The sequence below is a fragment of the Rhinolophus hipposideros genome, assembly GCF_964194185.1.
Source record: "Rhinolophus hipposideros genome assembly, chromosome: 2".
Lineage (NCBI taxonomy): Eukaryota > Metazoa > Chordata > Mammalia > Chiroptera > Rhinolophidae > Rhinolophus > Rhinolophus hipposideros.
In genome coordinates this window covers 40,363,243-40,418,024 of record NC_138048.1, presented here as the reverse complement: position 1 = coordinate 40,418,024, position 54,782 = coordinate 40,363,243, and the positions used below count along the sequence as shown (strand labels likewise).

The window sequence follows — 54,782 nt, the reverse complement described above, 5'->3', positions numbered from 1 at the left end:
AGGCAGAGGCAGGAACATGCCTAAATTTGGCAAGACCGAATCAGAAATAGCTGAAAGCCTTGATATGTGCCAAGAACTATCTGGACATTTTATTTCTTAATCCAAGATACTAACTTGCAGGTTAGACACAAGTTATATGATGATTCAAACATTTACTGTATTTACACTTTATGTATTTTGCTAGAAACCAGGAATAAAAACTGAAAAAGATGTTTCCCTATACAGACTAGTAAAGAACAGTCATTAACACAGTTAATTATAAGATAATTCACATAAATCATTAATGAGTATTTATTGGGGGTGGGAGTGGGAGGAAGGGACCAGGGAGAAATGAATGGTGATAGTTCTTCAATCTTTTGGAGGCTAGAATTTTTACATTGCTCTTCCCGTCAAGCTCCATGTGACTTGAGCAAGTGCCCCTTATTGACTCCATAGTCACCATGGTTTATGGCTTTTGGATATTCACAGTGCAGGCGCTACTTCTCCTGGGAACTTCTTACCTCTCCCAGATTTAAGAAGATGTCTGGGTGTCCATGGGAAGATGGTGGCAGTAGCATTTATTCATTCATAAACACCCCCCCTCCCTGAAATATACCAAAATGAATAATAAGTAATGAATTTATAGGAGAAAATTTTATCAAGATTGAAACAAGGGCATATCCTTAATTTTACAGTATAAGCTTTGAGTGACGTGGGCCTATTCACCACCCCAACTTGGGAAAACTGATCATTAGGAAACTTGTAATCTATTGCCCATTTAAGCATCAGCTGTGGTTGGGAGGCCAAAGAGAGATGACATGGTTATTCCCTGTCTTTTTATCCCCCATTTTAACCCACCTAGCTTCCTAACTGAAGGAAGGAGGTTAGGAGATAAGGGTATATATAAAGAAGGGACAGAGTTATTTTACAACTAGACTGAAAAGCTCTGTCTTTATCTCTGGGGATATGAGGATGTCTAGTTTTAGACTCTTGGCCAAGATAAAGGCAATGGGATTTATGATGAGCCACTTAAAAGTCTGACACTATTCTGGGGATCCCCAGGGTCAGTTTTTTTTGCTTGTTTGTTTATTTGTTTTAATGATGGTTCCCAATTGGCCTAATAGATTAGGTAAGTCTGGTTGATTACATGACCATAGGGGCATAACTATCCTGAGAAATTCTTCTTTGAACTTTCCCAAACTCAAGATTCTTCATAAAGAACTTGGCAGTTCAAGCTGTAGTGAGTGTAGACAGCATAGTCTTTGTGTACAAATAAGGACTCTGGGAAGCTCAGGCATGGAATCTGTCTTGGGCCCCCCAGTGTCTGCACTCTCCTTTTCTTGCTGCACGCTATCCTTCACCTTTAAATAAAAGTCTTATGTGAGTGTGCTCTATGGAATCTGGTGAATCTTTTCAAATATATGAACTTGGGAAATCTTTGCAGGGTGGTGTGTGAAAATGTTATATACAAAAATTTACAAAATATTAAACTATTTTACATATTAAGAATACATAAAATGCAAGTATAACATATATAATAGCATACAATATAAACATTCCAGTAGCCAATTTCACAGCTGTAGAAAAAGCTTGTGGGCTACTCTCAAGACACTTCACTGAACCAGACTTCTTACCAAAGCAGGGTACTCAATGTAAAACAGACGAACTAAAACTCAAATGATACTCCCTCCTCACAAACAGGAGATAGTATTATTCTATCTTTATGGAACTGGCCCTCAAAGCAGGAATTCCAACCAATATAGAGGAAAAGTACACTAGAAAATTCCCTCATTTCAATTTCCTATAGTCCCTGCTTCCCTTCTACCTCTTTGAAGCAGCTTCCAGCCCTTAGCAGAACTTCAAAAGTGGCATTTAGGGTCCAAGTAAAAAGCCACTAGGTAAGGGATAGTCTACCTACAGCACTTTGTGGCAAATATTGGGCCCAAATGGGACATTAAACTTTGTTTAAATATGAGTACATAGAAATCTTAAAAGAATCTATGCAAAAAGCATTTATGCACCTAAGCTTAAAAAAACAGCTTACCTACAAGGTGGGAAAAGTCTGTATCTGTACATAAATATAGATAAACACAGATATACATACATACACAGATACATACATACATATATAATATAGCAGGGAAATGTTTAACTGCTTGGCAACACTAAATGATAAAAAAGAGATTTCTGATGGGAAAAACGGATGACTTGAGAATCAGTTTCCAGACATGGTGTCATTTATATTAAATGGCTATAGAACGTAATAAAAAATGTAGAACCTCTTTGAGCAATATGACTAGAAAAAACCGACAGTTAGTAGTTATTAGATGCTAAAAAAAGATACAAAACCTCGAAAGTGTATCAGCCAAAAACCCCTTCAGAAGAGAAAAATCTATTTTAAGACAAATGCCAGCTGAGAGATGAATTAGCATTAAAAAGTTACGAATGAGGAAGTTATGTCACAAGTTAATCTTAATTAGCTGTGATAATTGGGATGACAAATCAAAAGGCAAACTATTAATTCTTGAAAGAAAAGGTGCATTATAAACAAGTCTTTAAAAATGAGCTCCTAAATTTCCCCATTTTGTTTCACTACGAAAGCACACTGTCAATTAAACATATCACTTTTTTTTATCAATTAGAATTTGTAGTTGTTTAAAGAGGTATTAAAGACTTTTTGTTTATCAGGGAGCATTTGCTGATTACATAAAAAGAGAAATTATAAGTTAAATAAATTAATTAAGCTATTTCTAAAACATCCCCCCATTTCGAGCCAGAATCTTTGGAATCACTTTTTGACGTAGTGCAATGTCTGAGGTTTCCCACACAGGACAGTTCTCTGTGCCATTGTGAGAACTGATGATGGTGCAGCATTTCTTAAGAGAGTTTCTCTGCTGTTGCCATGGTTTTCTTCCAAGCTACTGACACTTGTTCTGTAAAATTTGATGCTGCCAGTTTCTTGATCTTACCAGAAGGTATCAACGAAAGATTTCCAGGCAGCAACCAGGACGCTTATCCTCTTCTCAAATGGTCCTGAAGTGGTTTGTTGACTGAAATGTCAGTTATCCAGCTGTAGTTATCCAGTCAAACCAAATGCCTGCATGTGCAAGCCAAGACAGCTTTATTATTACGGCCATTAGGCACGCAGCTATTATAACATGTCATTGCTTAAAACATCCCAGTCTCAGAGACGGTTAACATGACAACATGTGAGTCTTAGAAGAGATGAAATACAGTATAGCAGAAGAGGATAAAATTCTCAGGGCTTATTAAGAACTGTGAGTTGGTAGGAAACACGACATCCTTAGTTCCTCATCTTTGAGTGAAAGAGTCAACGTCTGTATTTTAATTTTTAAGGTTGATACATTTGTAAATAAAGTCCTAGGTTTGCTCTTAAAAATGTAAAAGTAACTACCAGTAATAAACTGGAAACTTAAGTGGAATAAATCTCAAATATTACAAGAAATGTTCAGATTGGTTCAAAATACCAAAGCAACATAAAATTTCTCAAAAAAGTTATTACATAAAGGATGAGCCAAATTATACCTAAGAATAAAAACATGTAAATAACAATAGCAGCACAGATTTCATTTTCTAACCATGCGTATGAAAACTATAAATGAAGAAAAGTATGAATAAAAACCTTGATCACACTACCCTTGACTCAGAACAGAATAGATTGATAATGATAATGCTATATCTTAATGTTGTTTGGGATTAGCTTAAGGGGTACTTACTCCAAGGAATTTTTCTACTAATTATAAACATATTCATTAAAAGACAAGAAATAAATGCATTTGAAGTAGTTAAGATTGAAAAATGAACAAAACATACTTTACATCATTAGAATTTACTCATTAACCTATTGTTAAAAAATAGAGAAACCATTCATACACAAAATTTAAAATGAGAAAGAAAATATAGAACTATATTAAAAGATTAAAAGGATTATGAAAATGATTCATTAATTCCTGTGCAAATAAATTTGAAAATCTGGATGGCTAATTTTTTAGCAAAATGACCCAGAGTGAACCGAGAGGATGAAGAGGAAATAGAGAATGTTGTAGGGGGGAAATAACAAGTACTCCTTAAAAAAGTGCCAAGCCTAGGCAATTTTATTGGTGAGTTCTTTCAAAACTTTAGGGAATAAAGCTGACATCTTCAAAATCTTTCAGAGCACTGAGGCCAGTGGGAGTGGGCAGCTTGAACCACACCACACCTGCATGAGATTGTTAGGGACACGGGTAGATAAACCCCAGCAGGGTTCTGAAGTGCATTACAAGCAATGTCAGCAGGTTTGTTATCTTGGCAAACACAGAATGGGGCTTGACACAAGTGAGGACAGAAGTTCTGCAGGTCTTTTCTGGGATTTATTGTGAGTCTGAGCAAAATATCACCTTCTCACTAAATTCACATTTGAATGGAAAATTTATTGGTTTTATGGCTTTACTTGTATTTTATTTGTAAATTTGTGGTTTTCAGTTAAAAAAGATGAAGTTGATACTTCATATTATGTTTGTATGTATTTAAATAATTGTAAAGTAGAAAAAAGGTCAACATTGATCTGTGAGAATTTTTTCTTTTCCTTTTCAACGAGGGCTATTACTCAATTTCAGAAAGTCTGCTCTAGGCTTTAGAAAAGGAAAACAGCTCTTTAATCCTTTGAGTTTGACTTTCTGTGCCTCTTCTTCCCCACACTAGAATGGTGTTGGTGGGGAAAATCAGGTCCTAAGTAAAAGGGAAAGATGACAAGGAGGACCTAGGCTGTGAGTCGCTGAGCCTATTGGGCTTGCACAGGAGTAAAAAGGGGCCCTGAAGCCCGCAGGCAACAGGGCCTAGGCAAGGGGTGTCAGAGGCGGAAAGCCTTAGTCATAAACAGAGTACGAAATTCTGCCCCGCGTATCTCCTCTGCACGTGGGTCTTGAAAACCAATAGCAGCAGGATACAGCTGACCAAGGAATTGGGATCTTGGGCCTGAGCCATCTCTCCCTGTCTAACCAACAGCCACACCCTGCTTTCCCTCAGGCTTAGGCACATTGCTGGATAGAAGTTTGGTTCTGGGACCAGTGACAGAACTGGAACCATGTCACTATAAGCCATACTTGTGGTCCAACCAAAGGTTATTCACGAACTATGGAGGGAACAGATTTAGTACATTAGTTGTAGGTCATAACTACTTAGAAGAGAATCTAAAAATGGAAAGGGACTTTAGAAATAACTTAGTCCAACTTCTATACCAAGGAAGAACTATCTCTTCTAAAACATTGTGATGCTATCATCTCTGCCTCAAAAATTCAGTGATAGAGAACTTACTATTATATTACTCTCTACTACTCTTCAGGAAGGACTTTTCTGCTGTTGAAAAGTATCATTTGTTAGGAAGAGTTTTTCTTATAAGAAAAGAACAACCAGTACCCTATAACTTTCACTGTAGTTTGGTTCTTTAGAATAGGAAAGATGTACTGCTTTTTCCACATGACAGTCATTCTCTCCAGGTTATACGCTCACCTGCAAGAGCGTCTCAGATGATAGGATACAGTTCCTAGACCTCTCCGCCTTCTAGTTACTCCCCTTTCAAAACAGTTATGCCCACAAAGTACTCCAGTGCACACATATCATAACTTACCATTTTAGCTCCAGCACATGCTCGCGCCCTCTCTCTCTCTCTCGTATTAATTGATAAGTGAACACAAGCGAGCCTTACTTTGGGCAACAAATGCTTTCCAAAAAGGAGGATGAAAAAACGTAATTGTAAATAGGAAAATCAAGCTCCATGAATTAGTGGAATCTGTTATTTAATGTATTCTGTAGGCAATAACTTTGCAAATAATATCATTTTATCTGTTCCATAAGATAAATATGTTTTGTATGCTTCGTTTCCTAAAAGTGAGGTCTTCCCATACCTGATTTTCCTTACCTTTAAAATCACCATGATAATGTAACCTTCCTGTTTCACAACTCTGAGTGCCTGTGATAAGGTTAACAGTTTTGCTATTCTCCCAAGTCAAGATCTACTGAAAGAGAAAGTTTTAGAAGTTGCTTGGGTTCTGCCTCCTGCATTTTTTGAAATTAAAAGTACTCTGCATCCCACCTCACAGGACAGAGCGGCGACACAAGACACAGGTTTAATCATTATTTTATTTATCAATTTCCACCAACTCTTGCCAGTCATATTATTCTGCACATCACAGATGGATTATATAACAGTTATTATCTTATGTTCCTCTATAGAAAATTAGAGGAAAGAGAAGAAACGACTCGACTACCCAAGAATCACATATTAAGGCTAACATTTAGTATACAACTCTGTAAACATATGGACCTATTAGCTAACACCAACACTTGCATGTCATGGCACCATCGAGCGATGTGACTTTGGGCAAGTCACTTCTGTTTTCTCATTTTTAAATTATCTATCATTTGACTTCTCTACCTCAGAGACAATTGGCTGCATACAAAACACTATGCACTTAAAAGTGTGAAATATTATCACTACAAAGTGCTTTATTTACTATTGTTCTTCCTCTTTTTAAAGTGCTATTATTCGTATTTCAGGAAAAGTCATTTGTTTGCAAAGTGACCCTTTTAAAAGGAACTCTCAGGTATTAGTCTTACTGACAACCTGGTAAGATTCTAAAGCCAGTGTCTCAACTTTTAGGAACAGGATTTAAGATATGTAATTATCGTACGTTCTGTTTAATAGCTAATAAAATGAAATGGCTTCCTCTTAGTTTTCCAAAATATAACAGTCCAAGAGCAATGAGGTCAATCTGAGGAAAGAAAAAACCCACCATGGCTTAAGTGATTTTTAAATACAAGTGATAACTGTGGTGACTGGGAACCACCTTTCACCTAAACTGAAGCTTATTTGTGTAGAAAAACATTGAAAGATAATAACTAAAAATCAAATGCCCTCATGAATTTCTAAAAATTAAAATTCTGAGATTTTGTTTCTGAAAAATTGCTTGTTTGGCAAAACATTTAGCATAGATTACATTAACTTCAAATCAATGTTGTAGCCAGATAGGACAGTCCTTCAACCAAATTTTTTAGAAAAGAGTCACGTTGCTTTTTAATTGCAAAATATGTATCTTCAGGGCCTCAAAATTCAAGGGACAACCTAGGTGATATTTATAATGATAAAAAAGGGAAGACTTTGGCATGCAGAGTAGAACTACATAATTATGAATATCTGCCAAACTGATCTGTCTTTGTATATTTATGGAGTACAGCTAACATGATTACTACAAAGTTTTTGGAACCTTGGACGACAAGGAAAATAATCTGTAAATTTATCTTGTTGACTTATCCATTACCAGGCCATTAATGCAGTCTCCATGCTATTACTTCTATGTGAGTTCCTTAGACCTTTTTAGCCTTTGGGTATACTAAACCTTCGCTAGAACTGTTTAGGGACTAGTTAGATATATGCAAAGAGTATTATGCTTTGGAAATGTTCTTGGTTTATCAGAGTGAAAAGAGAAATGTTACACATGCTGAAAATGTGAAAATAAAGTTGTAAAGCCTTCCAACTATTTGGATACCAATTAGAAAGTATCTTCATCTGACTCAATGGCATTCTTGGGTTTGGTAAGTCTTTCTAGTTCTTCTCCATCCTAAAAGAAAACATGAAATTACTATTAATTAAAATAAAACTAGAAATGTATGCATGGCATTTTTAATGATTACCAAGGAGAAACCTTACTAACAAACCATGGATTTTATTTCATTAAACTATAGATAAAATCCTGTCAAATAAAATTAAATAAATACTTATATCCCTGGAAAGTTAATTTTAGACATTTAATGACGTGAAAAACTGAAATGCCCCTCAGCACTTAAAAATTTCAAAGTTAACAACATGAGTAAAGTAAGGAACACCCTCTGCTGGTCTTGAAGGGAAATGACTAAAGATTGGAGAAATATGAACTAGAAGGCCCTGTTACCTAAATTGATATTCTTTTACCTAAAAAGTAAGGCAACGGGTGTTATCACCACTGGAAAAGAATACAGGACTTTTGAATCGGTACTCTGGCTGAGATCAGGGCACTTGGGACCCAAGCTTCTAATTTTTTCATCTTAAGAATCTGTTGCATCACCACTTCAGAAGCATTACTGCGGGAAGCTCCACCATGAACTCTAATAAGAAACAGGTTAATTTTCCCAAAGAATGAAATGTCCATTGCATAAAATATTTCATATTTTGTGTCCATGAAAATTATAAATTTAAAACTAGGTGGAGAAGTCTATTGCATCTTTTATTTATAACAAATATCTAACTCCTTACATGAATCTCCAAAAGATCATTATTAATTTGCTAATAACATGACTGACAGACCCTCCTGAAACAATAAACTGGCAGAATAATACTCATGCAGAATAACTGCATAAGCATTGTTTCCATAAAATATTTTTGTGAGACCCTTTTGAAAACCATCACCTTAGTGAGATAAACAATGCCTGCCCATCTGGCACACTGTGGTTTATGAATAACTATAGGGAAAATTTAAGAAGCCAGGCTTTATACTTATATTTAATAAGGCTTACTAACGTTGAAGATCAACTTTTCTCATGAGAATCTCCCCAACTATGATGGAGTAGAAAGAGTAATGAACTAGGAGCCAGGCCTCAGGGGTTTAGTACCAGTTCTTTCCCTTACTATCTGGAGACCATCTAACCTGTTTCTTCACTTGTAAAACTAGGCAGCCTGGACAAGAGCACCTGTGAGGCATCTTCCAGTTCCGTGACTCTGTAATATTCCAATACAACAAGCACGACACATCGTTGAAACTGTGATTTATACTTTTTCGGGAGCCCCGACAGCATTATCACGAACGCTTGCACACATAAGGAGTCCACTGAATGTTTGTTGAGTAATTTTTAAAAGTCACCGAGATCTGATACATCCTTTGAAAAATTAGCAGTAATCTATTTCTTTTCTTGTATAACCATTCTTTGAATTGGGGAAGAACAAGCAAAAATCAGTATCCCTGCACACTTACCCCACTGGAGCGCTCCCAGAGACGGCCACTTAGATCTCGGATCCTTTCTTGCTTGGGTGTATACTCCAGACCTTGCGGCTTGCTGGCATTATAAATAAATATGGAGAGAAGAACTGATGGGGCTTCTAAGAAGAACTCCAGGGAGGGCCTGAAGTCAAACACCAGGACAGACACCGCCGTGATGATGACCGTGGTGACCTGTGCCATCAAGACGTGGAACATGTTATCCAAGAACTTCAGAATAAAAGCCACCGAGAGGCCTTGCAATGCAGTTACAAAGATAAGGGCTACTGAAAACGCATTGTGGCCATAAAAAAATCCACAGTTCTTAATCTGATCACGGTTACTGCCCTGAAGGCCCAGAGTCAGCCCATTAAAAAGAACACCAAAGAAATAGAGTTTGCTGTTCTGTATGAAGATGCTTTCAGTGAGCTGGTTCCCTTCCTTCAATATCTTTTCATTATAGATATTGGCCATTGAAGAAGTAAAACACTGGATTATAATAAGTACATGGCCCAAGCCAAGACGGATGTGACTGAAAACCCTGGCTGTAGTGTTCCATTTAGCATCAGAAAAAATCCACTCCTTTGCTGTGCAATTGTCTTTTCTGGGGCACTGACTTCTGAAAAGAAGGCAGGAATTAGATGGGCTGAATAAGGCGTCGTGATGAAATCCATGTCCTGCCAGATTATTCTGTGAAGGTTCGGTCCCAGCAGTGAGGGCCACAATAGACAAAAATAGAATCAGGAGGGAAGCCCACTGTATCCAGTTCAGATGCCTCCTGTTCAAAGATGAAAAACAAGATTTTACTACTGGGGTTTTTCCCCCTCCCCTATCAACTATTTCTACTGAAAACTCAAACACTTGAGTACTTGATTGAATAAACTGTGCCGTTTTTGCTAGGATTCCCCACAATTCAGGTTCAAAGGAAACCTGTTGGTGTCTCTACTTCTTAAACTTGATACTTTTTTCACTTTTATAACTGCCCCTTAAGGCCATCCGGTCATTTCTCCTCACTGTAAGTTTCCTTTTCGTCTATAGGTTTAACTAAGCCTCCTTTCCACCTCCATAGCTGACCTTTAACCTGTGGAACAATAACTTTTTATCTCACTATAAAGTTACAGCAGAGTTTCTCAACCTGGCTTCCATGAGCCAGAATGTAATAAACCTCAGGTATTTGTGAATCCTTGCAGTGTATGCCAAATATTTATATAGGTGAATTCTCAGACGTCCCTCCATCCCCAGGAAGACTCCTCAAAGCTCTGTCAAATTTCAAACATGATCCAAAAAAGATTTAGAGAGGAAACTAGCTCCCAGATCCATGACCTACTCATAAAGCATTTTATATCAAACTACTGTTTGATAAGGCAAGGGAAAAATATTTTAATGTTTCATTTTACACAGTCCTAACAATGCCCCATTTAATTATTTTGCCTAACAACAAACTTGTGAGATAAAGAAGACATGCATTATTATCATTCCAATTTGTGGAATCATTCATTTCAACGGACATTTAATAAGCAGCTACCATGTGCCAAGCGCCCTAGGAAGATAAAGACTTGATCTTCATCCTCATGGTATTTACACATTAATAGAGAGCCATGAAACTAAACGATGACAATATAATGTGTGACAAGTGATACATGGAACAACTGGGATACCCTGATACCCCTTGAACCTATAAAGAGTCAGATACTGCTTCAGAGAAGAATTGACACAAGCTGAAAGATGAAAAATGAACTGAAGTTTGCCATGCGAAAAGTGAGTTGGTGCTACGTCCTGGCAGAGACAAGAGTGTATGCGAAGGCAGGAAGGATGTACAGTGTTGACGAAGGAAAGAGGAGTAGCGGACTCAGGCTGGGGGAGACAGGAAGGCCTCTGGGGTGGAAACACCTTCAAGTTTGAAGATTAGTCAGATGGATAGAGGGACATCAGAGGGGGAGGACAGATTAACATAAGCGAAGGCAGAATTGTAAAGAAACAGGTAAGAACTCGAAGTTACAAGAATTTTGGAACATTTATTGAGCACCTACTATGGGTCAAGTAATTCCTGTTCTAGGGGAGGAAATAGTGTTTTGAGAGGCTAACTGACTTCCCTAAGGTCACGTATTTATGAAAGAGCAAGAAAGGCATCTGAGCCATGGTTTGGTATGTCTTCCTTCAGGACAATGCACCTCTTAAATAAAATAACTTGGAGTTCCCAAGATGCGTGTGTGTGTGTGTGTGTGTGTGTGTGTGTGTGTGTGTGTGATGTATCTGATTTTACCAATGCTTCCACAGAGCTTCTTGCTATAAAACTGCTAAATACACAGACCAGCCTACATAGCAGGACATCTGTGTACACTATCATGTCTTCTCATGTATATACTCTCAAATAACCAGATCTAGCACTTAGTGACAGGGCTAGCATAGCATAGCCCTATGCCATGAGTCCAGAAACTGTGAATTAGTCACACACATTTCTGAAGGCGCAGCTGGTATAGGTGGAAAGCATATTGAACGGAAACAGAAAACAGATGACAAACGGGTGTCCAATTTATAAAAATCGTTATATAACCAGTTATTGAGGCAATGATCTATAGTTCCTTTAGAAGTTTTGAATTCTGACAGCCACAGATTTTCCACTAATACTGACATGGAAAAGAATCTAAGGAAACAAAGCCTTAAACTAGCTACTGCAAATATTAAACAGTAACTACTGCAAATATTACTCATTCAAGGTAAGGTTCTTGGGAAGGTAAATATGATTAAGGATTAGGCTGGAAACAGATTTTCAGCAAAGAAAATAAAGCTTAATAAATTACCCTGTAAAGTCAGCTGAGGATCTGTGCTTTTACAAATGATGACTGATTTTGCGTGGAAGGGTTTGTCCTCAGTTTAATGGATGCCATGATAGGAAGTCACTTAACTGGTATCATTAAATCATTCAGATTGATGCTCAGAATTGAACACTTGCAGCTAGAAGGCTACTGTACCCGAGGACCTCTGCTCCCAAGTGAACTGTTTGCTCAGTCTCTGTTCCTAAATGTGTTTTTGACAGGTGACCTCATTATTATAATATATTTTAACTATTATGTAAATGATAAATTAGGAGTGAAAGAAAAGGATTGCTGTCTTTATGAAAATTGACTGCTTTCAGAAAATTAGTTAAAGGCAAATCACTCACAAGATAAAAAACTGCCTTCTAATTAGGTATATAGGTGGACTTTACAATTAGGGAATGAATAATAAAAATCTAGAAGAATCTACTTTAAAAGTGTTTTTAAGGACTTGCTCTATTTTAAAGAAACTGAAAACCATAAATCACAAATGAAGTATAATGGATGTAGGTTTTCAAACAAGCAAGAAGCCAAAGAACTCCAATCGGCAAACCCTACACATACTCAAAGGAAAGGCCTTAGCTTTTTATCAAAAGAATGGACATTTACATATCTTAAGTTAAACGTATCTTAAAATTTTTTTTCATGATTTCCCACTTTGAGTTTTCCCAGTAACTCAACAATTGTGCCAGATAAGAGCATCTCTACCATATTTGGAGGTAGTAAACCAAGGCAAAGCATGAAAATAATTAAGTGGAAAGACTTACATAACTTTTCAAGAAATGGTACATAAAACATTTCTTAGTAGCACATAGAGCATGATTGGAGCAGATTAATAATGAGAAATTATAAAAAGATTCATCAAATGAATGAATGATTTTGGAGAAATGCTTGTACTACTCAGTGGCACTTCTCATTTTTCTGCTGATTTAGAAAGTTTACCTTAATTTCCAAGACCCCCATCATGTTTCAAATGTGTTTTTTAATTTTTGCCCCACAGCTTCGCTTTGAAGAAATCAGAGAAACATATACATTCTTTAGAGGAAAATAAGTGCTGGTCTTACTTTTACCCCCAAATCTCAATGTTCAGGTTGATATTTTTTCCTAAAACCGAAGCAAATAAGGTCACACAACTTTGCAAAGCTTTAAGAGCAAACCAACAGACTTTGAGGCATGACAGCTGCCACCAGTTTTCACTTGGAACCAGTGTCAAACACGTCAAAGAACAAATCTATATATTCACATGGGATTTGTCTGGAAAAGACAAGTAAGACATTTGGATGGTGATATTTTTCCTTTTCCCACTTTCAAATTCTTCCTAGTAATTCTTGCATTAGTCTCTGCACTTATTTTTTCCTACCTGTGTACCTTTACATTCTTTACCTATATGGGAAGGATATTTGATGGCTCTGCTAGAGTCAAGTATAAGACAAGAACTATAATATTGTAAATGAAAAATGAGTTGTATATGGCAAATAAATTAAGAATATGTGATAAAACTCAAGCTGCTACTACTCTTAGGTCAAAATTTTATTGCCGAGTGCGAAAGATTCACAAAAAGTGGATTAAATAGGGAAAAAGAGACAACATACACCACCAACAACAAAAAGATAAACAGAACATAGTTGATTTGAAAATGTATTAATAGATAATACTTAAAAGGCATTCTTATAAAAGACAGCATTAGATTTATTATATTTTAGCTCTACTATTTAGACTAGCTTCAGTGATGATTTGTGAATCAGTGGAATTAAGCTCCACTCTGGGAGATACGTCAGTGCTTGTGGAAATAATAAAAATGGAGTAGTTTTACTGTTCCTTTAATATAAATAACTTCCATGGAGTCAAAAAGGAGATATTAACCACAAAACAAACATATGTCTAAGAATCAACATTACTGCTCTGAGTATTAAGAGGTAAACGTAAAAATTATTTTGAACTTTAGTTCATAACAATGTTAATTATTAAAACTAGTAATAATACAATATTATAGTTAATAGTATTAAAAGCAAATGTTTACTGTATAGAGTTAGATTTGGTTACACAAAGAATTAACTTTCTTAATACAAATTGTTAAATGCTTAAAAATTTAACAGGGTCGCCTTTGCCCCAGGTGGTGGGGCGCTCTGCTGGAAAAGGGGCAGATCATGTCAAGTCAGTCCCTCTGCTCCCACCTTTGTTCACTGCAGACACTTGTCCTATATAGTCAAAAGGAGCCACCCAACTGCTGCAAAATGCTCAGTGCTACTGGGCTCCAAGCAGAAGACTCAGCACGGGGCAATAACTGCATCTGCCTCATGGGTCAATGTGGGATTAAGTCAAAACAAGGCAGAAAGGCCCTCAGTGCAACTCTTGGCCCTTAGTGTTTTCTTGTCACTGCCTGGCCAAGAATCTCTCCTACAGAACAGCTGAATGAGATCCGGGTAGGTAGGACACTTCCAAATGCCCCTCCATCTCGGCCTGCGAGCCACGGCTCATGCTCTCGAGTCAAATTACTGGCCAATTTCAAGTCAGGCAATACATACTTTATATCTTCACTCGGGTAAATTCAGTTGTAAATTGATGTAATTTTGACATAATACATAATGACATAATATATAATAGATAATGCATTATGTAATAACAATTATAATACCATGCGTACTCACACATTGCCATTTCTCAGGAAAAAAATTCTCACTTACAAAAAACATGTTTTTGAGACCTTTGCTCCCCTATCAAAATGGTGAACCTTTTATTATGTGTCAGTGCCAACCATTTTCCTTTATGGCAGTGCACCTCCAACTTTACCATAGGAATCAATATAAAAATATTATTGCTTATATATATTTTCTCAGAAACTAACTTTTTATACTGCCAAGTAAGTGACTTTCATGTTGATTTTAGACTTCAAGATGTTTTTGGAATAGCATTCTTTAACTTGCTAGCTGAATTATTTTCACAATTCATAAGTAAAATGAAAAACATGATTCAAAAGCAAATTTCAGTGTACTATAATATTTAAACTGATATGACATTTTTTCCCATGTCTTACATCAGCCATTAAATTGAATGTTTCCTCAGGGTAAAAGAAAATCTTTCCAGAACTCCATTTAATTTATGCCCTGAAGACATCATGGATTGAACAAATAGTTACTGAGTACCAAGTCATTCATTGTCCTGTACACACAAATTATTAAAGAACACGGTATGACACAGCACATCGAGAAACAAGAAATTAAAAAGAGAACATGAATGTAAAATTTAAAAATAACAAGAAATATAACAGGAAGTTCATTTTATTTGAATCACCACCATCATCATCAATCATTAAGTAACAAACTGTACTGGAGTTAGAGCCCAGATCATGTATCGCCTTAGGATATTCTGGCCTTTGCAGGGCAGCACAGCCTATTTACTTAGAGATGTTTATTTTATTTACAGGCCTTCCTGGAGATAAGAACGACTGGTGATAGCATTTTAAAAAGTTTAAAAATCTATCACTTTTTTATCAATTGTAATTTTGATCTGTTCCTCACGCAAATCCTCTGCCAGTTAGAGCTTAAATCGTACTTATCCCAAGTAGTTTAATAAAGAATTTGCCACTCTTTATCATCTCCAAACTCCAAATAACAAATGTGTATTCATCTTAGGAACTTCTTGGTTCCCTCTTAGTGTATAGAAATTCTGCGAGAAAAAAACCAGCTCATGAATTCTTTGTTGAAAATCTGGCCCTAAAAATTAAAATACTTATAATCCAGTCAATTTTTTTTTCAGGTGCTAAGAAAAAACATTTGAAGCATGGAATCACAGAGGATTTAGATAGACTAGCAGTGGAACTGCTTTCCAGATGGAGTAAGCAACTCGCAATACACAAAGCCAATTAGGAATAAAATCCCGGCCTTGGGATTTGGAGGGTTCAGGGCTCTGGGTATATCATCTGAAACAAGGCTATGCCGTTTTAAAGTACGATATATGCTTTCACAACAAGTTACTTACTTCAGCACTATCCTGAATAGAAGAGCTGTTGTTATAATGCTAAAATTTGAGAAGATAACAGCCATGGCCTAGAAAGAAAGAGAAGATACAGTTACAATCCAAATAAAGTACTGACCTCAGAAATCTCTCAGCTTGGTGGTTCACCTGACAGAAAAAGCTTTTTGGTCAAACACCAGAGGGGTTATTAGGGCAGCTATTTCACTAGAGTATTAAATTCCATTTTTATTGCTTGTTAAATTTATGCAGATATGATCAAATTATTGTACAGCTTTCAAAATCTGTTGAAATTCAGCAAATGCCTGTGTAAATAATCTGTATGTGCAGATTTGGAAAATACTCTTATAAACTCTAAAAGTTTAGGTCTGAAATAACAGTTATCATGCTTATAAAGCATACTTTTTTAAGCTCTCAAAGTACTTCACAGGCTTCTAATACTGTTTCCATGAGAAGAGAGAAGGCAGGTTCTGTTAGGCCCATTTATACATTAAGAGAATTGAGATACAGGTTTTTAAGCATCCTTGATGTTGTAGGAATTGAAACAATTTTCCTGGTTGAACTGTAGTGACTCAACACCAGTAATCCACTACCAAGGTCATAATTGACAGTCCTTTAGATTTATTATTCACATTGTTCTAAACACTTAGAAATGTTAGCCAGATTTTATAGACATTTGTTTTTGTGAATTCAGTCATATTTCACATATCAAAAGTATTAATCTGAACAATTATACATTGTTCTAAACACTTAGAAATGTTAGCCAGATTTTATAGACATTTGTTTTTGTGAATTCAGTCATATTTCACATATCAAAAGTATTAATCTGAACAATTATACATTTTGGCCTAGAAAGCATGAAATTTCATTATTGCTCTCCATGTTTGAATCTGACAATTTTAATAAGTTTTGAAAACAAAGTCTACTGATTTAGTTCACCCTGCGTTCCTCCTTGCTGTCATTTCAAGATGATTAAACCCCAAAGAGTATCAACAGCACACATGGCTAATACGCAGCAGAATTAAAGAAATAAGAGTAAGTTCAATAATATTTAGCAAAATTCCAAGAATATGATGTTGTTTTTCTATTGAATTTTTATGGGAACCACTAGTTTAAGGTTTTCTCAGTATCTTTCTCTGTAGATGAATGCTAGTGAACCACTAGTTAGGAGAAGAGTAAGAGGACAAGAGGAAAGTAAGTGTCTGGTAAGAGTAGTAATAATGGCAGTGCAATTGCATCTAAACCAGCAGCCTGGCTGGCCTGATGACTTCTGAAAACTCTTTCCATGCAGTAGTACAGAATAAACAAAACACCAGAGCTCTTTGCCCCCAAACTTCCACGCAAATCTATTTAATTTTTTCCCACTGGACTCGGGCACATCAATACACAGAATATGCCATGTGATTTATTTTGTAATATCTGTGGCTGTACACAATCAGGAAGGAAAAGCAAAGCAATAAGTTAGAAGAAAAACAGGAAGCTGCAATCTTGCTTTGGCACTGGGGATGTAGGGAAGGGATATAAATTTAGAGCTAATCCTTTCGATACAAATACAACACAACAAATATGTACTTATCGAAGGTGAATAATTATGTCACTGGGTATAGAAACCTTCAGATCTAAAAAGCAAAGTGGAAGCAAGCATTTAGGAGGGGACACATTTTAGATGGAACAACCACTTACTAATAACATAAATCACAGAACTGAAAAGAACTTCGGGTGATCCCCTGGTCCAGGATCCTGCCTTCGAGCTGGTATGGTAACATCATTCTATTTCACAGATGGGCAACTGACTCTTAGAGCAGTTGGGGCTTGTGGTTACATAGCGTCTGAATTGTGCAGAAGAATCAAACTCCTGTTTCCTACTACAGTGGTCTACTGATCCCTCCTTTTTGTCCCACTTGCAAACTGATTTGGCTATATTTAAGAAGACTAGTGGCAATAAAAATACTATTTATAATCAAAATGCCTGAATTCTTTTAAGAAAAAACCTTAAAACGCATTTTGGCAACAATGGCAATAGAAATTTTCATTTTATAAAATATTAGAGGAAAATATACACGTGACCCAAAGTGAGTAATAGGTAAGAGCAGAAGATCAAATTTTAATTCTGATTGCTAATGGCTCTCTACACTGGCATGGAGGGCGACAGGAGAGATGAGATATGTTCTTAGTATTATCAGCTACAGGTAGCATTTAGAGGTGGAAGGATACAATCTCTACTCTTAAAAGTACTTGTTAGTTAAATGATCGAATTAACAGATAAAGAAAATCATACAAATAGAATACATATAAACTACATTAAAGCAGATGTAAGAAAGAATGGTACACTGAGTGTATAACTTTCTGAGTTAAGTCTGCTTGGCGGTCCTGGATGTTGAGATTAATATTAGAGGCTGGTGACCTTAAGATGGCTCAGAAAACAGGCAGATTAAGGTTATACAGAGATGGCTCCAGATTCGCTGGCCAGGAAGCACCTCCCACGGAATGGTCAGCATAGTTTAATTCACACAACAATCTTTAACAGTGAGAGAATCTGGCAAGCACATTGGTAAGTCAGTACTGAGATGAATCTGGTTAAACCTCAGGAAGGCCACTGAGGGCAAGGAGAAACGAACAGTGCCAAAGAAAATGATTTTTTTAAAAATGAGCTCTGAAATTCATTTCTTTGAGTTTCCCAATGCTATTTTCTTTGTCATATTTACTTACAGGCTGAAGATAGGAAAGGACATAGAAGACAATCAAATTATCCAGGAAATAAAGAAAGGCTGGAATGGACCACTTCATGAAATTAGAGAATTCCCTCCAGGAAGCACATTTCAAGTTTCTATTTTGATGGTCTTCTAAAGAAAGAAATACAGCAATGAATAAATGAGCTTGATGAGAATGCCCACATTTTTAGAGACAGCAAATTGTATTTTATTTCTGACACAATTCTTTAAAAGAGGCTTTATGAACTTTCTTTCATAAGTGACTATTAGCCTTAAGAAATCAATGAAGATACAGGATTTCATTATTGTCTTTCTTTGGCCCACCACTGTGCCTAATCACTGACAACTAGCAACACTTTAGGATTACTGATTCTCCTAATTCCTGTTAACTTGAGATAGAAGTATCACTTAAGGCAACTCAGGGTACACTTATGGTTTCCCTTAGTATGCTGACAGCATAAAGCCAAGAGAAAGATCAACAAATTAAAGTAAGTAGGAAAAAAATCAAGTGTTCATACGGGGATATTTTTCCCTGGGGGAAGGAGGGATCAGGAAAGGGAAATGCTAGATAAAAATTTATATATAGGGGAGTAGATAAAATTAACTTTAATCCTAGTATGAGTTACTGTTTCATTTCTAGAGTTCCAAAAACTTAAGAAGGTACTATAAAAGAGAGAACATAAAATAAAATGAAAAGAGAGAAAACAATTTAAGCTTAAGCCCTGTGAACAACACATGTATTTCATGAGATTAAGAAACGTAGTTCACTAACTGGCAACTTTGCACACATTGAAATCCTACAGTATGAAAAGACATCTTCTTGGGGAAGGGCTTTAATACTCTAAATTCTATGTTTATCTCATGTGGGAAGGCAGATCAAAGTAGCAGAGAGAGCTAAGGCTCAATAATTAGGAAACTAACATGGAGAATTAATACATATTAAGAGCCACAAAAAGCTAGACACTTAAGATCTGAGGAATGATTAGTATCCTCATTTTATAGTTGATGAAAGTGGAGCTCAGGAAAGTTAAAAAAAAATCTGCCCCAGAATATAGTCTCTCTGACTCCAACGCACTGCACTGCCTCCCCTGAAGGAAACGAGGATGCTTTGCAACAGCTACAGAGTAAATCAGGCAGGAGTAATTTTTAAAATCCTGTATTTCAATTAAAACTTGCTGGGTGACCCATCACAGGAACAAGCCACGAGGTAAAGCAATGGATAGGAAAATAGGAAACGTGGGTTGGAGTCCTCGCTCTGCCCCCTCCCACCCGGCATTGCATAACACTTTCTCTTTGAGCTGTTTCTCCACCTGCAAAACATGGATAGTCATACTTATGTTTGTATTTTGGCATAAGTGGGCTAGACTAAATGATATAAAATGTTCCTGCCAGTTCTCAAATTTTTTGATTCTGTAATTTTTAACAAACATATAGTTTTATTTCAAGACTCACCTTTCTTTATAACCCAGAATGACACAAGCATACAGAAAACTAGCTTCACCAGTTCTGAGCACACGTTCACAGTAGTAGGAAGATAATCATATTTATTCTCTGAAATGTAACAGAAATGTTTCCTAATTATCAAGTTTGTTCCACATAATGCTTATATACAGTTAATAAGTTAGAGTTGTTTTTAGACTTAAAAGCTGGATTTTAATACTGGTTGTATTAAACTTCATCCAGTTGGCTTTGCTCTTTTGGATTTTTTAATCAATTCATCTAACGTATTATTTATCCATACCTCATTTAGCATTTATTATTCTTGAACTTGATAAATACACCTCTCACGTTTTCATCTAAGTTGTTAATAAATATGTTAGGCTGGCTAGGGCTATGGGCAATGAAAGCTTTGTGGTATGGCATTAGAGACTGCCTTCTAAATTGACCATTAATTAAGACTCAGGGCCTGACCCCTCAAACAGCTATAAGTTACCTAGCTGAATTATTGCCCAGCTCAGATCCTCCAGTGTGACTTGTTAGCCTCACTAAAATCAAGGTACACTCTGTGATATTCCTTTAACTCAAGAGTTTTCCTAATATCTGTTTCATATCATGGCACACAGAGAGAACAATATTTGTTTGGCACTCTGGTACAAATGGTACATTGGGCTAAAAGAAGGAAGCTATTTGAGGCAAGAGGCAACTGATCCAGGGCTCTGGCTACCCCTAGGGCTAAGAGAAAATTCTCTGACACATCCAAAAACCCACTGATGAGTTGGGAAGTTATGTCCTAACTTAAAAGTCAATCTAATTAGGAAATGAGGTTTGGTTAGTATACCTTGGTTTTAGCTGTTACCTCTGACTTTTGAAACATGCTTACAAACCGCTCTATTAATTTTGCCAAGCACAAACATAAACTTTATTAGGTCCTATTTTGAGGAATGCATTTCCCCCACTTTTGAAAACATCTGTTTATTCCTCTTAGTCATGATATTAGAAACCCAAACTGGTCAAGTACAGAGGAAAAACACTTTCTTTCTCCCCAAAACACCCTTTCTTCCTCTTTTCTGTGGTTTCCCCTTACCTTCTCAACGTAAGCATAATTCTTTATTCATCTCTGATCCTGTAGCACCACCTATAAACTTCTATAACAGAATTTGCCATATTGTATTATAGTTATTTTTTATGTGTGTCTTACCATTAGAATGTAAACTCCTTATGAGAAAGGGACCATGTCAGTCATCTTTGTATATCTGGCAGTTAACCATGTTCTGCACTTAGGCAATCAACAAATGTTAACCTGAGTTTAGTTGTCTATTAAACTTTTCCATCATTCAAAGACTAGTTAAAAGATCACCACTGTTTCTGAGCTCAAAACTAGACTGAAATCACACTCTGTTCTCCAACAGTACTGTGCATTGATCTCTATCTATCATGATACACAAGAATGAACACGCACACACAAGAATGGGGTGGGGATGGAAGCTTGAATCACAATTCTCAAACTCTTGTCACTGCTCTTGCTTTTGTTTTGTCTTGTATTTTTCTCATGGTTAATCCCAAACTGGGTCTCAGCATCATGTGGAACCTCTTTCCACTCACCTTCTGTCCACACTCACGTACCTTATCTATATTACATCCATCCTAATTGGTTTCCCTTTAGTCCCAAAGAAAGGGGCCATGACCCCACTATTCACCCATTCTCCCCTTTAAAATCTTCCCCTTTTCTTCAGGGACTTTGCTCTAATAAGTAATTCCTCTGGCTTCAGTAGATCCTTTATCTTTCTATTAACCGGTTTCCTCCCCTTGGCCTATACACAAGCTCAAAACTCTACCACCCGAAAAACAAAATACTATATAAGATCCTAACCCTCCAATGACCATACTTGCTCTTTCTCTCCCTAAAACACTGTCAACATTCATTATTTCCATGTTGCTCACTTTCCATTCAGGTCTTGTCCCCAAACAATCTTGTTTCTGATCCCAGCACTGTACTCAAACTACCTACTCTCTGAGATTCCCATTTGTCTTCTAATTACTAATCCCAAAGGGCATGTTTTAATCCTTAATATGATGTTGCTCTTCCCTCTCAGTCTTCAAACTGTTCCTTCTCTTCTGTGAGTCATGTGTATTTAGTTATCGCTAACAATTCCTTAACATCCTTCTGAGTGTCATCATGCCTGTTAAATGTTGGTGTTCCTCGGAGTTCTGTCCTTGACTCTATTTCCTCATTCTGCTTACCCTGAATGAGCCCTCTGCTCCTAGGGCTTTAAATGTCAATTTGCTATTAATGTCTCCAGCTCTGTACTCTGGAACATTTAATACTCACTAAATACACGCATATAAGTAACTACCTCCTATTTATTCACTTAATTGGCATTTCTTTCACATGTGTGATGTGCTAAGACACTGCAGAATATTACAATGAACATGTACACAGCTCCTGGCCTCATGGAAGGTGCAGAGCTAAAACTCTGTAATCTTTCTGAACTCTGTCCAACCTGTTCTTCCTCCTAATAACTCTCCATCTCGGCTGAGAACATCATTGATCCATCCACTCAGTACTCCAAACCAGAAAACTTTGAGCTATCCAGTATTTCATCTCCTTTAATCTCCACATTCAATATATTGTCCAAGTCCTGTCTTTTCTATGTTTAGAATATTTCTTGACTCTATCCTCTTTTCTGTTCCTACTGTATTTTGCAATATATAATGTGCTCCCATGTACAACATGCATCCACGTTTTTGGCCCAAACTTTAAAGGAAAAAAATCTTTTGAGTTTTAAATTCAAATTTTTGTTTGTTTACATTTAGGTACTTGGTTTTTTTGTATTATAAAGGAATTTTAGCATTTATTTTTTAACATATGGTACAAGAAATTTTATGAAACAATTACAAAACACAAGAACAGATACAAGGTACAAGAAATTTTACTACCAGTAACAAATTTACAACATTTATGCATCATAGAAGGCCAAGAACTCTTCATCATTGCAAGTTTGCCACCAGTCCAACAAAACTGATTATCATTTTCCAGGGTATTATTTTGCATATGGATATCGTTATTGATTTCTAGAGTTACACTTTTAACTCATAAGCATAAATAAAAGAATGAAAAACATTTATATAGATACAGAATTAGTACTACTCATGTATAATGAGCATCCTTATTTTTCCCTCACAAATTTGGACCAAGAAGTGCACATTATACACGGCAAAATACAGTACTTCCCAAACCTTGGTTTGTCTTCATCATCTGTGGCTTGAATTTGCAATAACCCCCTAACTGGCTACCCTGTTTCCAGTCTTGTCCCCTTTAGTCCATCCTCTATCCAGCTACCATTAATAGTCTTTCTCATTTTACCCTCCTGTTTATAATCCTTCAAGTATTCCTAATCCTCCCTCCAGACTCTGCGGCCTAGAGAATAAAGTCCCAGATTCTTAGCAAGTCATATGTAGTACTTAACTGCTTGATCATTATTTCTCTCTCTGGCCAAGCATTCTTTCCCCCTCTCCTCTCAGTCCTTATTTGCTCAGTAATTCTGAACTCCATGTTCTCACAATCCATCCTGCTTTTTTATGTATCTGTTCATTTTTACAGGCCATTCCCACTGTTTTGAATACCCCTGACCACCTATATTCTTGTGGATCACCTGTCATCTTATCGGGGAAGTGTTACCTTATCTCTTTGCACTGCACATCATCCTCTCCCAGAGAGGATATACCACTTTCTATCCTAAACTATCTCTGCAACTTTGCTATAGAACTCCATTTTATTATACTGCATTTACATGTATGTCTCTTCCACTAAACTGTGAGTTCTTGAGAACAAGGTCTATGTCTTACGCACTTTTTATCCTGCTAATGCTTAGCCTAGTGCTTGGCAGATAAATGTTAACTGAAATAGAGACTTATACACACATCTCACTTCCCAAGCAGATCATTAATGGTGATGATGTCATAATTTTACGTGTCTTCAATAACTAAGGAAAGGTTCTCAATACAGTTTTGTAGAATATAACTATTTAAATACAAATTCTTACACTAAAAAATAGAAGATTTCTTGAGCACATATTTATCAAATCTAATAATCTGTACTGTCCCACTGATATAGTAATTAAGATAGTACTTCATCACAAATGCCAAATATATCCTCCTGCATGTTTTAAAATAAGTTATAATTATACATATTGCTACAGGCCCAGAAATACCTGTTGATTAAAGCAATAGTTAGATGTTTTGATCTGTTCTGTAAAGCGTTGCGTCCTATATTTGACTGACCCAAATTTCACTCGGCATCAAAAATGTTTCTTGCTAAGGAATGAAAAGTTAAAGAATCAAATTTAAACATTCTTTATCATTCACATGAAACAGAATACTTGAAAGGGTATTATCCCATATCATACACAAGGAAACCAAAGACAGGAGAGAGAGTGTGATTAAAGGGAAGTGCTCCATACATATTTCAAGTCTTAACTTACCTTCATTGGTTGAGTATTTTACCAATAGGATGCGACTTGAGCTTAAGGCAATGAATATGGCCCCTAGCAAGAATGTATACATTGTTGACAAGGAGCATAACATGGGATGACCACAGCACTTGCTTTCCATTCCACTGTTTTTCTAATTGCCTTAAAGAGAAGAATAAGTTTATGAGCAACCCTGCTGGCAGATTAAGCCTAATGCAACCACCATTGATTTGTGAAGAACAGTTATTTTTTTAGATGCCTGGTTTTGGCTATTACCAAAACCAAGAAAGTTAAGGAGTACAAGGGAAACTACCGAGAAAGGAAATCAAAGAGTCAAAATTTGATAGGAGGGGGAACTGTAGAGACAGAAAAGGCAAGAGCCAGGTTAGAAGTGCCGCCAGAGGTAGCAAGTGAGTGACACTTTGGGACAGAATTCTTCTGAAAAGCAATTCTTTAATTTTCATGCCTATTAGCAAGTTTGCTCTAGAAGTTGAGAATTTCAGATTTTTCTCTCCTCCGTCCAAGCTCTTCCCTATAAGGAGGGAAAAAAGCTTGCTTGGAAAGATTTCATGACACTATTAATTCATACTGAACTAGTGTTAGAAGAGAACTTACAAATCAATGACTCTAAGGCCCTCTTTTGATATGCTGAGAAGGACACTAAACTCTAGGCCGGGTAAGTAACTTGCCCAAAACTTCCCAGTGTAGGGAGAACGCACAGGGCTTCGGGGATTGGTGAGAGGCTTGAACGCAAACACCGACAACGACATTGGGCGCAATGTAAAGAGACTAAACAGACACCTCTCCACTAGGGCTGCAGGTTTCCCTTTTACCGCCAGGGAAAGCCTTTTTTTCACACATGCGCAATACGGCTCTCACCAGGCGCGCCCACCCCTCACACGCACGCGCAGTTTAGCCCGTGGGGCGCGGTTACCTTAGTCCCTCCGAAGGGCTTCCCGTGGGAGAGCGTACATCCTAGAGCTAAATCAGGAACCGTCTAGCTCCGCAGCAGCAGCAGCAGCTTTTAAGGTTCATAGGCGGGGAAGCTATGGGAGGAAAAGATGGGCGAAAAAGCCTTTGCCCGCCAGCCTCCTATTCCGAAACAAAAAGCACAATAACGACCCGACTGGGAAACAGCGGACCTGGCACCCATTACGCATGCGCGCTCAGTGTTACGCTTCCGGAGGGCGGGGAGAAGCGGCCCGATCCCACCCAGCGCAGCCATTCTCGCGTCACGTGTCGGGAGAGTCCTGTGTCACGTGAAGCCCAGGTGGCGACGGAGCTACGGCGAGAGAGGGAGAGAAGGAAGGGGAAACCGGAAGGGGTGCGAGTGAAGCGAGCGGGAGAAGACAGCTCGCGAGGGCGAGGGGTGCGCGTGCGCCTGCTCTTACCCTTCACACAGCCCTCGGCCCGGCCGCCCGCCCTCACGGCCAGGTGACAGCGGGGCCTGATCCGCCGCGCGCCGCCTGGGGCGCGAGGAGCGCGCTCCCTGCTCTCACGCGCGGCGCCGGCCGCCCCTCCCCCTCGTCCCGTCCGTCCCGTCCCGTGGCGTCCCGTCCCGTCGGGTGCCGCCGGCCCCGGGTGCCGGCGCGAGTCGGCGGCAGCGGGGACACTTTCTGACTCGTGGTCACTGTCTCGGCTGCCCTTCCCTTCCCGTGGTGGGGCCGGCCGCTACCCGGCCCCAGGATGCAGAATGTGATTAACACAGTGAAGGGAAAGGCACTGGAAGTGGCCGAGTACCTGACCCCGGTCCTCAAGGTAAGCCGGGCCGGGCTTGCCAGGGGCTGTCAGCCAGTCACACGCTCATACCCTGCAGGGACCTAGGACCGGGCGCCGGGGAGCCACCGTGTTCTCCCGCGGGGAAAGGGGCGGGCAGGCAGCAACGGTGGACCCAGGAAACGGTGCAGCCCCCACCTGTGGGCTTACGCGTCTGCTCTCCGGGGCGTCCGGACTCCTGGGTAAACGCGGTGTGCGCTCTGCCATTCCCGTGGGCCCCCAGCCCGGGAGCGTGCGGGTGGGTCGGCTTGGGAGGTGGCCCGCGGCGGAGTCGGTCTGAGAAAGTTAAACCCCAATTTCGGTAGTCTTTTTGAACTTGTACAACAGATGTTGCTTATCTTTAAACAATGAAATCAGTTTGGCACGAAAATGACCTGTCACTTTTTTCTTTCAAATTTCGTAGTAAGTCTCTTCTAATTAGGAGTTTGAACTAGTTAAGTTGTGAGTGAACTAGTAAGTTGTAACAATCAAACTTGTTAGATGGCAGAGGGACTGAGGTGAAAGCTGCAGCATGATTAGTGCCTTTGAACCCAGCTAACAGGCAAAACCTCCCTTTCCCAGTTTTTTTAAAAAGAGCTGAAACTCGTTGTTAATCTTGGACTTAGGTGATAGATATAAAAAAACAACGGCAATAATGCAGCATTTTTTTAAGTGAAAATTGTGACGCGTTGTAGCAGTGACTGATGATCTTATTTTCAAAGAAATTTCTAAAAGTGCATTAAAGTTTTTATTTTACACTTTTTTTTAGAGTAAGTTTTATTGTAACTTTTTCCTTTCTGAAAAGCAAGCAGTGATATAGTAAATGAAAAGCAAGTTCTTGCTAACTGGGTGTTTTTTTTTTTTAAGTTTCAATTAAAATTTTACAAATCTTAGTGCAGGGATGAAATATCCTTAGAAATATCGTCCTCTTTATTCAAGAAGTTATTCTGGTATGGCATAAAGAATAGTGGACAGTTTTACTTTGCTCCCTTTCCATGACAAAGAGAAATGTTAGTTCCGCACATTTTATATTTATTTCTAAGAGTGATTTTAAAATGAAATCTTGATCCAACTTTTAAAAAAGTTATGAAAGTTTATAAATGAGAATTTCAACTCTTGCTATGCTTCTATTTGTTTACTGCGAAAACCATCTTAAGATTATTCAGTCAACTTTGAAAATAATTTTGACATTTGAATCAAATGATTCTTTTGCATGTTATGTTATCTTTTCAGGAAACTGTCTGTCTAGGTATATAGCTTTTAAATAATACATGGTTGTCACAACTTTTTAATTTCAGGGAAAAGGAGCAAGAGAAAAAGACCTCCCAAATTAAATATAAAACTGCTATTTTATTGGCCAATTGTATTTTATTGAGTTTATAACATAGAATTTTTGTCTTGAGAAATCATTTTACTTGTTCACCAAACTGATAAGGAAGCATTAGCTTGTCAGTATGTATTTTTAGTAATAAGGAAAACAGAATTGATGACCCTCTCTTTACCCCTCCCTATGCAAACTGTTGTTCATAGAGAGATTCCCTACTAGACATGGGAAGGCAAGGAGGAAAAAAACCAAATCACTGTGCAAGAAATAATGATTCTCCCAGCAAATAAAAATTAAGAAAAATCATGATTTGGAAGACATAGGTCCAGTAAAAGCCAAAGTCTTTATAATAATCTTTAAGCCTTTACTTGATTGGTAGCGGTCCCTATCTCATCTATTACTCTATCCCGTGCTCACTTTTGCTTAAGCCGGTCTGACCTATTTGTTATTCCATCAGGCACTCTCTTGTTTCAGGTTTTTGCATTTGCCCTTCCCTCTGCATGAAATGCTCTTCCCCCAGACAGCCTGTGGTCCGATCGTACCTTAAGGTCTCTGCTCAGTACTCACCTATCAGTGGAGTCTTTGTTCTCTTACCATCCTCTTTTAAATAGCCAACTCCCTCCACCCCTGACCAGTTTTCTCTTTGCTTCATTTTTCTTCATGGTATTCATTACTATTTGGCTTTTCTCCCTTTACTAGGGTTTAAAGTTCTTATGAGGACAAAGATGAGTTTGCTCTATTTTATTCACTCCTATGTTCACATTAACTCAAATAGTGCCTGGCACATAATAGTTATTCAATAAATATTTGTTGAATGAATAATGTTCATAAATGAATCTTTGCATTTTTTTCAGACTCTACCACAATCTTAGATACAACTTAAAAATTCAGAAAAATTTGGTAAATGTCATCTTTGCTTTAGAGAAGGGAATATTTTATTAGTATCATGGTGGAGATGAGAATAATAGGAAAGGATCAAATGATTTATGACTTCCAGATTTGTTTTCTAATATTACTCAATTTAAATGAGGTGGCTGAATTGTTAAATGTCTAAACAAGTTTAAGACATTTTTACTGTTCTGTAAAATAAAGATATTTGTTATTTCACAAAATCATTGTATTATAGTTATTTTCATGTCAGTTTCCTCCATTAGAATTATATATTCCTTGAGGTCAGTTACCATAATGTATTATTTATTTATTATTTTTTTTTAATGTGTTCCATTGCCTAGAAGGGTGCCAGGCAAACAGTTTCCCACAAACATTTTAAAATTGAAAGTGAAACATAGTATAATATTGTTATTCTTTTTGCTCTCTTTAGGAATCAAAGTTTAAGGAAACAGGTGTTATCACCCCAGAAGAGGTAAGTGTTGAAGATATTCTGAAGCTATTATGTTTTACAATTATATTAAACTAGGTGGCTTTTTTGCTTTGTAAGAAAAAAAATCTTTAGGCTTGATTTGAGTAAAAGTAGATTCTGTTCACCATATTAGCAATTTTATAGGGATTTCTACGTACTTCCCATAGAGTAGAAATTGTAACTTCCCTCTCAGTTTGACACTTCTCATATTTCTTTGTAGTTCCTCTTTATTAGAATAAAGTGAGGGTATTAGGGGAAATGGAAAAGGTTCCTATGGTCACTTATCCTTCACTCATATTTGTGTTATATATATATTATATATATTATATATATATGTATATATATATATATATATAATATATATATATATATATATTGAGCTGTGCGCTAGGCTCTGGTGTTTGTTGTGTCTTGCCTTTGTCTCACCAAACCTGAGTTTTCATGGCTTTCTATTTGGAAACTTCAGCTCGCTGCTTGAATATTAAGTTTTCTCTCAGTCTTTAGATTAGTTATTTTATTTATACATACTGAACATTGATATTTTTTCCTCACCATTCTTTCACTTTTTATACCAACCAAGTAATGTTGAATCTGCTTAATGCAGAACTTAATGGCTATTTTATAGGCCAGTTGAGTTTTATTGAACTTGTAATGCAGAATTATGTTTTAAGGAATAATTTTTCTCACCAAATCTTGCTTACCAAATCTATATAATGAAAGTGTTCTCTTTCCTTTAGGTAGTTTATTTTATTCTTCATGGATAAATAAATACTAGCCTAAAAATCCTTTTAGATTCCAGTTTTGTGAATAGTTAATGGTTGCATCAGATTTACTATTTTGTAGTCTTAATAAATTACAACAAATTTATTAAGCTTCAAATTTATTTTTAACTGTCATTAAAAGTACCACTCATTGGCCATAGAATCTTACTCATTGTTTTGAGAGAAACATTTGGAAGTGAATCTTGTTTTATGATCTGACTATTGCTGTAAATTCTAAGACCTTAGTGCAGAGAATGAACTGATCTTTTTCAGTTTTCCATTGTCATGGAATCTCTTCAGTCCCAAGTCATTGTGAGTTCTAAGAATGGTGTGCTGAAGTGGTCTTTTGTCTTAAATTGTCTTTATTTTTAGTGAAGACACATGGTGGTATGCAAAGAACCTAGGAGACCTTCCTTCTAGACTTATTTCTCTAATTTCTTCTATTCGGACTTGGGCAAATCAGCTTTCTTAAGCTTTCTAAGCACAGGCCTCATTTTTTCTCATTTATAAAATGAGGGGTTTTGGCTAGACATTCTCTGAAGGACCCATTCTGCCTTAGGCATCATGAGTTTAACACCTTGAATGCCAACTAAAACTGTTTTGATCTAAGGATCTTAATGTTTTATGTCAAACAAAGGTGTAATACAGGCTTTAAAGGTAAGTATCTGAAATCAAGAACAGGGATGAAAGTATGCTGTTCCTTTTGGGCTCTTTGGCTGTATCTCCTCTACATGACATGAATAATTAGTAAGTAGATGGAGTTAGAGATCCATATTTGTGATCATTAGATAGAATTTAAAAGTGAACTGTTTTAAAATGGCTACTAATTCTAGAATGAATAAATGTTAACACTTAATTGTATCATGAAGTAGTTAATGAATTTTCCTCTTTTTAAAAAAGATACAAGGCATAACTAGCCCAGCTGGGTCCCAACCACAAAATGCTGGATTGGGATAGAGCACAATTACAGGATTGAGTTAGAGTAGAGTGAGTCTAGAGGAGGAAAATGAGAAGACATAACTTGCTTTCAAGAAACACTATACTGAGTTTTTTTGTTTTCTCTTGCTGTTTCTAGGCTTCTGGCTGTCCGCCTCCAGCTATCCTTTTGTTTTCAATGAGAGGTGTGGAAGTACTGTGTTTAAACAGAGGGGCAGGCATTATCTAACATAGTCTTGTCTGACTAAAAATATTTCAATGTACAACATATGTATGACTTGATCCAATACTAGTAATAGAGGGTAGCTTGAGGAATAAAGTTGCTCACCAAAATATTAATATTGATTGTATCTATTTGGGTACAATCCAAATTGGAGCTATTCAGTATTATATAGTATTTAACCAATAAGAAAAGCGACTGCAAAAAATATTGAGAACTTAGAAATTTGAGTCTTTGTCTTACATTTTATGTCACTTGAACATATGAACCGTATAATAATTGTCATTGCCAGTGAGGTCAAATGTACACATGTATTAATTATCAGTGCAATTCTGTGTTCTTTTATAGTTTTCCTTCTTGTGTTTTTGTGTTTTTTTTTAATAGATGCCACCAGAGGGAGTTAACCATAGAATAAAATATTAGAGCCTTGTGACCTCAAGCAATAACATTAAAGAATTTTTAAATTTTTCTTTGTTTTGCTTGCATTTTGTTAAATTAGTACTCATTTGATGGTGATGAATTAGTTCCTGATAACCACAGAGATAAATGTAGCATCTGGTTGCAGTGACCCAAAATGCTTAAAACCTGGGGGAGAGAGTATTGTTTTTATTTGGGTTTTTGTCTTTATCGAACAAGTTTAAATTTTTAAAGATTCTTTGAAATAAAAGAACAGAAACATTTGTAAAGATGAAATAAATTAATAGAAACATTTGCTATTGGGAATACACTGATAAAACTTATTTCGTTAATGTATTCTTTTAAAAGTTACTCTCAGAATTCTTACTTTATAGTCTTACTCTCTCAAATGAAAATAGAGTATTATATATTAGATGTACTTTTCTCAGAAAGACTTTAGAAAATTAAAGACATAATTTTTGCTGTGTAATAAACTCGTGAGCAATACATGATATTAAGTTAGAGTTGTAGTGAGATAGATGTAATTGGGAAAGTATGTGCGCATATTGCTTGAGTTGGGACACTGCAGTTATGCTTAACAGACTTTCATTTTCTGCTTTTAAAAATAAGCAGGATTTTTGTCTTGTAGTAAACTCAGTTCATGTTCATGTATAATGGGAATTCTCAATAGGTTACACTTTTTCTTTCTGAGTCTCTTTTTTGACTTCTCAAAAACAAAAACTTGTGCAATGTTTAATTTGCCCAGAAAGTCCAAGGTTTGCTAGAGGATTCAATGTCTTAATTCTCTTGATGTTTTCTGATTCAGTCCAAAAGCTTCTAACTTTTTCCCCATTGTTTGGCACTACATTTCTCATTCTTGTTAATATTCCTTGAGAGTATGAAAATGTTTTCAAAATTGGCTGTTACCTAAATTAAAAAAAAAATGAAGAAATGTGATGTAATTCTTACATCATAGACATGAATCTATTTAGTAATTTTTTCAAAGATCTTCACTGAGTTTTCAGCTACTAGCAAGAATCTCTAGATTTTATCTGTCCATAAAATGAGTTTGGAAGTTTTAAATCCTGTGGTGTCAACTTTATTAAGTCTTGTAGTGTATGCTTTTGGGATTATTTAATCCAATGATAAAAGTTGAATTAAAAGATAGCACTCAATGTTTTTTTCTTCCAAAATTAATTGAAATTTTTATGGATGCTAAAAATTTTGCAGTTTTAATAATAATCAAAAATCTTCAAGCTGTTAGAGCAGATTTGGTGCTATTTAAATTGATTATTGGATATCATGGAACCATGATATTTTGCCACCTTACATTCTGATGTTCAATTTTTCTTTTTTCCTTTTTTTCATGCTCTTTGTAAATCCTGAGTAGTTTGTGGCAGCTGGAGATCACTTAGTCCACCACTGTCCAACATGGCAATGGTAAGTAATCTTGAGGGAAAAGTAGAAAATTAGTAAAAGACATGACTTCATCATTATGGCAGCTTGCAAAATATGTTAGGGCATGAAAATCAGAATGACCAGTCTCACCCCCTTCTAGTAGATTTTTTTATTAAATAGTTCCCCTGTGATACTCAAAAGTAAAATAGAGGAAGAAAAATTAAGCTTATAGCTATTTTGTTTTGCTCTTAGCACAAAAGACGGACATTTTTGAGATAAATGCCTTTGCTTCCTTTACTAGTATCCTTTTACAGTTCTTAGGTCTGATCTTGTTGTGGATCTTAAAAAAGAATGTTCAAGAGTTTATAAATTTGATCAGCTCATTTTTTTAAAATTAAAAAGTATTGGATATTTTTAATGACATTAATAAATGCAGAGATTTTGCTCAGTCTTGTTCTTTAACCATAAGACCTTCTATTAAAGTTCAGAAGTATACTCCCTTTTAAGGAATTAGCTCTAAAATTCCCTTTTAAGGAATTAGCTCTAAAATTTAAAATTTAAAATTTTTAATACTCCCTTTTAAGGCATTAGCTCTAAAATTTAAAAGGTTATGATACTGATTAAGGTCTTCATTGGAAATTGCTGGTAATAAACTTTAATAATGTTTTATTTTCTTTATTAACTTTTAATTATAAAAGTAATTTAAGCAGTTTAGCTGATCTCATAACACATTTTAAATATTCCAAATGACAACAGAATGTTTTAAAAGCAAATGCAGTTTCATTATTTTCAACTACTTATTGTAAACCCATCTGACAGTTGCTGAAAAAGTGATCCTAATACTGGCAGAATTCTTTAAATTAGGCTAGCATTGTTGTTTAGGTAAGTTGTTCAACTTGTTATGTCCTTTAACCTTCCCCCCTCAATGACACTTTTTTACATTGTAATTGAAAGCCACAGTTTTGATTTGGGAGAAGGGGTTCTAGAATTAACAAGGTTCTAATTGGTAATATTTTCTTTAATATCTAAAGAGCTCAAGTAATTAAACTGTCTTAAACTAGACTTGGAATTCTCATTAGTCAGTGGCCTATTCTCTTCCCCTTAATTTTTATATTTCACACATATCCAAAATGGTTGTTACTGCTTATTATCAATTGCTTTTTATCTTTTAGAGCATTGTTTCTTACGTACCAAGGCCAAAATGTTAGGTTATTTATATTTATGTCCTTGTCTTTACTATAAGCATTCTGTTCCATATTTAAAATTGAGTTAATATGATAGAAACTCTCTAATTTAGTAAGAGTGGTTGATACCCCCCCCATCCTAAATTATAAGTTAAAACTATATTTAACTAGGTTTTGGTCTACATTTTAAGTCAAATAGGTATGCAAAATTTAAAATAATATTCATCTTGTAAGCATAACTAATTTAGGATTTTCTTCAATATGATACACATTTTCTTTATTTAGATTTCTTTGTCATAGTCCTAAATTGTCTAGCTTGAACATGTGGTATATGTTATTGTTATAGGAATTTTATATATGGACAGGATCTTTTAGCAGGTGGTAGTTTATAGTTCCACTTTATGAATTGTGGTTGAAATAATTTCATTGTAACTTAGAACTCAGTTATACCCCACTCCAATGTCCACACTTCTGGCTGAACTCCTGGGGCCAAAGGAACAATTCATTTTAGATCAGTGCTTGAAACATGATTTCCATGCTATACTTTCATGTCTATAGGAGCCATGACCTTAACTGTATCTTCTACTCTCTAAACTTCAGGCATTGCCATGACATTGTTGAAGTTGACACTTAGGAAAGGTCCAAGGAAGCCTAGAAGGCTACCAAATGATATTCAGGCATTTCTTGGCTTTATTTTGTGTTCAAATAGATTGTTTGAATTTTAGACTAAAGATTTAGAAGGCAGCAGAACTCCAAATTTATGCTCATGTGTTTGTGACAGGCATCATATGCCACCCCAGCTCTGGCCAGTTCCAGTAGGTGACCCACAGAAGAATCTCTGAGCAAATTCGTAATAAGGTATTCCAGAGTAGCTCTGAAAACTCAGATCTGTTGTAGGTGACTGTGACCCACAGAGGGAGTGGTGTTTAAGAGCAGGAGCCCTGGAATCACTTAGCTTGATCCTGGCTCTTCCACCTGCTGGTTTTGTGACCGTGGGCAATCTTGAAGCTCTTGTTTACTTACCTATGAAATGGGCATGAAATGTTACCCACCTCTTGGGGTACTGAGGATTGAATAACAACAATGCATGTTAGAGTTCTAAGTCCTATACTTAATATGCACTCAATAAAAGTTCTTTTTGTTTGTTTTCAGTTATTTTCAATGTTATCATCTTGTGATTCAAAGCATCTTTTATCTCTTAGTTCCAATTTTAGTAGAGTGGTAGGAACAGGGATCTTGCCAACCACCTACTTTGTTATGTCATGCAGCTATTTTTCTGCCTCTTCTTGGTCTCAAGATGAGCAGTACTTTAAGATTAAAAATCTGAATAAAATTATACTCACTAAGGAATAGCATTTTCTTTTTGTTTAGAGATAAACATAATAGTTGCTCTGTATTCTATATTTTTTGTCTAATATTTAATTCAAATTTATTTGTCTGCATCTTAGTACATTTCACATACAATATTGCTATGTTATTTGATGCCCTCATATGTATCACTTAATGACATCCTTCCCAAACTAATTTTAAAACCTTTTCCTCAGGGATGTGGATTGTGTAGTTTTTGAGATTTACATGTGATATCTTTTGTTGTCTTTGCCTTTTAAAATATTTTTTTATGTTTTGGTGCTTTTCACTCTTTTTAAAGGGCAACGGGGGAAGAATTGAAAGTGAAGGCATACCTACCAACAGGCAAACAATTTTTGGTCACCAAAAATGGTAAGAATTATGTTACATATAATAAGTTTTGTACAGTGATATGTATGGTTTTTTTTAAAACAAAACAAAACAAAACAAAACCTTAGCACTTACTGATGTTAATGTGTTCTTAAAGCTGTACTTAGAGCTACTCTCAGATAGAAATTTAGAAATTTAATGAAGCTCTGGGTTTTCTATTGCTAAGGTATTTATTTTTCCTTATTTGATTTTTATCTCCTTTTTTTTTCTGTTCACCAAAAAAGTCTAGTTTTAAGATAGGGAGGAAAAAGGTCCTAAGCAGAGTTGGCCTACTTCTATTTGTACTCTTTTAAAATTGACTTCATAATCATGATGTTTTTAACTATTTGATTTTGATCTTCTTTAGATTTAAAGTGTTCATGGAAAATGAAATTGATGCTACCTTTGACATCTAAAAGCTCAAAGTTCAAGACTTTATTATCCATAATGTCATTGAAAGATTGCCTATAGGTACAAAAAATGTTTTTGAAACAGTATCTTATTTATGAAATTATTTTGAAAACTACATCAAAATATACATTGATTTCTCTTCTAATTTATCCATTATAAGAAAGGGAAAATATGTAGAAGACATCAGTTTCTTCTCTCCTATGACGTTTTTTAAAATTAGGATTGATCATTTATATCCTGCTTGTTTTAAAAACATCAGGAGATTCATAGTAATTTTTTGACCCTACGTCATAATGTTTTTACCTTATAATCTGTTCAATTTTAGAATTGTATGAATAATAATACATTTTAACTAATGCATTTACTATATGAAAAGCTTGAAACCAATATTGTATGCCAGTAAAATTTAATACGTTAGTGAATTTTATACTGGTTTTTTCATTATGAATAGCTGGAACTTAAATATAAATTATGAAATTTATATTGAAAATTAACTTTAGCATTGGAAGCTGGAGATCACCTTTACCACCTCTGAGAGTGACAGGTGGTGCCTCCACGTTCTGAGAGTAAAGCCATTAAATAAGATATTATTCATTACCTTCAAGTTAAACAATGTCATCTCTGACTTCAGCTCACTATTTTCACAGACAGACCATCAGGGTAAAGAATTCTTAGAACACTCCCAGTAGAGCCTTTCTACTTGTGTTCTGACAAAGCTATTTAGAGAAAGATAAATGTGTTCAAATAATTGTGTGTCTCTCGGCTGAATGTTACTCTTGAATCATTTTTCATTAGAAGAGAACTATAATATTCACTTCATATTTTGGTGGTAGAAATATCATATTTTATGGTATAAGCTTTCTCTTTTTTTTAATGGATTTATAGGAAGCAGATTATGTCTACTAACTGTATTTGCCATTTTTTTTATAGTGCCATGCTATAAGCGGTGCAAGCAGATGGAATATTCAGATGAATTGGAAGCTATCATTGAAGAAGATGATGGTGATGGAGGATGGGTAGATACTTACCATAACACAGGTAAGAAGAGAATAGAATGACATATATTTGGTTTAAATTGTTTTAAACTCCTTTACAATATTAACAGCCTTGATTTAAAAAACAAAACACAACAAAACAAAAAAGAGTATACGTAAGGCACAGTAGACTTTTACCGGAAAAGAAAGAAGACAAATTTGAAAAAATGCTCTTTGGAGTATATCAGATTGCTATATATGATTTCAAAAATCATCCTCTAGTACTGCTATAGCAATCTGATATAGCAAATTGCTACTATAACAATCTTTAGTAGCAATTTGAAAATATCTATATTATTTTCTTTATTTCCACAGAAAGAAAGCCAATTAGAAATACTGAGTATGCAGACTACTTTGCTTTGAATCCCTTATTGACATATCATTCCATTGCTGGATGATTATCTTTAGGACAGAACCATACTCTACTCATATTCAGTTTACTCAGAGACCTGATTGAAAGGCATTGCATAATAATTTTTTAAAATCACTATTAAGACAGTGTTAAGGACTCTAAGGTCTGTGAAGGTAGAGGTTCATTGTTGAACCCCCAATATCTATCATAGTATCTGACATGGAAGTTGTTCAACAAATTTTTGTTAGAGGATTTGGCTACATTTAAGCCTTTCATAAGTATATGTTTGCATAAGTTGATTAGAACTCTGAGTATGATTTTTTTTTTATTCCATGTCCTAAAAACCTAAGGCCACTATATTTATATTAATTATGTAAATGCATATTATTATTTGCTGCTCTAGCCAACAACCATTTATGATTTAGTTTTAATCAAGAAAATATGTTCTGAGTTTAAATCTAGGATATTGAAAATAAATTTTCTCCCTCTAAGCCTTAGAGAGTAGGAGGTATATCAAAAGTAGTAATAGAGCAGGGTTTCTCAACTTCAGCACCATTAACGTTTTGGCCTGGGTAATTCTTTGTCATAGCATTTCCTACACAATGCAGAATGTTTAGCAATATCCCTGGGCCCTACCCACTAGATGCCAGTAGCGTTCTTCCAGTTGTGACAACCAGAAATGCCTCCAGGCATTGCCTTATATTCCATGAAGGGCAAAACTGTTGCCCTTTTTGAGACCCACTGCAATAGACAAAGGGCTAAGTAATCTACCCAGGAAAATGTACCTTGTTATGTCAGTTCTTTTCTACACTGAAGAAAGGACACTGCCATCTGTTTCTTTATGGTGATAATAGGCACAGATTCAGAACTTGAACTCCTTGATATGAACCTCACTTGTTTCTTAATGAGCTGAGTGTTGTTATGTCAAGGCCTAAAGAAAATAGCAGATTGATCAACTTTTTAAGCTAATTTCAAAAATCATCCTCTTTTCTTCCACCAAGTAGTGCTGTTAGACTTCTTTATTTTTGATCATTTCCAGAATCATTCAGCTGTTCTGCTTTAGTTTTCCTATGACTGGAAGTATGGGCAGCACATCTGTAGGAAATTGTCTGTTGACTGACTAGAGTCATGCTTATAGCACTATGTTTCTGATGTCAAGTTAACGAGTTACTCTGTCGCTGAGTTGTATTTTCTCCCATAATCACTATCCCCAAATCCAGGTGCATGTTCACAAAGTCGTTCATTACAGAAATAAGTAGGTATCAGTAGGACTGGATGGACAAAAATCTATTAAAGAAATTCAACAACTAAAAAGAATGGTTACCCTGCTGGGGAGGGCATTTTCATATATGCAGTTACATTTATGTCTAAAATGAAGTAAAGTAATATTTTCATATATGCAGTTAATTTGATATACATAATAAATTCTAACTGATGTTTATGAGAGATACCCTTATAATTTAGCTTTAAACTATATCCTGATTTGATTAAAGCAGTGCTTCCACTGACTCGCAAAGTCAGGTGCCTGGTTCCTTGTCATCTCAGTTCCTTTTGCTTCATCACTTCTTCACTCCTTTTAGGTTTCTTTGATTTCTCTTAGCCCTTGTATTAGTCATGGTTCTTCAGAGAAACAGAATCAACAAAACGTGAATGTAAATAGTGGTAATAGACTAGATATAGATACAAGTACAAATAGATAAATATAAATGTAGATGTAGACATATGTATACTTAGATTGAGGAATTGGCTTATGTAATTGTGGGAGCTTTCAACTCTGAAATTTATAGGACAGACTGGCCAGGAGGCTGAAAACCCAGGTAAGGGTTCTTGCTTCAGCGGCAGTGTAAAGGCGGTCCAGAGGCAGAGTTCCTTGTTCTTCCTGAGGATCTCAAGGCTTTCTCTCTTAAGGCCTCCAAGTACTGGATGAGGCCTCCCCACATTGAGGAGGGTAATCTGCTTTACTCAAAGTCTATTGATTGAAATGTGAAAACATCTACAAAGACACCTGCACAGCTATATCTAGACTGGCGTTTGACTAAACAGCTGGATACAATAGCCTAGCCAAGTTGATGTAAACTTAGCCATCACAACACTTGAGAGTATTACCCTTCTTAGAGTCATTTGAGCTTTTTTTTTTCCCCAGTATGCCCTACTTTTAGGAGAGTTTGGTTTAATGGGATACTTCTACATTATATTTAGACAAATTGAAGACGTTTATTTTCTTTGTTTCTGTGTACTAGATTCAGTGTTTGGTTTTGTACTATCAGTTCATTATGTTAAGATTTGGGTTTTACTGTTATGAAATAATCATACCTATTATGGAGTAATTTCTAGAAATACTATGAAGTAAAAGCTTTATGCTAGAGCTGTTAATTGTGGCATTTTCCATTTGTGAAAGTTTTGATTATTGAACATGTATATCAAGGTTTTAGAAGATTAGCAAAGGAGCAAAGCATATTTTGTATGTAGGATTTTTTTCTTTAGTATTTCTATCCTTGTTGAACTTTCTAATTGAGAACACTGACATATATTTTGAAACAGAAATATTATTTAGCTGACTTGTGGTGCTGCTGTATGCGTAATGCCCCCTTCCTTGAGACAAGTCGGTTCCAAGGTAGTTGCTTAAACAGGTGTTTAAACAGAGCATTGAACCAAAAGTCAGAACATGTGGTTTTGAATCCCAGTTTCTCATGTAACTGGCTGTGAGACTCAAGCAAGTTATTTTACTTCTCTGGAGACTTTTAATTCTTCATAGGGAGAAATTACTACCCTAACTACTTCACTGGATAGTGTTTGTAAGGATTATATAAAGATGTGGAAACAGTAAAGTAGAAACTCTCATATAAATGTGATAGGACACCTCTGGGTGTCCTAGATTTCTGAAGCAAATGGCATATTAATATAACTAATACCTTGTTGAGAAAAATTCGATGTACATTTAAATAAAATGTAAATATGAATCCTGTAGTCTCTTAATCTGTTCATTTCTGAGAATGAATGTGTATTTTGATAGAGACTCACACAAGGAAAGTAAATAAAGGAAAGTAAATGAGGAATGATAGAGTAGGATAATTCGTGGTAAAATATTAAATTGTTATGCTTTTTGATTATTTTTTTTTAATTTGAGATGTGCCATTCGGATTATTTATTCCTATTAGAGTTCATTTGTAAAAATGCTGCTAACACTGCTCTTCATTTCAGAGCAGTTTTGAGAATTTAGATAATTTTAAGTGTTTTTATATTGCTTGAATAAGGAGGATGTTTACAATTTAATTTAAGCTATTCTTTTCTGCACAATGTTAAACAGGTATTGGAGGAATAACCGAAGCAGTTAAGGAGATTACACTGGAAAGCAAGGTACTGGTTAATTAGATATATTTCTAAATTCAATCACCTAGTTATTTGCATATATATATGTGTGTATACATATGTATATATATATAAATATTGCTCATCTCATTCTTATTAAAACTCTGGTTATTTATTACCAAGCTCCTTTAAATTCTAGCTTTTCTTTCCCTCTCATTTTTCTATATCAACATACCAAAACTCTACCAGTGCTTCTCTTCCTTTCCTTAATCTGCTGTATGGTTAAGAAAATACATTTTTTGAGATTTTAACTGGTGAAAACTACTAATCTACTAATTTTTACTAATTGGGAAGGCTTCTAGGCTTGTTTAAAGGAAAGGCTTTTTATTTTTAAGTATAAGTACCAAATGTTCTGTAAGTGGAGGTTTTTAAAGTGGTTTATCTACTTGCTGATTAATAGATGGTAATGATAGTTTAAATGTTGTAGTTTAAACATTGTCTTAAGCAAGTTACTCGTTACCTCTTTAGTTTTTTTAATTTACTGCTAATGTAAAGGGGATTTTTCTGTTTGTTTTTGAAAATTTAAAGGTAAACTTGAGCGTCATGATATTTTGAATCATGAGTGGAAGCTAAATCACTTTGGTTTTATTATTGTACAATTTATTTGTGGGGGAAGGTAAAATATATAAATGGGTGGAATTTTTCTGCTTGAAAGTTTTCAGTTAATGCATACTTCCAACATTATATTAGCTTTTGATTTCTAAAGAAAGAATGATTACAGTTGTCTTCAGAATTGTATATAATTGTTTGACATGATATGAAAAAATAATACAAAATGGATTTACCCTTACCTTTTCTTAATTATTAGGTTGGTGCAAAAGTAATTGCAGTTTAAAAGGTTAAAAAAAAAAATTTGCAAAAACCGCAATTATTTTTGCACCAACCTAATGTTTTGTTAACAGTCAAGTCTCTTAAAGAATATTTAGATAGAATAATTGTGTTCCTTTTGTCCTTGTGAAACATTTAACCACAACTTAACTAGTTTAAGATATCCTTTATGTGTTTTTGTCATTTGGATCTTTTGGGATTTGTAACTGAGACTTAACAGAAAGTGTTAGAAACTAAAGCAAGTTTTATTTTTTTTCAGTGTACAATTTTATGCTTGCTAGAAATTCACTTTAATGCTTGACAGGGTGCAGTTCATTGGCCTGAGAATTTATCCTTTTGAAATTTTTTTTGGAGAGTTTGAATGACTAAGAAGAAATTGGGCAAATGGCTTTGTTGCTTCAGAAGATATCTTCAGCCATTAGTGTTTACTCCAGCCATTAGTGTATGTGCTTCAGATTTGGGGGATAATAAATGGCAGAGTAGTTTGGGTAACATTGTTCTGATAGGTTTATGGGAATTCTTTCAAGAATTTCCAATAAATGGAATAGTGGTTAATATGGTGCTTAGTATCCCACTTAATGTCCTTATGTCCTAATAAAGGATGAATACTTAGAATAATTTGTAACTAGAATATCTTTCCTGTCATTTCCTATTTAAAATAGAATTTACGTTATTTTTTATAATTTACTGCTTAGAATGCTTGCCATCTAGACCCAAGTATTAATCTTTGTTGATTTCTACTGTATTCTATATCCAGTATGAACATCCAACATGATTAAAATTTTGCTTAATGATCAGTTTTCCAGATATTGGCTTATTTAATAATTACCCAGATACTGATGATCTTTCCTCTGTGGTTACATATTTTTGGTGTAATAATGACACATATGATCTCAAGTTTCTAGTGGTAAATAAAATCATCCCTAATTAAAATTATTGATTAGGTGAAACTAGGTGTGCAATTTTTTGACTCACTACATTGACTACAGATTACTAGAATATTTTGTGAAAATAATAAATGTTTATTAGGGTTGTCTGGTTAGCATTATTTTTTTATTCTAGTGCTAATATAATTAAGAAATTGAACTGAAATCTTATGTGTTATGTAATAATTGTAATGGCTTAATTCAGCCAGGATATTGTTAACAAATTAGAAGATAATAGTGTTTGACTTATAATAATAAATTTAACATGTTAGTATATTGTGATTCATAAATGTATACATTATTTTGTCCTTTAAATTATGTGTGCAAGTTAACATAACTTTGAATTGATTTTCTAATACTAATGAATTGGTTAGCTAAAAATGTTTTATTGGAAGTACAACTGGCAACTATTTCTAAATGATTAGTTTAGATGACTCTTGGTGCTTCTATGATGCCTTTTATATTTTTCAGTCACAGCACTGAGCACATCACTTTTAATGATTGTTTTGAGTTTGTCATTTCACTGGACTAGTAGTTTCTTGAGGATAAGAACTGTCTAGTCACTTATTTTCACAGTGGTTAGTTAGCACTCTGCTGGTATGTGGGTGCTCAGTGTTTTAACTAATGAACATATTTAAGTGACTTTAAATATTTATTTCAAAGGACAGTATAAAACTCCAAGATTGTTCAGCATTATGTGAGGAGGAGGAAGAAGAAGATGAAGAAGAAGCTGCAGATATGGAAGGTATTTGTGTTCCAGATTTGCTTTAATCGCACTAGAATATTTGACTTTGGAATATTTGTAATTCATGTGGATTAAGAATTCTATCCCATTCAGTTTTAAATTTTAACATGTAACAGCCTAGAGAGGATTTTGTTGAGTGTAAATTTAATCAGTGCAGAACTTCTTTTGATCTTGGACTCTTCTACTTTAGACCGTAGCCTTGACATCACTATTTTTACTGGGATAAATATTAGTCATAAATCTTGAATACTGGGTACCGCTGTAAGATACAGATTCTTAAGCTAACTCTTAAACTGCTTCAGAGCCATGCAATGTTTGCTCATGCATTATGTATTTTATTTTTCCTTTTTGATAACATCTTACTACAAAAAACCTTCTGATAGTGATTTTTAATGGGGCCTTTTGAACTACACAGAATCCCCTCATTGTTGCCTGAGTTTCTGAAATGCCTTTCTAGTCTTGCTAGCTGAGAATCACTGCATTCATGGATCATTGTCATAGGAGATTGAAAACCACTGTATTACCAGAACAGAGTAATATAGGTCTAAAAGTATATGGCTATTCAAAGCTTCATATTCCATTATGATAGTCTGTAATGCACATGAAACCTCAGATACTTAAAAATAGAGGAAAAAATTGCTGCACCAGGGCAACCTCTTTGTTAAATTCTATCTGTCTTTATTATACTTTCTTCCCTGCATTATTTGATTCTATTAGCTATTCTCTCCCTTGGTTTTTGACAGTGGGTTTTTCTCCTTCTTCTTTGACTGTTTCTTCTAAGTCTTCTCGGGTTCTTTTACTTCTGCCCAGCTGTTAAATGTTACTATTTCTTGGGGTTTTATTTGTTTGCTTTTTCCTGCTCACTCCTTACATTCCCAGATAGATTTTTATATACTCTGTGGCTTCTGTAATGGTATACCATGGTCTGACATGGAAATTTGTGCAACAGGAAAAATGGTGTACAAATTACATTAGATTCTGTATGAGAGTTTAATATTAATATGTATGTGTGTATATAGGGAGAGCAGTTGGAAAAAGGAAGAGCATATGAAAAAAAATACAGAGGGTAGACATTTTGGAGGCTGTAAGTTATCCCCCAAATTTTATGTATCCCCAAAATACTTAGAATTTATAGTGAGATAGAATGTCTTAAAGCATGCGAAAGTGCTCGCTTCAGCAGCACATATACTAAAAAGCATGTGAAAGTAGAAGATGGTGCCAAGTAAAGCTGAAGCACAATAATGGCAAGTGGTGTTGATGAGATGGCAGCATAACCTAATCAACAGAGTAACTTGACTTAAAAGTACCTTTCAGTTTTGTTTTCTGAGTCCCCATGATACCTAGCTGTATATCTCTTTCTGAATTCTAGGCAGAGTCTTGTTCTCATTCCCATGGTTAACTCTCATTCATTGAGGAAATATAAGTGAGTTATTGTAACAAAAGCTGCTCACAGTAGTCTCACATACCATCTCTGTGGTCAAGACTTCCGTATCTAAACCAACCATCCAGATCTCCTGAACTTCAGAGCTACTTGTTTAGTTTCATTTCCACCTGAATGTCTCATAATTGTTAGAAACACCTTCTTGCACAAATACTCTTTCTGGATTCCATCTGTTTCTGAATGGCATACAGTTGTCAAAACTGGGGTCCGGGGCAGGGAGAACCCTATAAGTAAAGCACTGTTTTCAGAGTACAAGCTGTGGGACTGCCTTAAATATGTGACAGCCTTTCAGTATGTTTGTTACATTTCCCTTGGATAGAGTTAAAGAAAGAATTGCTATGTATGGAATTTCGCTTAAAAAACAGTGTTGATGGTATCTAATATAACAGTTTTCATTATTCAACAAATATTTATTGAGCAGTACAGTATCTGTAGTAGATACTGTTTTTGGTGCTGGAGATAAAGCAATAAACAAGCAAAAAAGCAATCGATAAGCAAAACATGTACTGTATTAGTTGTGTTAGGGAGAAAAAAAGGGGGGTAGGGAGTCTTGGGGTGGCATGAGTATTAACAGTTTTTAATTAGGTTAATCAAGAAAAACCTCATTGAGAATATACCTTTTGAGTAAAGCCTGGCAGGAAGTGAGTGAACAAGCTATTTGGATATCTGAGGTGGAGTACAAAGGCTCTGAGGTGGGAGCCTGCTGGCTTATTATGAAATATTGTGAGGAGGCTCCTATGTTCAGAGAGAAGTGAGGGGAGAGTAGTAAGGTATCGTGTCAGAGAGATAAACCTGGGCAGATCATGTAGGGCGCTGGCTTTAACTCAAAAGTGAGATGAGAAGCCATTGCAGGGCTTTTCTAAGTAGAGGAGCGACTTAGAATGAGATTTAACATTTTAACAGAATCACTGTGAGTGCGGTGTTGAGACTAGACTGATGTTGAATAGGGCAACAGTAAGGAGGCTGTTTTGATAATCCGGCAACACACGACAGTGGCTTGGGCTCGAGTGGTAACATTGGAAGTGATGAGAAACAATTCTGGACATATTTGAGGGTAGGGTCAAAAAGATTTGCTGGTGGAATGGAACAGAATAGTCACGTGTGACTCCAGTGTTTTTGACCTGTGTATGGAAAGATATTAACTGAGATGGGGAAAATTATAGGACCGAATCGTTTTGGAGAGGGCGTTGGGAGCTCAGTTTTGGACATGTGATATTTGTGATGCCCCTTAGTCATTCATTGGAGCCATAAGTAGACAATCAGGTATCCAGGTCTACAGTCAGGGAATAAATTTGGGAGTTAGCAGCATTTAAAGCCATTGAGACTAATGAAATCATCAGGAGTGAGTATGGATAGAGAAGAGCACAAGGTCCATAAACTAAGCAGAGTTGTTTTTGTTTATGGTTTGTTTTTTTGTTTTTTTAATGGTCGAGATGATAAAGATAAACCAGCGTAGGAAATAGTGAAAGCAAAGCTAGTGAGGTGGGCTGGGCGGGAAGCCCAAAAAATGTAGTATCTTAAAAGCTGAGGACAGAAAGTGTTCCAAAGAGAAGGGTGTAAATCATTCCAGATGCTCCTGAGAGGTCAATTAAAATGAAAACTGGGCGGTTAGCACCGGATTTGGCAAAGTGGAAGTCACAGATGACTTTAATGAGCACATTTTATGCAATTATGTAAGTAGCCTTGTGTATGCTATGGAGTAACTGGGGACTCTACGGTATTATTATGCCAATTGGTATTATTAATAGACCATAGCAGAGACCAAGCCTTAATCATACTGACTTTTTCTGGCTCTCTGACAGATAAAGTATCTGCTGCTTTAGAAATAGGTGTGGAATTAGCTCACTCATATTTATGCAATATCTTCAGTTAGAAACAAAAGCAAAAACCGGTTTTCAATGATTCTCTGAAATAATATATAGTTTGTTTTAGGAAATTTTTTTAAGTTGATTAATCTTTTGTTGCTTTTTATAACAGAATATGAAGAGAGTGGATTGTTGGAAACAGATGAGGTTTGTAAATTGAGTTTTCTTGAGTTAATTTTTGATAAACTTGGGGATTAGTGTTTTAATTAATATCTTGATCTTTCAAATAAATTTTTATTTATATGTCTACATTTGTTATGCCATATAATATTTTACTTTGAGTTTTAAGTTATATCTGCTTCTGAAAAAGATACATAGAGTGGGAAAAATAGATTTTTCTAAAATGTCATATTCATACTGATTTCAATGGTTGTAAATTTTTCTCCATTATTGCCAGGCTACCCTAGACACAAGGAAAATAGTAGAAGCTTGTAAAGCTAAAACTGATGCCGGAGGTGAAGATGCTATTTTGCAAACCAGAACTTATGACCTTTACATCACTTATGATAAATATTACCAGACACCACGATTATGGTTGTTTGGCTATGATGAGGTAAAAATAAAGAAAAACTTATTTTAATGTAAATATTTAATTAATTAATTAATTAACTTATTAAATTTATTGAGGTGACATTGGTTAGTAAAATTATATAGGTTTCAAGTGTGTATTTCTATAATAAATCATCTATATATTACATTGTGTGCTCAGTACCCAGAGTCAGTTCTTCCATCACCATATATTTGACCCCCTTCTTGCTCTTCTGTCACCCCCTCTCCCCACTTACCCTCTGATAACCACCAAACTGTTATCTGTGTCTATGAGTTTTTGTTTGTTTGTCTTGTTCCTTTGTTGCTTTCAGTTTTATATCCCACATATGAGTGAAATACGGTTCCTAACTTTTTCTGACTTCGCTTAGCATGATGATCTCAAGATCCAACCATATTATTGCAAATGGTAGTATTTCATCTTATGATAGAATAGTATTCCATTGTGTATATATACCACATTTTCTTTATCCAGTCATCTATCAAAGGACACTTTAGTTGTTTCTATGTCTTGAATAATGCTACAATTAATCACTCAGCAATGAACATCAGGGATCATATATGTTTACGGATAAATGTTTTCAAATTTTTTGAGTAGATACCCAAAAGAGAGATTGCTGGGTCACATGGTAATTATGTTCTTAATTTTCTGAGGGAACCCTTATACTGTTTTCCATATTGGCTATATCAAATTTTAATGTAAATATTTTAAATTATTGGGTTTAATTCTTTCATCACTAGATTTTTAAACTTTAGAAATCATTTGTTTTATAATTTTATGATTAAATTGCACTTGATTTTTATTTTGAAGAAACTATGAATTATTCAGTGTGACAGTAACATTACTAAGAATTAAACATTAATAATCTGTTAATATATTTATTGCTTGGTCTCTGAGCATAGTCCTTCAAAAGTGAGGGAAATTGAACATGGTTTGTTGTATTAAATTTTGTTTGGATCACACCTGTTGATATTTAGGCATTTACAGAATAATCACATCACATGTGTTGTTTTTCCTGAAGATAGAAAACTTTTTTTTTTAACTCATCCACTTAATTGAATTAAAGGATAGCTAAAATAAAATTTTTATAACCTCTCATTCCAGTGACAATGAGAAACAAGAAAATAAAACAAAATAGACCTAAAGTATGAATTACAAAACTATAAAATGTTTAGATGGCCAGGCACCTGCCTTTTTATGGTATCTTTAGTGCATTAGATGGTGAAGGTTGTCACATAGCCTGATGGACAGACTCCCTCCTCCATCCCTTCTTGGTATAAACTTTCCACCAAATCTGGTAATTCTAAATAGTCTAGAACTCTGAATTGCAAGCAATGTGGGAGATGGGGATAAATGTAAACATTGAAGTTTAGGCCTAAAAATGTTTAAACAATAATTTCAAAGCATTTTTTATGGTTTCAGCAACGGCAGCCTTTAACAGTTGAGCACATGTATGAAGACATCAGCCAAGATCATGTGAAGAAAACAGTAACCATTGAAAATCACCCTCATCTCCCACCACCTCCTATGTGTTCAGTTCACCCTTGCAGGTCTGTATTTGGAGGGGTGGGGGGAGAGGTACTTCATGAATTTATTACTTAGAGAATCTGTAAATGAGTGCCCCAACAGAAAAAATTTACTTAATAAGCAAGTAAAATTTGTCTTCCTTAGAAATGTTCTTGTGCTTAAGTGCATAAGAAAAAGGAAAATAAATACTTTACAAAGTTATATTTATTTCTTAAGAATTTTTTTTGTTCTTTGTATGTATTGTGTTACAGTGTAGATCTTTGTGATTTTTACTCCTGTTTTTAGCTCCAAGAATAGTTTGGAAGATCCTTTTTAGATTAAAAAACATTCGTTTAGACATGGTTTATTTACTCTATTGTGATGTATCTTTCTGTGAATGTGGAGTATAAAGTTAATCTTGTGCTTTTTCTAGGTGACTTATTTATTTCCTTTTATTGCTTAGTGAACAGAAATATATGTGGAATTTCTAGTCCCCTTTACTCTTCCTTAAAAAAGAAAAAGGTTTTGTTACATGATAATTTCTTTCAGTTAGTTGTTTCTAGTGGTTAACTTTCAGAAAATCATTGAGAAATTCTGGTAACAATATTTCTTCAGATGAAAACTCTGATATTTCATTGACTAATTAGATGCAACATTCTAGTTTTCAAAACTTTTTTTCCCCTTTCTGCCTCCCCCCACCACTCCAGTTCAATCCGTTGTTTCTTAGTCTAGTTGTGTAGGACGCAGCTCCCTGGGCCATGCTGGTATTATGAGCCTTGCGCTTCCCCCTGGCTGAGGTCGTCAGTCAGCGACTCACAACAGCTCACAGCAGCTCTCACTGGCTGCCAGCCACTCATGCTGGCCACCAGACACTCCTGGCAGCCCACAGTAGCTCACAGCAGCTCACTGCAGCCCAGCTCCAGGGAAAGCTGTTGTTCACAATCTTAGCTGTAGAGGGCGCAGCTCACCGGCCCATGTGGGAATCAAACCAGCGACCTCAGTGCTAGGAGCACAGCACTCCAACCACCTGAGCCACCTGGCCAGCCCTCAAAAATTTGTTAATATTTTTTTCTCATTTTTTACAACATCTTTATTCTCAAACATTATCCCATAGAAAGCCTAGTTCATTTTTCCAGTTTATGTTAACTGTTAATATTGAAAAGTAATTCAAGAGTCATTGGTTTTAGTTTTGAATTATCTAATCTAAAAGGTTTTCCTTTTTGAGAGTTACATAGTTGATTCCTTTTATGGTTTGAGGTTTTAGGATGGTGCTTATCAAACCAAGCCATGTCTCTTTCCGAGGTGTAAATTTCACTCAGTTGGGAAAAGAGATAAGTAGTTTAACTGGAAGTTAATATTAAACATTTTGAATAAATTACTGTATTATAGAATACATAACATGTAAATATAGAAAAAAGCAAACAAGCAAAAAATCTAGGGGCCTGTAAAATGAGACTTCAAGGATATTTTAGGCCTTGCCTAAATGGCCTCAGATTATGCCTTCTTATCCTCAGGATTAATACATTTACTTTCTAATCTTCTAAGTTGACTGCCTCTGTCATGAAGGTTATATTCATAAAAATTGAAGCAGCATTTTTAAATCTAGGGTATGTAGAAAATACCATTCATTACTTTGGTATGTTGCCCTTTTCTCAATTTATGTGCCCAGGCAATTACTTTGATATCACTCTTTTCTTAGCATAGGAGCAACAGCAGTTGGCTGTAAAAATATTTGTGGATAGGACAAAAACTTCAGATAAATGTTTTTCTTTATATAAAGCCAAAATATTTCATAATAGAATTAGATAAATTTTACAGTATGAATGAAGACAAAGAAAAATATACATAAACTTCTTGACTGACCAATTAGCTTTTCTTTAATTCAGTGTTGGCTTATTCTCAGCTAATATTTAAACAGAAAAAATCACAACATTGTATTAGGTTGGTGCAAAAGTAATTGCGGTTTTGTAATTATTTTTAACCTAAACCACAATTACTTTTGTACCAACCTAATCTGTCTCTCTGGTTTTTTGGGGTTTTTTTTTGACCAACTGTTGCCACGTAGCTTTTGAATTTGGCTGGTCTGATTCTTTTTTGTTTCTCAGCAGACAGCCCTTGCTCTGCAATTCTGCCTTGGCATGATTTCCCTTTCTCTGGTTTTCTGCCCCCATCGCCATTATAGGAAAGCTAAGTATTAGTGCTATTGTATTCATTTTTGACTACCAGAGCTTTTTAAACTTACGCCCTCCTCCAATAAAACTGTCTTCATGACTTAATATGACTTGTTGGGGGAAGGGAGGAGAATATTTTATAATGTTAACTATTAATATATTAAAATTCACTGGTAATAAGGTAGACTTCTTTACAAACAAAAACTTGCTTCTCCTATTTTGATCAAAGTGATCTAAATTTATAAGATTTGTTCTTTTTCTTTCAGGCATGCTGAGGTGATGAAGAAAATCATTGAGACTGTTGCTGAAGGAGGGGGAGAACTTGGTGTTCATATGTATCCTTACCTGTGTGTGTGATTAGTGGCAAACTGGCTCCTAGGATTTTTTTTTTTCCTTTTTGGGAAATTTAGTGTAACCTTAATGACACAGTACCTCTACTTGTTTTAGCCCCTCATATCTGGAAGTCTTAGTGAAGTCTTTAATTTATTTACAAAATGTTATATTGTGATTCTTCTGCCTTCTTGAGTTGATTAGCAAATGTTCCTGTGTGCACCTGTTAGCTCTGCCTTGTTACAGAGCCTGAAACAAGCTTGCTAGATGCTTTTGTTTGCTGAAGAGGCAATGGCTAAAAGTATGAATATAAAACCATTGCTGTTGGTGGAAAAGAAACTCAGTGGGTTTAATTTATTGATGAAAGATGAGTAATCTACTAATTTAGAAGACAACACATGAGTATCTTTTCCCTAAGTATATTTCCAGTTTAACAAGTTAAAAAATGTGGCAATCTGAGGTCTCTCTGAAACAAAAAATTCAACTTAAATAGGTTGATTAAAAAGTAAAGCACATAAAATATGTTACAGGTATTCTTAAAATATAGTATTTTCATTTTTTCCCCAAAGTATTTTCCCAATTTTTTTTCCCTCATTTTCTAATCTACTCAGGCAAATTTATAGGCATTAAAAGGGCCATTTTCCAGTCATTTAAACATGGACAACCTTGTCATTATTTTTATATCAAAATAATTGGACTTACATGAACTCATACTCATCAGAAAGGTTCACATTCAAATATTAAATGTGAATGGTCAGGTAGTGTTAAAGTTATAGAGAGCCTCATGTGGAATAGACACAAACTTGCATGAGTGCATTTTTTAAATATACTTGTAAGATTTTGTCTTATGTATTTTTTCTGAGAAATTATTGCTTAATAAAATGAATAATTATAATGTTAGTTTAAATTAATAGAGTTATTGACCAATTTATTTTCCTTAGCTAAAGACCTTTAGGTATCTTCTAATTTTCTTGAAATTTGTACAAGCTGTCATTCCAACAATAGAATATGACTACACAAGACACTTCACAATGTAACGAAGAGAGCATAGAATCTATCCTAATTATTGGTTCTGATTTTTAAAGAATTAACCCATAGATGTGACCATTGACCATATTACCAATATGTACAATTTCTCTAATAAAGAGACTTATATGTTTATGCATTAAATAAAAAAGTTCCACTGCAGCCTTATTTGTTTAATAAAAGTGAGTGTAAAGAGACCATTTTTCTTGCTTCTTATCAAAAGATGATACTATTTTCCTTAAATAACAACTCTTTAAGTGAAGAAGTATCTCATACAGAATGATAATAAAATTATTTTTGGTTCACATTTATGAGGAAGATATTTAAATGTGTGAGTGTGAGAACTGGGACTAGAAAATACTGCATGGTAAACTTACCTTCCCTTTTTTCTTTTCCACTTTGTTCCTCCTCTCCTCCCCTCTCTCCAAAACTCCTATCTGCTAATAGTTAATGTTTATGAAGCTCTTACCATGTATCAGGAAATATGCTAAATGCTATTACTTATCTTGTTTCCTGATTGTTTTATTAAGTTGATGTACCAAAATTACTTTCTGTTAAGAATTCAGGAATGTTTCTTCTATCGTGATTGCCCGGTAGAATATTAGATCTGGATACAGGAGTTTGGACAGGGTAAGTGTGTTTCTTTGGGGTACACATTGAGAGCCAAAGAACAGAACCCAGGCCCTTTGATGATTCCTATTTTATTCCCTTTATACTCCGACATTGCCTCTCGTCCCTGTTCTTTTCATTCTGCACATAATGGAGTGGCTAACCCTGCCTCTAAGGAACGTTAGTGGGTTTTTTGTTGTTTTTCTCAGCGTTTAAGAATACTCACCTTACCTTTAATACCCCTTTATTTTTCTCCCTTTTTCAGTTGTCCAGTTTCTTATATTGCAAGGATATCACCATAATGAAGACAATGACTTGGTAGAGTTATGGTGGTATTCGATATAGTATAATATGGAGATATGAAAATGGGCATTATCTTTCAGTACACTTCAATTATCCTACTTGCTCATGTAGCCAGAAAACTACTATCTAAATGAATTTTCTAAACTGATTTTACTGAAAAATTCTACTTTTGAATACCTTTAAATGATATTCAGTTGTAGATATTGTCACATTGTCAACATTTTCCTCCCAGTTAAATCTAATTTATCAAAAGTACAGATTCCCTCAAATCTTTTTTAAAAATTTAAATAGTTTTTTCAGTTACGGTTGACATTCAATATTATATTAGTTTCAGGTGTGGCATAGTGGTTAGACACTTATATGACTTATGAAGTGATCCCCCCACTGATAAGTCTTGCACCCACCTGACACCATACATAGTTATTACAATGTTACTGACAATATTCCCTATGCTTTACATCCCCTTGACTATTTTGTAACTTCCAATTTGTACATCTTAATCCCTTCACTTTTTTTTACTAGCCAGATGGAGAGTTCAAAACAATGGTTATAAGGATGCTCAAGGAACTTAGTGAGAACTTCATCAAAGTGATAGCAAGCATAAAAAATGACATAGAAACCGTAAAAATGAACCAGTCAGAAATGAAGAATAAGTGAAATGAAGACTAGAAGTAATTACCAGCAGACTAGATGAAGCAGAGGACCGAATCAGCAATTTGGAAGACAAAGTAGCAGAAAACACCCAATTGGAACAGCAAAAAGAAAGAATCCAAAAAAATGAGGATAGTTTTAAGAGACTTCTGGGACAACATCAAGCATAACATTCACATTATAAGGATACCAGAAGGGAGAGAAAGCAAGAGATTGAAAACCTATTTGAAGAAATAGTGACTAAAAACTTCCCTAACCTGGTGAAAATAGACATACAAGTCCAGGAAATGCGTAGAGTCCCAAACAAGATGATCCCAAAGAGGCCTATATCAAGACACGTAATTAGAATTCCAAAGATTAAAGTCAGAGAGAGACACTTAAAAGCAGCAAGAGAAAAGCAGTTACCTACAAGGGAGTTCCCATAAGACTGTCAGCTGATTTCTCAACAAAAACTTTACAGGCCAGAAGGAATTGGCGCAAAATATTCAAAGTTAATGAAAAGCGATGACCTATGACCAAGATTATTACTCCACCCAACAAGGCTATCATTGAGAATAAAAGAGAGAGAGCTTCCCAGACAAGAAAAAGCTAAAGGAGTTCATCACCACCAAACCAGTACTATAAGAAATGTACAGGGATCTTTAAGAAGAATAAAAATCAAAATTATGAATAACAAAATTAATCTCACAAAGGCAAACACATAGTAAAAGCAATGGATCAACCAACACTAAAGCTAGTACAAAGTTAGAAGGCAAAAGTAGGAAGTTCATGTGTAATTTTTTTTTTTGTCACCAGTCATATTTATCCCAGTCACCACTAGGTGGCATAAATTTGTTAGTTAAACCTTTTTAGTTTCAGAAGATATTTTTTCCAATTGAAATCTTCATATGGATTCCTAATATATAAAACAAAAGTGGATATGTTAATGGTAGAAATGTGTTTTTATGAGTTCAGATTTATAGTACTCATTGAGAACAATGGGTTGTTTGATGAACAAAGTTTTGATGAACTTGAAATTCAGATGATGTATGAGAATCTTGCAAGCTTTTACACTCAGTTTTTCATACTAGCTTCATAGTATTTTTCTATGTCTGGTTTGCATAAGTATTGGCAAATGGTAATTTTATTCACATTCCCCCAGTGTTTCAACTTAATGTCTTTTTTTCTGTTCCAGAATCCAATCCAGGTTAGTACACTGCATTTAGTTATCATGTCTTAGTTTCTTT

The 54,782-nt window shown here is 35.4% G+C and overlaps 2 protein-coding genes across 3 annotated transcripts; one reads left to right on the top strand and one right to left on the bottom strand.

Moving 5' to 3' along the window:
- Positions 1-6,104: 6,104 nt before the first annotated feature.
- Positions 6,105-25,560, bottom strand: SLC35A5 (solute carrier family 35 member A5). The gene is made up of 7 exons (XM_081027802.1): positions 25,327-25,560; positions 24,405-24,554; positions 19,936-20,034; positions 18,482-18,615; positions 15,779-15,846; positions 8,982-9,762; positions 6,105-7,595 (listed from the first exon to the last, which is right to left on the bottom strand). The coding sequence occupies exons 2-7, from the start codon at positions 24,532-24,534 to the stop codon at positions 7,527-7,529; spliced, it is 1,281 nt and encodes a 426-aa protein (XP_080883928.1). The 5' UTR covers positions 24,535-24,554; positions 25,327-25,560; the 3' UTR covers positions 6,105-7,526.
- On the top strand, positions 25,339-53,661 carry ATG3 (autophagy related 3). 2 transcript variants are annotated; one of them, XM_081027813.1, is made up of 12 exons: positions 25,339-26,150; positions 28,793-28,834; positions 32,535-32,584; positions 35,375-35,445; positions 36,784-36,891; positions 40,547-40,596; positions 43,026-43,107; positions 46,526-46,560; positions 46,811-46,966; positions 48,383-48,510; positions 50,904-50,972; positions 51,923-53,661. In XM_081027813.1, exons 1-12 carry the CDS (start codon positions 26,079-26,081, stop codon positions 52,002-52,004), a joined length of 945 nt encoding a protein of 314 aa, XP_080883939.1. In that variant the 5' UTR covers positions 25,339-26,078; the 3' UTR covers positions 52,005-53,661. The 2 variants fall into 2 exon arrangements, with proteins under 2 accessions (XP_080883939.1, XP_080883940.1); XM_081027814.1 differs by having other exon boundaries at positions 25,627-25,826.
- Positions 53,662-54,782: the final 1,121 nt, after the last annotated feature.

What these genes read in the sequence shown, in the direction of transcription:
- SLC35A5 (XM_081027802.1), bottom strand. Translation starts at nt 24,534, where the DNA reads ATGGAAAGCAAGTGCTGTGGTCATCCCATGTTATGCTCCTTGTCAACA. An exon ending in TCCTTTCCTATCTTCAGCCT is followed by an intron (nt 15,847 to 18,481) that starts GTAAGTAAATAT and finishes CTTTCTTTCTAG; the next exon opens with GCCATGGCTGTTATCTTCTC. An exon ending in CTATTCAGGATAGTGCTGAA is followed by an intron (nt 9,763 to 15,778) that starts GTAAGTAACTTG and finishes ATCTTTGAACAG; the next exon opens with GAGGCATCTGAACTGGATAC.
- ATG3 (XM_081027813.1), top strand. Translation starts at nt 26,079, where the DNA reads ATGCAGAATGTGATTAACACAGTGAAGGGAAAGGCACTGGAAGTGGCC. An exon ending in ATTTTTGGTCACCAAAAATG is followed by an intron (nt 35,446 to 36,783) that starts GTAAGAATTATG and finishes TTTTTTTTATAG; the next exon opens with TGCCATGCTATAAGCGGTGC. An exon ending in AGAAGCTGCAGATATGGAAG is followed by an intron (nt 43,108 to 46,525) that starts GTATTTGTGTTC and finishes TTTTTATAACAG; the next exon opens with AATATGAAGAGAGTGGATTG.